The sequence below is a fragment of the Phyllobates terribilis genome, unplaced genomic scaffold, assembly GCF_046119375.1.
Source record: "Phyllobates terribilis strain yellow unplaced genomic scaffold, ASM4611937v1 Scaffold_1__5_contigs__length_1240528914, whole genome shotgun sequence".
Lineage (NCBI taxonomy): Eukaryota > Metazoa > Chordata > Amphibia > Anura > Dendrobatidae > Phyllobates > Phyllobates terribilis.
In genome coordinates, this window is record NW_027362761.1 from 597,261,981 (window position 1) to 597,334,069 (window position 72,089).

At 47.9% G+C, this 72,089-nt stretch overlaps 1 protein-coding gene across 1 annotated transcript; it reads right to left on the reverse strand.

The window, feature by feature from the left end:
* Positions 1 to 30,689: 30,689 nt before the first annotated feature.
* On the reverse strand, positions 30,690 to 57,500 carry LOC141273807 (uncharacterized). The gene is made up of 9 exons (XM_073686222.1): positions 57,429 to 57,500; positions 44,146 to 44,284; positions 42,372 to 42,551; positions 42,165 to 42,288; positions 42,075 to 42,083; positions 39,417 to 39,469; positions 38,318 to 38,464; positions 32,945 to 33,047; positions 30,690 to 32,141 (listed from the first exon to the last, which is right to left on the reverse strand). The coding sequence occupies exons 2-9, from the start codon at positions 44,221 to 44,223 to the stop codon at positions 31,111 to 31,113; spliced, it is 1,725 nt and encodes a 574-aa protein (XP_073542323.1). The 5' UTR covers positions 44,224 to 44,284; positions 57,429 to 57,500; the 3' UTR covers positions 30,690 to 31,110.
* Between the last annotated feature and the right edge of the window lie 14,589 nt (positions 57,501 to 72,089).

A 72,089-nucleotide genomic window follows, 5' to 3' on the forward strand; every position in this document is an offset into this window, starting at 1 on the left:
TGTTCATTATATATGGAGGTAGCTGCTCTTAGTAAGCACCTGTTCACACCTAGTTTTTGTAGTGGAAGTGCCGTCATTTTCTTTGTTACTAGATTTAGCGTTGACTGAGCACTCCACCCCCACCCCCATGCCGCAGGTGGTTTTAAATGCATCAGGATCTGTCTTTCCCATACATAAGCAGACGGAGGTCTCTTAGAGAGGTATTCACATTATAGGTCCTGACATTGAGAAACGCCTTACCGCGGCTGTCAGGTACACATGAATTGGCCAATTTATGCGCTAAGATTTCTCATTTATTTACAGCAGTAATGCTATTCATTTTCCATACTTCATATTTACATGCGCAAAAAAAAATTTTTCAAAAACATTTTTTCATTTATTTCTATTTTCTACAGCAGTTAAGCTATTCATATTTCATATTTCATATCTATATACTCAGTGTTACAGTGTGCTACTTTATTTGTTCATTATATATGGAGGTAGCTGCTCTTAGTAAGCACCTGTTCACACCTAGTTTTTGTAGTGGAAGTGCCGTCATTTTCTTTGTTACTAGATTTAGCGTTGACTGAGCACTCCACCCCCACCCCCATGCCGCAGGTGGTTTTAAATGCATCAGGATCTGTCTTTCCCATACATAAGCAGACGGAGGTCTCTTAGAGAGGTATTCACATTATAGGTCCTGACATTGAGAAACGCCTTACCGCGGCTGTCAGGTACACATGAATTGGCCAATTTATGCGCTAAGATTTCTCATTTATTTACAGCAGTAATGCTATTCATTTTCCATACTTCATATTTACATGCGCAAAAAAAATTTTTCAAAAACATTTTTTCATTTATTTCTATTTTCTACAGCAGTTAAGCTATTCATATTTCATATTTCATATCTATATACTCAGTGTTACAGTGTGCTACTTTATTTGTTCATTATATATGGAGGTAGCTGCTCTTAGTAAGCACCTGTTCACACCTAGTTTTTGTAGTGGAAGTGCCGTCATTTTCTTTGTTACTAGATTTAGCGTTGACTGAGCACTCCACCCCCACCCCCATGCCGCAGGTGGTTTTAAATGCATCAGGATCTGTCTTTCCCATACATAAGCAGACGGAGGTCTCTTAGAGAGGTATTCACATTATAGGTCCTGACATTGAGAAACGCCTTACCGCGGCTGTCAGGTACACATGAATTGGCCAATTTATGCGCTAAGATTTCTCATTTATTTACAGCAGTAATGCTATTCATTTTCCATACTTCATATTTACATGCGCAAAAAAAATTTTTCAAAAACATTTTTTCATTTATTTCTATTTTCTACAGCAGTTAAGCTATTCATATTTCATATTTCATATCTATATACTCAGTGTTACAGTGTGCTACTTTATTTGTTCATTATATATGGAGGTAGCTGCTCTTAGTAAGCACCTGTTCACACCTAGTTTTTGTAGTGGAAGTGCCGTCATTTTCTTTGTTACTAGATTTAGCGTTGACTGAGCACTCCACCCCCACCCCCATGCCGCAGGTGGTTTTAAATGCATCAGGATCTGTCTTTCCCATACATAAGCAGACGGAGGTCTCTTAGAGAGGTATTCACATTATAGGTCCTGACATTGAGAAACGCCTTACCGCGGCTGTCAGGTACACATGAATTGGCCAATTTATGCGCTAAGATTTCTCATTTATTTACAGCAGTAATGCTATTCATTTTCCATACTTCATATTTACATGCGCAAAAAAAATTTTTCAAAAACATTTTTTCATTTATTTCTATTTTCTACAGCAGTTAAGCTATTCATATTTCATATTTCATATCTATATACTCAGTGTTACAGTGTGCTACTTTATTTGTTCATTATATATGGAGGTAGCTGCTCTTAGTAAGCACCTGTTCACACCTAGTTTTTGTAGTGGAAGTGCCGTCATTTTCTTTGTTACTAGATTTAGCGTTGACTGAGCACTCCACCCCCACCCCCATGCCGCAGGTGGTTTTAAATGCATCAGGATCTGTCTTTCCCATACATAAGCAGACGGAGGTCTCTTAGAGAGGTATTCACATTATAGGTCCTGACATTGAGAAACGCCTTACCGCGGCTGTCAGGTACACATGAATTGGCCAATTTATGCGCTAAGATTTCTCATTTATTTACAGCAGTAATGCTATTCATTTTCCATACTTCATATTTACATGCGCAAAAAAAATTTTTCAAAAACATTTTTTCATTTATTTCTATTTTCTACAGCAGTTAAGCTATTCATATTTCATATTTCATATCTATATACTCAGTGTTACAGTGTGCTACTTTATTTGTTCATTATATATGGAGGTAGCTGCTCTTAGTAAGCACCTGTTCACACCTAGTTTTTGTAGTGGAAGTGCCGTCATTTTCTTTGTTACTAGATTTAGCGTTGACTGAGCACTCCACCCCCACCCCCATGCCGCAGGTGGTTTTAAATGCATCAGGATCTGTCTTTCCCATACATAAGCAGACGGAGGTCTCTTAGAGAGGTATTCACATTATAGGTCCTGACATTGAGAAACGCCTTACCGCGGCTGTCAGGTACACATGAATTGGCCAATTTATGCGCTAAGATTTCTCATTTATTTACAGCAGTAATGCTATTCATTTTCCATACTTCATATTTACATGCGCAAAAAAAATTTTTCAAAAACATTTTTTCATTTATTTCTATTTTCTACAGCAGTTAAGCTATTCATATTTCATATTTCATATCTATATACTCAGTGTTACAGTGTGCTACTTTATTTGTTCATTATATATGGAGGTAGCTGCTCTTAGTAAGCACCTGTTCACACCTAGTTTTTGTAGTGGAAGTGCCGTCATTTTCTTTGTTACTAGATTTAGCGTTGACTGAGCACTCCACCCCCACCCCCATGCCGCAGGTGGTTTTAAATGCATCAGGATCTGTCTTTCCCATACATAAGCAGACGGAGGTCTCTTAGAGAGGTATTCACATTATAGGTCCTGACATTGAGAAACGCCTTACCGCGGCTGTCAGGTACACATGAATTGGCCAATTTATGCGCTAAGATTTCTCATTTATTTACAGCAGTAATGCTATTCATTTTCCATACTTCATATTTACATGCGCAAAAAAAATTTTTCAAAAACATTTTTTCATTTATTTCTATTTTCTACAGCAGTTAAGCTATTCATATTTCATATTTCATATCTATATACTCAGTGTTACAGTGTGCTACTTTATTTGTTCATTATATATGGAGGTAGCTGCTCTTAGTAAGCACCTGTTCACACCTAGTTTTTGTAGTGGAAGTGCCGTCATTTTCTTTGTTACTAGATTTAGCGTTGACTGAGCACTCCACCCCCACCCCCATGCCGCAGGTGGTTTTAAATGCATCAGGATCTGTCTTTCCCATACATAAGCAGACGGAGGTCTCTTAGAGAGGTATTCACATTATAGGTCCTGACATTGAGAAACGCCTTACCGCGGCTGTCAGGTACACATGAATTGGCCAATTTATGCGCTAAGATTTCTCATTTATTTACAGCAGTAATGCTATTCATTTTCCATACTTCATATTTACATGCGCAAAAAAAATTTTTCAAAAACATTTTTTCATTTATTTCTATTTTCTACAGCAGTTAAGCTATTCATATTTCATATTTCATATCTATATACTCAGTGTTACAGTGTGCTACTTTATTTGTTCATTATATATGGAGGTAGCTGCTCTTAGTAAGCACCTGTTCACACCTAGTTTTTGTAGTGGAAGTGCCGTCATTTTCTTTGTTACTAGATTTAGCGTTGACTGAGCACTCCACCCCCACCCCCATGCCGCAGGTGGTTTTAAATGCATCAGGATCTGTCTTTCCCATACATAAGCAGACGGAGGTCTCTTAGAGAGGTATTCACATTATAGGTCCTGACATTGAGAAACGCCTTACCGCGGCTGTCAGGTACACATGAATTGGCCAATTTATGCGCTAAGATTTCTCATTTATTTACAGCAGTAATGCTATTCATTTTCCATACTTCATATTTACATGCGCAAAAAAAATTTTTCAAAAACATTTTTTCATTTATTTCTATTTTCTACAGCAGTTAAGCTATTCATATTTCATATTTCATATCTATATACTCAGTGTTACAGTGTGCTACTTTATTTGTTCATTATATATGGAGGTAGCTGCTCTTAGTAAGCACCTGTTCACACCTAGTTTTTGTAGTGGAAGTGCCGTCATTTTCTTTGTTACTAGATTTAGCGTTGACTGAGCACTCCACCCCCACCCCCATGCCGCAGGTGGTTTTAAATGCATCAGGATCTGTCTTTCCCATACATAAGCAGACGGAGGTCTCTTAGAGAGGTATTCACATTATAGGTCCTGACATTGAGAAACGCCTTACCGCGGCTGTCAGGTACACATGAATTGGCCAATTTATGCGCTAAGATTTCTCATTTATTTACAGCAGTAATGCTATTCATTTTCCATACTTCATATTTACATGCGCAAAAAAAATTTTTCAAAAACATTTTTTCATTTATTTCTATTTTCTACAGCAGTTAAGCTATTCATATTTCATATTTCATATCTATATACTCAGTGTTACAGTGTGCTACTTTATTTGTTCATTATATATGGAGGTAGCTGCTCTTAGTAAGCACCTGTTCACACCTAGTTTTTGTAGTGGAAGTGCCGTCATTTTCTTTGTTACTAGATTTAGCGTTGACTGAGCACTCCACCCCCACCCCCATGCCGCAGGTGGTTTTAAATGCATCAGGATCTGTCTTTCCCATACATAAGCAGACGGAGGTCTCTTAGAGAGGTATTCACATTATAGGTCCTGACATTGAGAAACGCCTTACCGCGGCTGTCAGGTACACATGAATTGGCCAATTTATGCGCTAAGATTTCTCATTTATTTACAGCAGTAATGCTATTCATTTTCCATACTTCATATTTACATGCGCAAAAAAAATTTTTCAAAAACATTTTTTCATTTATTTCTATTTTCTACAGCAGTTAAGCTATTCATATTTCATATTTCATATCTATATACTCAGTGTTACAGTGTGCTACTTTATTTGTTCATTATATATGGAGGTAGCTGCTCTTAGTAAGCACCTGTTCACACCTAGTTTTTGTAGTGGAAGTGCCGTCATTTTCTTTGTTACTAGATTTAGCGTTGACTGAGCACTCCACCCCCACCCCCATGCCGCAGGTGGTTTTAAATGCATCAGGATCTGTCTTTCCCATACATAAGCAGACGGAGGTCTCTTAGAGAGGTATTCACATTATAGGTCCTGACATTGAGAAACGCCTTACCGCGGCTGTCAGGTACACATGAATTGGCCAATTTATGCGCTAAGATTTCTCATTTATTTACAGCAGTAATGCTATTCATTTTCCATACTTCATATTTACATGCGCAAAAAAAATTTTTCAAAAACATTTTTTCATTTATTTCTATTTTCTACAGCAGTTAAGCTATTCATATTTCATATTTCATATCTATATACTCAGTGTTACAGTGTGCTACTTTATTTGTTCATTATATATGGAGGTAGCTGCTCTTAGTAAGCACCTGTTCACACCTAGTTTTTGTAGTGGAAGTGCCGTCATTTTCTTTGTTACTAGATTTAGCGTTGACTGAGCACTCCACCCCCACCCCCATGCCGCAGGTGGTTTTAAATGCATCAGGATCTGTCTTTCCCATACATAAGCAGACGGAGGTCTCTTAGAGAGGTATTCACATTATAGGTCCTGACATTGAGAAACGCCTTACCGCGGCTGTCAGGTACACATGAATTGGCCAATTTATGCGCTAAGATTTCTCATTTATTTACAGCAGTAATGCTATTCATTTTCCATACTTCATATTTACATGCGCAAAAAAAATTTTTCAAAAACATTTTTTCATTTATTTCTATTTTCTACAGCAGTTAAGCTATTCATATTTCATATTTCATATCTATATACTCAGTGTTACAGTGTGCTACTTTATTTGTTCATTATATATGGAGGTAGCTGCTCTTAGTAAGCACCTGTTCACACCTAGTTTTTGTAGTGGAAGTGCCGTCATTTTCTTTGTTACTAGATTTAGCGTTGACTGAGCACTCCACCCCCACCCCCATGCCGCAGGTGGTTTTAAATGCATCAGGATCTGTCTTTCCCATACATAAGCAGACGGAGGTCTCTTAGAGAGGTATTCACATTATAGGTCCTGACATTGAGAAACGCCTTACCGCGGCTGTCAGGTACACATGAATTGGCCAATTTATGCGCTAAGATTTCTCATTTATTTACAGCAGTAATGCTATTCATTTTCCATACTTCATATTTACATGCGCAAAAAAAATTTTTCAAAAACATTTTTTCATTTATTTCTATTTTCTACAGCAGTTAAGCTATTCATATTTCATATTTCATATCTATATACTCAGTGTTACAGTGTGCTACTTTATTTGTTCATTATATATGGAGGTAGCTGCTCTTAGTAAGCACCTGTTCACACCTAGTTTTTGTAGTGGAAGTGCCGTCATTTTCTTTGTTACTAGATTTAGCGTTGACTGAGCACTCCACCCCCACCCCCATGCCGCAGGTGGTTTTAAATGCATCAGGATCTGTCTTTCCCATACATAAGCAGACGGAGGTCTCTTAGAGAGGTATTCACATTATAGGTCCTGACATTGAGAAACGCCTTACCGCGGCTGTCAGGTACACATGAATTGGCCAATTTATGCGCTAAGATTTCTCATTTATTTACAGCAGTAATGCTATTCATTTTCCATACTTCATATTTACATGCGCAAAAAAAATTTTTCAAAAACATTTTTTCATTTATTTCTATTTTCTACAGCAGTTAAGCTATTCATATTTCATATTTCATATCTATATACTCAGTGTTACAGTGTGCTACTTTATTTGTTCATTATATATGGAGGTAGCTGCTCTTAGTAAGCACCTGTTCACACCTAGTTTTTGTAGTGGAAGTGCCGTCATTTTCTTTGTTACTAGATTTAGCGTTGACTGAGCACTCCACCCCCACCCCCATGCCGCAGGTGGTTTTAAATGCATCAGGATCTGTCTTTCCCATACATAAGCAGACGGAGGTCTCTTAGAGAGGTATTCACATTATAGGTCCTGACATTGAGAAACGCCTTACCGCGGCTGTCAGGTACACATGAATTGGCCAATTTATGCGCTAAGATTTCTCATTTATTTACAGCAGTAATGCTATTCATTTTCCATACTTCATATTTACATGCGCAAAAAAAATTTTTCAAAAACATTTTTTCATTTATTTCTATTTTCTACAGCAGTTAAGCTATTCATATTTCATATTTCATATCTATATACTCAGTGTTACAGTGTGCTACTTTATTTGTTCATTATATATGGAGGTAGCTGCTCTTAGTAAGCACCTGTTCACACCTAGTTTTTGTAGTGGAAGTGCCGTCATTTTCTTTGTTACTAGATTTAGCGTTGACTGAGCACTCCACCCCCACCCCCATGCCGCAGGTGGTTTTAAATGCATCAGGATCTGTCTTTCCCATACATAAGCAGACGGAGGTCTCTTAGAGAGGTATTCACATTATAGGTCCTGACATTGAGAAACGCCTTACCGCGGCTGTCAGGTACACATGAATTGGCCAATTTATGCGCTAAGATTTCTCATTTATTTACAGCAGTAATGCTATTCATTTTCCATACTTCATATTTACATGCGCAAAAAAAATTTTTCAAAAACATTTTTTCATTTATTTCTATTTTCTACAGCAGTTAAGCTATTCATATTTCATATTTCATATCTATATACTCAGTGTTACAGTGTGCTACTTTATTTGTTCATTATATATGGAGGTAGCTGCTCTTAGTAAGCACCTGTTCACACCTAGTTTTTGTAGTGGAAGTGCCGTCATTTTCTTTGTTACTAGATTTAGCGTTGACTGAGCACTCCACCCCCACCCCCATGCCGCAGGTGGTTTTAAATGCATCAGGATCTGTCTTTCCCATACATAAGCAGACGGAGGTCTCTTAGAGAGGTATTCACATTATAGGTCCTGACATTGAGAAACGCCTTACCGCGGCTGTCAGGTACACATGAATTGGCCAATTTATGCGCTAAGATTTCTCATTTATTTACAGCAGTAATGCTATTCATTTTCCATACTTCATATTTACATGCGCAAAAAAAATTTTTCAAAAACATTTTTTCATTTATTTCTATTTTCTACAGCAGTTAAGCTATTCATATTTCATATTTCATATCTATATACTCAGTGTTACAGTGTGCTACTTTATTTGTTCATTATATATGGAGGTAGCTGCTCTTAGTAAGCACCTGTTCACACCTAGTTTTTGTAGTGGAAGTGCCGTCATTTTCTTTGTTACTAGATTTAGCGTTGACTGAGCACTCCACCCCCACCCCCATGCCGCAGGTGGTTTTAAATGCATCAGGATCTGTCTTTCCCATACATAAGCAGACGGAGGTCTCTTAGAGAGGTATTCACATTATAGGTCCTGACATTGAGAAACGCCTTACCGCGGCTGTCAGGTACACATGAATTGGCCAATTTATGCGCTAAGATTTCTCATTTATTTACAGCAGTAATGCTATTCATTTTCCATACTTCATATTTACATGCGCAAAAAAAAATTTTTCAAAAACATTTTTTCATTTATTTCTATTTTCTACAGCAGTTAAGCTATTCATATTTCATATTTCATATCTATATACTCAGTGTTACAGTGTGCTACTTTATTTGTTCATTATATATGGAGGTAGCTGCTCTTAGTAAGCACCTGTTCACACCTAGTTTTTGTAGTGGAAGTGCCGTCATTTTCTTTGTTACTAGATTTAGCGTTGACTGAGCACTCCACCCCCACCCCCATGCCGCAGGTGGTTTTAAATGCATCAGGATCTGTCTTTCCCATACATAAGCAGACGGAGGTCTCTTAGAGAGGTATTCACATTATAGGTCCTGACATTGAGAAACGCCTTACCGCGGCTGTCAGGTACACATGAATTGGCCAATTTATGCGCTAAGATTTCTCATTTATTTACAGCAGTAATGCTATTCATTTTCCATACTTCATATTTACATGCGCAAAAAAAATTTTTCAAAAACATTTTTTCATTTATTTCTATTTTCTACAGCAGTTAAGCTATTCATATTTCATATTTCATATCTATATACTCAGTGTTACAGTGTGCTACTTTATTTGTTCATTATATATGGAGGTAGCTGCTCTTAGTAAGCACCTGTTCACACCTAGTTTTTGTAGTGGAAGTGCCGTCATTTTCTTTGTTACTAGATTTAGCGTTGACTGAGCACTCCACCCCCACCCCCATGCCGCAGGTGGTTTTAAATGCATCAGGATCTGTCTTTCCCATACATAAGCAGACGGAGGTCTCTTAGAGAGGTATTCACATTATAGGTCCTGACATTGAGAAACGCCTTACCGCGGCTGTCAGGTACACATGAATTGGCCAATTTATGCGCTAAGATTTCTCATTTATTTACAGCAGTAATGCTATTCATTTTCCATACTTCATATTTACATGCGCAAAAAAAATTTTTCAAAAACATTTTTTCATTTATTTCTATTTTCTACAGCAGTTAAGCTATTCATATTTCATATTTCATATCTATATACTCAGTGTTACAGTGTGCTACTTTATTTGTTCATTATATATGGAGGTAGCTGCTCTTAGTAAGCACCTGTTCACACCTAGTTTTTGTAGTGGAAGTGCCGTCATTTTCTTTGTTACTAGATTTAGCGTTGACTGAGCACTCCACCCCCACCCCCATGCCGCAGGTGGTTTTAAATGCATCAGGATCTGTCTTTCCCATACATAAGCAGACGGAGGTCTCTTAGAGAGGTATTCACATTATAGGTCCTGACATTGAGAAACGCCTTACCGCGGCTGTCAGGTACACATGAATTGGCCAATTTATGCGCTAAGATTTCTCATTTATTTACAGCAGTAATGCTATTCATTTTCCATACTTCATATTTACATGCGCAAAAAAAATTTTTCAAAAACATTTTTTCATTTATTTCTATTTTCTACAGCAGTTAAGCTATTCATATTTCATATTTCATATCTATATACTCAGTGTTACAGTGTGCTACTTTATTTGTTCATTATATATGGAGGTAGCTGCTCTTAGTAAGCACCTGTTCACACCTAGTTTTTGTAGTGGAAGTGCCGTCATTTTCTTTGTTACTAGATTTAGCGTTGACTGAGCACTCCACCCCCACCCCCATGCCGCAGGTGGTTTTAAATGCATCAGGATCTGTCTTTCCCATACATAAGCAGACGGAGGTCTCTTAGAGAGGTATTCACATTATAGGTCCTGACATTGAGAAACGCCTTACCGCGGCTGTCAGGTACACATGAATTGGCCAATTTATGCGCTAAGATTTCTCATTTATTTACAGCAGTAATGCTATTCATTTTCCATACTTCATATTTACATGCGCAAAAAAAATTTTTCAAAAACATTTTTTCATTTATTTCTATTTTCTACAGCAGTTAAGCTATTCATATTTCATATTTCATATCTATATACTCAGTGTTACAGTGTGCTACTTTATTTGTTCATTATATATGGAGGTAGCTGCTCTTAGTAAGCACCTGTTCACACCTAGTTTTTGTAGTGGAAGTGCCGTCATTTTCTTTGTTACTAGATTTAGCGTTGACTGAGCACTCCACCCCCACCCCCATGCCGCAGGTGGTTTTAAATGCATCAGGATCTGTCTTTCCCATACATAAGCAGACGGAGGTCTCTTAGAGAGGTATTCACATTATAGGTCCTGACATTGAGAAACGCCTTACCGCGGCTGTCAGGTACACATGAATTGGCCAATTTATGCGCTAAGATTTCTCATTTATTTACAGCAGTAATGCTATTCATTTTCCATACTTCATATTTACATGCGCAAAAAAAATTTTTCAAAAACATTTTTTCATTTATTTCTATTTTCTACAGCAGTTAAGCTATTCATATTTCATATTTCATATCTATATACTCAGTGTTACAGTGTGCTACTTTATTTGTTCATTATATATGGAGGTAGCTGCTCTTAGTAAGCACCTGTTCACACCTAGTTTTTGTAGTGGAAGTGCCGTCATTTTCTTTGTTACTAGATTTAGCGTTGACTGAGCACTCCACCCCCACCCCCATGCCGCAGGTGGTTTTAAATGCATCAGGATCTGTCTTTCCCATACATAAGCAGACGGAGGTCTCTTAGAGAGGTATTCACATTATAGGTCCTGACATTGAGAAACGCCTTACCGCGGCTGTCAGGTACACATGAATTGGCCAATTTATGCGCTAAGATTTCTCATTTATTTACAGCAGTAATGCTATTCATTTTCCATACTTCATATTTACATGCGCAAAAAAAATTTTTCAAAAACATTTTTTCATTTATTTCTATTTTCTACAGCAGTTAAGCTATTCATATTTCATATTTCATATCTATATACTCAGTGTTACAGTGTGCTACTTTATTTGTTCATTATATATGGAGGTAGCTGCTCTTAGTAAGCACCTGTTCACACCTAGTTTTTGTAGTGGAAGTGCCGTCATTTTCTTTGTTACTAGATTTAGCGTTGACTGAGCACTCCACCCCCACCCCCATGCCGCAGGTGGTTTTAAATGCATCAGGATCTGTCTTTCCCATACATAAGCAGACGGAGGTCTCTTAGAGAGGTATTCACATTATAGGTCCTGACATTGAGAAACGCCTTACCGCGGCTGTCAGGTACACATGAATTGGCCAATTTATGCGCTAAGATTTCTCATTTATTTACAGCAGTAATGCTATTCATTTTCCATACTTCATATTTACATGCGCAAAAAAAATTTTTCAAAAACATTTTTTCATTTATTTCTATTTTCTACAGCAGTTAAGCTATTCATATTTCATATTTCATATCTATATACTCAGTGTTACAGTGTGCTACTTTATTTGTTCATTATATATGGAGGTAGCTGCTCTTAGTAAGCACCTGTTCACACCTAGTTTTTGTAGTGGAAGTGCCGTCATTTTCTTTGTTACTAGATTTAGCGTTGACTGAGCACTCCACCCCCACCCCCATGCCGCAGGTGGTTTTAAATGCATCAGGATCTGTCTTTCCCATACATAAGCAGACGGAGGTCTCTTAGAGAGGTATTCACATTATAGGTCCTGACATTGAGAAACGCCTTACCGCGGCTGTCAGGTACACATGAATTGGCCAATTTATGCGCTAAGATTTCTCATTTATTTACAGCAGTAATGCTATTCATTTTCCATACTTCATATTTACATGCGCAAAAAAAATTTTTCAAAAACATTTTTTCATTTATTTCTATTTTCTACAGCAGTTAAGCTATTCATATTTCATATTTCATATCTATATACTCAGTGTTACAGTGTGCTACTTTATTTGTTCATTATATATGGAGGTAGCTGCTCTTAGTAAGCACCTGTTCACACCTAGTTTTTGTAGTGGAAGTGCCGTCATTTTCTTTGTTACTAGATTTAGCGTTGACTGAGCACTCCACCCCCACCCCCATGCCGCAGGTGGTTTTAAATGCATCAGGATCTGTCTTTCCCATACATAAGCAGACGGAGGTCTCTTAGAGAGGTATTCACATTATAGGTCCTGACATTGAGAAACGCCTTACCGCGGCTGTCAGGTACACATGAATTGGCCAATTTATGCGCTAAGATTTCTCATTTATTTACAGCAGTAATGCTATTCATTTTCCATACTTCATATTTACATGCGCAAAAAAAATTTTTCAAAAACATTTTTTCATTTATTTCTATTTTCTACAGCAGTTAAGCTATTCATATTTCATATTTCATATCTATATACTCAGTGTTACAGTGTGCTACTTTATTTGTTCATTATATATGGAGGTAGCTGCTCTTAGTAAGCACCTGTTCACACCTAGTTTTTGTAGTGGAAGTGCCGTCATTTTCTTTGTTACTAGATTTAGCGTTGACTGAGCACTCCACCCCCACCCCCATGCCGCAGGTGGTTTTAAATGCATCAGGATCTGTCTTTCCCATACATAAGCAGACGGAGGTCTCTTAGAGAGGTATTCACATTATAGGTCCTGACATTGAGAAACGCCTTACCGCGGCTGTCAGGTACACATGAATTGGCCAATTTATGCGCTAAGATTTCTCATTTATTTACAGCAGTAATGCTATTCATTTTCCATACTTCATATTTACATGCGCAAAAAAAATTTTTCAAAAACATTTTTTCATTTATTTCTATTTTCTACAGCAGTTAAGCTATTCATATTTCATATTTCATATCTATATACTCAGTGTTACAGTGTGCTACTTTATTTGTTCATTATATATGGAGGTAGCTGCTCTTAGTAAGCACCTGTTCACACCTAGTTTTTGTAGTGGAAGTGCCGTCATTTTCTTTGTTACTAGATTTAGCGTTGACTGAGCACTCCACCCCCACCCCCATGCCGCAGGTGGTTTTAAATGCATCAGGATCTGTCTTTCCCATACATAAGCAGACGGAGGTCTCTTAGAGAGGTATTCACATTATAGGTCCTGACATTGAGAAACGCCTTACCGCGGCTGTCAGGTACACATGAATTGGCCAATTTATGCGCTAAGATTTCTCATTTATTTACAGCAGTAATGCTATTCATTTTCCATACTTCATATTTACATGCGCAAAAAAAATTTTTCAAAAACATTTTTTCATTTATTTCTATTTTCTACAGCAGTTAAGCTATTCATATTTCATATTTCATATCTATATACTCAGTGTTACAGTGTGCTACTTTATTTGTTCATTATATATGGAGGTAGCTGCTCTTAGTAAGCACCTGTTCACACCTAGTTTTTGTAGTGGAAGTGCCGTCATTTTCTTTGTTACTAGATTTAGCGTTGACTGAGCACTCCACCCCCACCCCCATGCCGCAGGTGGTTTTAAATGCATCAGGATCTGTCTTTCCCATACATAAGCAGACGGAGGTCTCTTAGAGAGGTATTCACATTATAGGTCCTGACATTGAGAAACGCCTTACCGCGGCTGTCAGGTACACATGAATTGGCCAATTTATGCGCTAAGATTTCTCATTTATTTACAGCAGTAATGCTATTCATTTTCCATACTTCATATTTACATGCGCAAAAAAAATTTTTCAAAAACATTTTTTCATTTATTTCTATTTTCTACAGCAGTTAAGCTATTCATATTTCATATTTCATATCTATATACTCAGTGTTACAGTGTGCTACTTTATTTGTTCATTATATATGGAGGTAGTTGCTCTTAGTAAGCACCTGTTCACACCTAGTTTTTGTAGTGGAAGTGCCGTCATTTTCTTTGTTACTAGATTTAGCGTTGACTGAGCACTCCACCCCCACCCCCATGCCGCAGGTGGTTTTAAATGCATCAGGATCTGTCTTTCCCATACATAAGCAGACGGAGGTCTCTTAGAGAGGTATTCACATTATAGGTCCTGACATTGAGAAACGCCTTACCGCGGCTGTCAGGTACACATGAATTGGCCAATTTATGCGCTAAGATTTCTCATTTATTTACAGCAGTAATGCTATTCATTTTCCATACTTCATATTTACATGCGCAAAAAAAATTTTTCAAAAACATTTTTTCATTTATTTCTATTTTCTACAGCAGTTAAGCTATTCATATTTCATATTTCATATCTATATACTCAGTGTTACAGTGTGCTACTTTATTTGTTCATTATATATGGAGGTAGCTGCTCTTAGTAAGCACCTGTTCACACCTAGTTTTTGTAGTGGAAGTGCCGTCATTTTCTTTGTTACTAGATTTAGCGTTGACTGAGCACTCCACCCCCACCCCCATGCCGCAGGTGGTTTTAAATGCATCAGGATCTGTCTTTCCCATACATAAGCAGACGGAGGTCTCTTAGAGAGGTATTCACATTATAGGTCCTGACATTGAGAAACGCCTTACCGCGGCTGTCAGGTACACATGAATTGGCCAATTTATGCGCTAAGATTTCTCATTTATTTACAGCAGTAATGCTATTCATTTTCCATACTTCATATTTACATGCGCAAAAAAAATTTTTCAAAAACATTTTTTCATTTATTTCTATTTTCTACAGCAGTTAAGCTATTCATATTTCATATTTCATATCTATATACTCAGTGTTACAGTGTGCTACTTTATTTGTTCAAGTCAGGAGTGCAGACGTCCCGTGTCACTAAAACTGCTGTCAGAAATCATATCCCTAACACCATTAACATGCCACTCACAAATATGAAGCGAAACTACTGTCTACTGCATTTGCGATCACCTTCTTCGGGGCGCTAGGCATAAGCGAATTAGTCCCTCAATCCAAAATTACCACCAGTGGAGGCTTATTACACCAGGATGTAGTCATAGCCAATAATGCTATACGCCTACGCATACGCAAATCGAAAATGGACCCAGCGGGCAGGGGCACTTGGGTGCTTTTACAACCCACAAATGGTACACTGTGTCCGGTAACAATAGTAAAAACATATACAGCCATCAGGCCACAAAGTAATTTCTTCCTATCACACAGTGACGGAATGCCATTATCAAGCTACCAGTTCCAATATTTATTTAATAAATGCCTAACATCAGCAGGGAACCACCCCAAAGATTACGGGAGACACTCATTCCGCATAGGCACGGCCACGGAAGCAGCAAGAGCAGGACTGTCAGAAACGGAAGTGCAGAGGATAGGGAGATGGCGATCCGCGTATTTCACCAGATACATAAGACCGGACTTGTTATCCTAACGTGGTTTGTTTCTTTTACAGGTGACACAAAGCCAACAGTGTGGGTAATAGGCCACTCGTACATATACTGGGCAGAAAAAAGGGCGAAAGTCCACCCAGGCGGGAGGAATATGGGGTTTCATAACACATATTTCAACTGGAGAGGTATTAGAGGCCTGCGATGGCCACAGGTACTAATGGAGGTGATCGAGATAGGGAGAGAGGCAAGAGGTCTAGTCATATTAGTGATACACGCCGGGGGGAAATGACCTCGGTCATTACAAGAGCGCAGAACTAATGGCAATAATGAAACTAGACACTGAGCGCTTCAGAGCATTTTTCACAAAACTAACTATAGTATGGTCAGAGATTGTGCCGAGAGCGGTATGGCGAGGTGCGTGTGACGCGACCCATGGGCCGTGTGCAAGGGATACCCGGAGCCGGATCTGTATGGGGGTAGTAGTCCTTGTAGCGGTGACCCGGTCCGTGCCCAGGGTGTCAAACTAAGTGGCAGTCTATGGCAGTAGATGTTGTTAAGTGTCGACTACGCCACCCGTTGAGTGCGGCTTTGAAGCCGCCGCTGCAGAGCAGTCCGCTGAGGCCGGTGGTATATGTGCAGCAGTGATGGTATAACCCCCAACGGGAGGGGTATGGCCTCAGGGCAGCAGGTGTGGATGATGGGGGTTGTGATGGTGCAGTAAGAAGACTCAGAGTCGGGAGATGCAGTTCAGGGTTTTTACTTACTGGTGTCCTTTTAGTCACTCTGGCCTTGAGTGACCACCCGAGCCGTGCTGCGTCCACCAGGTCCTGGACTCGGCCAACCCCCAGGCAATTCCAGAGCGTGGTCCTGAGCTCCTTTCTGACTCTCCCTTCTTCTGGCCGTTCCCACCAGGGATCCACTTTTGGCCGGCTCCCTCGGGTCTCTTGGTGGTCAAGCCTCCTCTGGGCTCCCTGACCCTATACTTGGTGTGCCTTTCTAGTGGATTTGGTGAGGGTCGTGGCAGATCCTGACCACGACCTCCGGTTCCTGGCTAAGGTTTGTTTTGGCCTCTGCCAGCTTGGGATCCGGTACCCTTGTCCGCCAACCCTTCACCCTTCTGTCCTTATTCTGGGATCTTGGGGTTCTCTTCTTGTTTCCTCTCTGGGTCCTTCTGACTCCTCTCTCTCTCTCTCTCTGTAGGCCTTGCTCTGGAGTTGGGCCCAGCCGGAGCCACAGCTCCCTGTCAGCCCTCCTGGCTGAGCTCCTCTGCTCTGCTTCTCCTCAGGCTGAACTCACCCTGATCTAAGATGGTGCCCACCTTATATACTCCCTCTATGTGTGAGCCCAGGTGACCAGCACCCAATGAGCTCCTAGCTTTACCCAGACTACTCCCCCTATCTGCCCCTACACTACTGGGATGTTCCACCCCCCTCCCACTCCAGCCAGGGACAGACGCTGTCGTACCTGCACATATACTGGTGGGAGTACCGTTGTTCTGTCCCCCGGAAATGGGATGTATGTAGTGCATGCAGCCTACTAAGCTCAGTTCCACACTCCATCCTTACCCGGGAGTGGAATACCACACCTCTGGGTTGAGGTGCAATACCCCTGTAGCAGCCGAATCCTCAGGGTGCTACATTCCCCCCTGGTAAATCACAGCACGCCCTCGGGCTGTAAAAGAATAAAAACATCCACAAACATACAAATTTTTTTCAAAAACATCATAAACATATAGAACATTATATATATCATCAGCATAAAACTTTTCATATAAAACTTTTCATAGTAAACATTCTTGTTCCTCCGGCCACGGTGCAAATTGTGACCGGGTAAAGTGCAACAGTCTCTTCTGGAAAAACACAGTTTCCTATAAAACCGGTAGGGGGCGCCTTAGAAAGCGCAACTATATACAAAGGGAGGTGGCCGCTCTCAGTCCTCGACCAGTGGGATTAAGGAAAGAATGACCGCTCTCAGTCCTCGGTCAGTGGGAAGAAGGAACATATTTAAATTAGCAGCATGACATATACCCTTACGGGTAACTATTTTACAGTTTCAGTTCACCTCTTAATGGTGACGATGCCCTCCTGCTCCTTCCTGAGGGTAGGCTTCAGACCCGTCCGGGTCCTCTTGACCTTCCTCACACCGCAGCTCCTCCTCAGTCAGGCGATGTACATGAAGGGCATAGGGTCCTTTGGCACACTGGTGCCGGGTGAAGGTGACCTCATCTCCCAGGTAAAGGTCACGACCTCTGTGTCCCTCCGGCAGATGGCTTTCTACGTCTCTGCGGGTGACAAAGATGTCGCCGGGGGTTCTGTGGTCCCGTATAAAACCCCACCCGTGCTCCATTTGGAATTTTATTACAGTCCCGGTGGCACGGGGACCGTGGGCTGCACGGGGGTTCCTTCGGGTCCGGCTTTTCTGCTCTGCACTTTTTATTTGCAGCCGCTGCTCACGGACCCGCCTCTCTCTTCGTTCTCGGTCAAAGACGTCCAACTGCTGTCGACAGCACTCCGCACGCTCAGCTGCGGCCGCCCGGGTCTCCTGAGTGAACCCGATGAGGTCTCCTCCTGCGGGGTCCCACTCGAACTGCGCCTCCTCCAACGAGAGTGGGGTGATCTTGGCGGGCGCCGGAGCCGGGATCAGGGGCTCATCCAGAGGTCTTTCTCTCCGGAGTCGGGGATGGTGGTACTCCGGTGGCCACACAGGGGGCTGCCCATCCGGGCAAGTGTGCTGGGCAAATAGGTCTTCACCCAGGTGTGGCGCTGTGGACGTTGAGGGCGCGGTGGTGGTAGCGGCGCCCACGTTCACCAGGCCTTGCGACCAGGCTTGGGGCACCCTGAATGTAAAGGGCACCGTGAAAACGGCGGCGCCCGGGGTTACTTGGCCCAACGACCAGGCCGGTGGCTCGGCAGAGGTAGAGGGCGCTGTTGGTACTGCGGCGCCCAGGGGTACTCTGCCCTGTGACCAGGTCGATGGCGCTTCCTGTTTGGTCGCACTCTGATTTGAGGCGCGTGACGTCACGAGGAGCGCGGCCGCGGCTTCTGTTTGAGGCCTAGTCGGGAGCGGTGACGGTGCAACGACGGGCACGGCAGGGGAAATTTCGGGCTCTGCGACGGGGAGCTGGGGCAGGCTTACGGCTTCTCGGCTCGGGGTAGTGACGTCCCCTTTACCTGCCTCCGTTTTTTTAGCTCCTTCCTCGGCGTCGTCTCCGGCCTTGATTCCTCCTGCGCCATCCTCAGAGGCGGTCTGACTCCTCGTCTCGGGTGGCGTGCTCCGTTGGCGGGTTCCTGCCTGCAGGGCCATCTCTCTGCTCCACTCCGTCAGCGTTTCTCGCTGCACCTGGGCCATCCTCCGTGCGAGGCGCTCCAGCTCGGTCTGCGCACACTCCCGGTCTTGGGGGAGCTGTGCCAGGATCTCCACCAGGCCTAGTGGGGTTGTCGCTTGCAGCAGGCTCCTGACCGCTGGGTCGGTGCTGCCTGCCTCCCCCTCCATCTCCGGGTACGACTCCTCCAGGCTGCACCCATCTTCTCTGTTTTGTTCTGTATCCGCCCCCATTGAGGGCGGTCCTGGGGCAACTTGGTGATTGTCAGTTCCAGGGGCAGACCCCCCACGCTGATGGACATCTCAATCATTGCAGTCTCTGCTGGTGGGGGCGGTCTTCGTTTTTGGCGCCATTCTTGGTCCTGGCCCACGATGGGAGGTGGCCTCTTGCCACCCTCTGGCACGCCCATAATGGCGTCCGCTCTGCCAGGGCGGGAAATCTTCTCAGATGGCGGGAACCGCTTCCCAATGGCGGGAAACTCTGTGGATGGCGGGAAAAGACTGCAGATGGCGGGCAAACGGCGGGAAACGATCCGAGATGGCGTCCGATGGCGGGGACCCTCCGGAATTGGCGGGAGACTTCTTTTTACGGTAAATATGAACTTTTCTTCAGGCACGCAGTACCCGGTGGTTGCGGGCACGTCATCCTGCCGACTACGCCAAAAGTTGACGCGCCCCCTGGGCCGTGTGCAAGGGATACCCGGAGCCGGATCTGTATGGGGGTAGTAGTCCTTGTGGCGGTGACCCGGTCCGTGCCCAGGGTGTCAAACTAAGTGGCAGTCTATGGCAGTAGATGTTGTTAAGTGTCGACTACGCCACCCGTTGAGTGCGGCTTTGAAGCCGCCGCTGCAGAGCAGTCCGCTGAGGCCGGTGGTATATGTGCAGCAGTGATGGTATAACCCCCAACGGGAGGGGTATGGCCTCAGGGCAGCAGGTGTGGATGATGGGGGTTGTGATGGTGCAGTAAGAAGACTTAGAGTCGGGAGATGCAGCTCAGGGTTTTTACTTACTGGTGTCCTTTTAGTCACTCTGGCCTTGAGTGACCACCCGAGCCGTGCTGCGTCCACCAGGTCCTGGACTCGGCCAACCCCCAGGCAATTCCGGAGCGTGGTCCTGAGCTCCTTTCTGACTCTCCCTTCTTCTGGCCGTTCCCACCAGGGATCCACTTTTGGCCGGCTCCCTCGGGTCTCTTGGTGGTCAAGCCTCCTCTGGGCTCCCTGACCCTATACTTGGTGTGCCTTTCTAGTGGATTTGGTGAGGGTCGTGGCAGATCCTGACCACGACCTCCGGTTCCTGGCTAAGGTTTGTTTTGGCCTCTGCCAGCTTGGGATCCGGTACCCTTGTCAGCCAACCCTTCACCCTTCTGTCCTTATTCTGGGATCTTGGGGTTCTCTTCTTGTTTCCTCTCTGGGTCCTTCTGACTCCTCTCTCTCTCTCTCTCTGTAGGCCTTGCTCTGGAGCTGGGCCCAGCCGGAGCCACAGCTCCCTGTCAGCCCTCCTGGCTGAGCTCCTCTGCTCTGCTTCTCCTCAGGCTGAACTCACCCTGATCTAAGATGGTGCCCACCTTATATACTCCCTCTATGTGTGAGCCCAGGTGACCAGCACCCAATGAGCTCCTAGCTTTACCCAGACTACTCCCCCTATCTGCCCCTACACTACTGGGATGTTCCACCCCCCTCCCACTCCAGCCAGGGACAGACGCTGTCGTACCTGCACATATACTGGTGGGAGTACCGTTGTTCTGTCCCCCGGAAATGGGATGTATGTAGTGCATGCAGCCTACTAAGCTCAGTTCCACACTCCATCCTTACCCGGGAGTGGAATACCACACCTCTGGGTTGAGGTGCAATACCCCTGTAGCAGCCGAATCCTCAGGGTGCTACACGTGAGACAGCACGGCCATCGAACGGACAAGGCGGCTAATAAATATTCGGATGGCAAAATTTGTTAACGGAAGAGGTGGTGTAGTAATACGACACCGAGAACTGGAAGGAGATAAAGCAGGCCTCATACGGCCCGATGGTGTTCACTTAACGGACATTGAACTGGACATATTCCTGCCAGGACTGCAGGATGGAGTGGAACAAGCGTTAATGATGATGGGGGGGGTCGGAGTCCTGCATACGAGTATGCAGGATCCTCCGTGGCCTGGAAATAGAAAGGACATGTTGGAGAGTTACACTTGTTGGCCAACTTGCCGGTGTGGAGACACAGGGCCTGCTGCAACAAGCTGAATTATTTTGGAAATAAAATGCCTTTCTAATGGAATAAGTATAAAGAATGAATAAAGCTGTGACCGATCCTCACCCATCCAGTTGTAAGAGTTACATTATTGTATTGGCAAGGAAAGGGGGGTGGTAGGGGGGCTGAATGTCTGGATTGGTTTGGGGGTCCTCACAGTCTGGTAGACTCCATACTAAATAAGGAGGGAGTCACTGACTGTGGTGGCCCCTCCCCGGGCCGTGGCGATTGGTGATCCCCCTTCTCTGCCCCTTACTGACCAGTGATCCTGAAGTCCCCAAAGGGTCCAATGAAGCGGAAGGGACGGCTGCCACAAGCCGTCCCATGGATACATAAACACCGGGACATCCCACGTTACTTCCTTTCTCTGCTGGTCCCGGAGTCGAACGTCCCACCCACCCTCCCTGGTGTGAAGACTGCAAAAAGGACAATCGTAGACTTTTCAAGTCACAGCGACCTGGAAATAGAAAGGACATGTTGGAGAGTTACACTTGTTGGCCAACTTGCCGGTGTGGAGACACAGGGCATGCTGCAACAAGCGGAATTATTTTGGAAATAAAATGCCTTTCTAATGGAATGAGTATAAAGAATTAATAAAGCTGTGACCGATCCTCACCCATCCAGTTGTATGAGTTACATTATTGTATTGTCAAGAAAAAGGGGGGCTGAGCGTCCGGGTTTAGTTGGGGGTCCCCACAGTCTTGTGAATAGCTGAGGAGCTGACAAAATCCCAAAGGGCAGGACGTTGAATTGGTAATGAAATATCTTTTGCCCTTGCCTGATTGCAAACCTGAGAAATTTCCGGAAAGAGGGATGTATAGGCACTTGATAGTACGCCTCTTGCCATGGTTGCCATAACGTAATCCTTGCCTATTAGAGGAATCGTGGATTTTATAGATTCCATTTTGAAACTTCTGTACTTGACATAATGATTCAGATGTTTCAAATTCAGAATTATTCTGTAGGTCCCCGAGGGCTTTCTTATAAGGAAAAGTCGAGAGTAGTGGCCACTTCCCTGTTCCATGTGAGGTACTGGCGATACCACACCAGATTTCTGCAGATCTTGAAGACCTGATAACAGGATGTTGTTTAGATTTTGGGATGATAGAGATGTTATCTCTAATCTCTGAGGAGGATGAGAAGAAAACTCTATTTTTGCTCCCACTCCAGCAGTTTGCAGAATTCTTTGGTCTGAGGATATTTCTTGCCACTGTGGGAGAAAGTGCGTAATTCTGCCTCCTACATGTATGGCATCATGGTCTTTCTTGTCGCTGGTTTTGGAAGATATTTTTTCCTCTTCCCTCTTTAGGAAAACTCCAGCGACCCGATTTTCCTTTTCATTTATACTGCAGGTTTTGGGCCTGTGATGAATGAAAGGGTTTTTTTGTTATGGTTTACATGTATAAGGGCCCCATAGGTTGATCGCTTTGGTTGTTGATTGAGGGGGCTATGGGGGGCTCATACTATATATAGGGGGGTGTCAGCATACATAATTCTGCTCAATATTAAGTCATACCATTAATCTAAAGAAATAGTTATTAATATGTTAATATTGAGCAGAATTACTCCACAACAGTCAATGTCTCTCACGTGGCCCCTTGGGAAAAGTAATCTCCCACCCCTGCTCTATTATGTATAGTTATGTTATGTATACTGCTGTACATAAGGGAAAAATTTGCGCAGTGCTCTTAGTGCATCACTCTGTCATTTTCCATTTACAGATGTGGACAAGAGCACCTGTGTGTTACTCACATGGCCTATCAAAGGGGGTCATGTGACATGTCACGTGATACATCGGGTACCCTGGGGGGGGGGCACGCCTTCTAAACTGCCCGGGGCCCAGGCTACTGGTAATCCGCCCCTGGATGCATCTTCCTCTTGCTGAGAATGTCCACCTGGTTATAGAGAGGCGACGCCAGTCTCTGCAGGAATTTAACCCCTGTGTGTCTTGCAGAGTTTAACTCCCTGGCCTATCCTCTGCCAGCAGGGGATATATTAGGCAGCTACAGACTTGACGCTGTGCCTAAACTTAGGTTCCTAGTGGACTCCATTTTATCGACCCGGCTTGTATACCCATTCTGTCTGACCTCTCTGCTTCTGACCTGTGCTGCCGCGCCGACCTCGGACTATCTGACTATGTCTCTGCCTTGTCCCGTTAGTCAGCTGCTGCAGGTCTGGGGACTGCCCTGGAGTGGCACCTGGTGGCTACCCTGCGGCCCAAGCCTATCCTCACCATCAGAGGCTCTAGAGAAGACCAAGTAACCACTTAATCACACCCCTCCAGGGTAAGCCTGCCCCATGGCACAATGGGTCCACACCCACCGCCGTCACAGTTTTCTTATAAAAGTCACTGCTATTGACGATGCAGTTCTCACCCAGAGCGTGGTGAAGTATGTGACTAAGGAGGTGTCCCTGCTTGTTGGAACTTTATACTTTGAATCTGTGTAGTTTCTAGTTCTTGAAAACTTGTCCACGGCCATGGTCTTGGGCCCAGGTTACGTAAACATAATCCGGTCATTGACTGGCACCAGGGTGATATTGTGCGCTGGAGTCCTGAGTGTCAGGAGGAATGTATGTTCTTATCTGTGAATCTGTCTAAATCCGCACCCGGTGGTTTACCTGATATATTTAGAAATTTTGTTGATGTATTTTCTGTATATGAATCAGAGAGATTACCCCCAGAAAGAGATCATGATTGTCCCATATACCTGGTACCTAACTCCCAAAGGTAAAATACTGTATGTTATCTTTCTGGTCCAGAACATCTGGCCATGAAAGATTATATAGCAGACAGTCTGCAAAAAGGGTTCATCAGACTGTCCACATCACCAGTAGGGGCAACGTTCTTTTTTGTCGGTAAAAAAGATGGTGGTCTCAGACTTTTGTATTGACTATCGGAAACGTAACAAAACTACTGTAAAGAATCAGTAATCTCTGCCGCTCATCCCCGATCTCTACAACCAGCTGCCTGGAGCCCGATGCTTAACCAAGCTTCATCTCATAACCTGATCCATATCAGAGAAAGAGATGAGTGGAAGATGGCATTTAATACACCTGAGGATCACTATGAGGATCTTGTAATGTCTTTTGAGCTAGTTAGTAATGCTCCGGCTGTTTTACAAAATTTTGTTAATGACATCTTCAGAGATATCAGTGGTCAATATGTGGTTGTCTACTAGGATGACAGCTTCGTTTATTCACCCGATATTATATCACACATCTGACATGTATGTACTGAACTACAAAGACTCAGCGACAATTCTTTATTAGCTAAACTTGAAAAATGTGTGATTCTGGTTCAAGAAGTAATTTTACTGGGGTATATTTTGTGTGCCAATGGACCCCTCTAAAGTTCAATCCATAAAAGATTGGGTTCAACCCAAGTCTCTAAAAGTATTGGGGCACTTTCTTGGTGTTACACTCGTTCCTGGACTGTCTGGCGTGAGCGTGGATTGTGGTCTCACTGGGCCACGAACTGAAGAGTGCCTGTAGGGGGCATGATTTAGTGCCACTCCCAGACTGACCTCGGATACAGGACAACTGATGGTGCCATGATCCAAGGAGTATCCGGGAGGGGCGCAACCAGGTGCTACACCAGGGCAGAACTCAGACACTTGGCTGCTGGCCCTCACCAAGGTACGTAAGTACTGACAGGGCAGCCACTTGGGACAGGTTCACACCGTGCTGGCAGGATGGCCACTACTGATATATAGACACGAGTAGGACCCAGTTCAGACTGAGTGGACAGGCAAGGAAACCGCAGATGCGGCAAGGACTCGGTTCACAAAGAATAGACAGAATAAGGTACTCGCAGGATGCATACAAGGATAGGTGTGGACAAGACAGATAGGAACAAGTTCACACAGGGTACTTACAAAGAAGTAGCAAGTGTACTCACTAACACTAATGTTGCACAGCGTCAACAGAATAGGGGTAGGCACTTGTTCAGACACTGCAGGTATCAGGAATAAGTACAGGTTCAGACACTGCAGGTTACAGACACAAGAGATGAAGGGAAAGATCAGACACATGCACGCAGGATAAGGGATACACAGGTCAGACAGGAACTGATATAGGTACCAATTCAGACTGGAATTGACACAGGGATAAACAGGTACAAGATTCAGGCTACAGGCCTGGATATTCAGCCCTCAGCGTGGCAGTAACAAACTAGAAAGGACACAGTTAAAGGTTCAGCATACAGGCCTGGGTCCACAGCCCCCAGGGTGGTGGAAACAGGGATAGAAGCAGGACAGGACCTGGCAACTCAGCAGTTGCACATGCGCACACGCAAAGAAGGTTTTGCTCAGGCACCTCCCAATGGGTGGAGGTGCCTTAAGTACCCAATGCCTCTTAGCAATAGGCTGGGGACACATTAGGAAAGAGCTTACTGTACCTGCACGGCCTGGTGAGTAAATAGATATCCCTGCATGGCGGGGGAGCATGGGAAGACATGCAGGCATGCCGGCCGTGATGTTACACTTGGATTTGCTAATTACTATTGTAAGTTTATTGAGAATTTTTCCAAGATTGCCAAACCATTAACTGATTTAACCAAGAAGGGGGTAGATGTGATCTACTGGAAGCCTATTTCGTACATGAATTCTTCAGGATTCCCATGATTCAGTGCTTGCGGGTCAATGTAACCATCATGGTTATGTCCTGAAGAAGTTTGGAATAACTTCGAAATGCGTTGATTAAGAACCATTAATAAAAATTCGCAGTACTATTATCTCATGACCTGGATCTCCATTATTGATCAGCATCGCGGAAAATTCACAACTTTTCTCCTTTTTCCTGCATGACTGGTCGGAAAACCCATGGAACTGCAGCAGCCGACGGTCTATGCTTTTACATGGTTGTGTACTCACAACCTCATGAGGTTAGCATAACCTTAATTATTATTTCTTTTACTCAGATAAGACCCTATTTATACTTCTTTTGCTCCTAGTTTCTTCTGTGTTAATGACACACGCAATGAGAAGATTTGGTCTTCCTGTAGACTGTTGTCTCCCAGCTAATACTATTATCTCTGTATTAATGATTATGCTTAAAGCTGCACAGCGATATTGTATTTCTATTCGCGTAATCCACAACAATTAGTATTGTCCACAGTTTCTGGAAACTTTGTCAGAAGTTTATTGCTACTTCAACTAGCTCAGATCCAGCAAGGTGTCTGGCATTTCCTTAGCTTTTCCTGACCCCCATGCTGCATCACTGTCCACAGTTTAGACACAGAAAAGTGAAAAGTCGAGCTAATGAAATTGTCTGCTTGTATAAACAAACACCACTTATTGTGGACCTATATCTGTCCTGACCAGCCCGTCATTGACATATTTAGATAATTTTTAACTAGTCAGAAGGGACGTTTTGAATTTGGATATTTTAGGATAAGATTACAGGCAGCCCTCAGGTTACAAACTAGATACGTTTGTTCGTAACCCAAATTTGTATTTGTTATGTCAAAAGGGCTGCAAGAAAACCCCTAAAACTAATAACTAATTGCTGACCTCTCCAGGTTGCCCTGCCACCTGGTCATCTTCTACCACCATTGCATGCTGCATCTTTGGCCTATTAACTATAGTCCAGGACTTCCTGTCATGGGCAGGCAGTAGGTCACTGTATATCATAAGATTGTGGCTGATCCTTGTAATTCCCCGTTCCCAGTGCAGATCCTTGTAATTTCCACTGCTCCTAGTGCAGATCCTTGTAATTCCGTCTGCTCCTAGTGCAGATCCTTGTAATTCCGTCTGCTCCTAGTGCAGATCCTTGTAATTCCCCCTGCTCCTAGTGCAGATCCTTGTAATTCCCCCTACTCCTAGTGCAGATCCTTGTAATCTGCACTGCTGTAGGTACAGTTCCCTGTGGTTCCCACTGCTTCCAGGACTGATCCTTGTAATTCCTCCTGTTCCCAGTGCAGATCCTTGTAATTTCCACTGCTTCCAGTTCAGATCCTTGTAATTTCCACTGCTTCCAGTTCAGATCCTTGTAATTCCCCCTGCTCCTAGTGCGGATCCTTGTAATTCCTCCTACTCCTAGTGCAGCTCCTTGTAATTCCCCCTCCTTTGAGTGCAGATCCTTGTAATTCCCCCTACTCCTACTGCAGCTCCTTGTAATTCCCCCTCCTCTGAGTGCAGATCCTTGTAATCCGCACTGCTGCAGGTACAGGTCCCTGTGGTTCCCACTGCTTCCAGAACTGATCCTTGTGGTCCCCGCTGTTGACTTTTCTGTCACTTAACCAGTTTTTTTTTTTACCCACGTACATGATCTTTTCATTACTAACAAACTTTCTTTCCTCTGCATCACCGAAATCTGGCTCACTTCCTCTGACACAGCCTCTCCAGCTGCACTTTCTTATGGTGGATACCATCTTTCAGTCTCCTTTTTTTGAGATGCACTCTGTGTGCATCTACTCTCCCTCCAGCCTTCAACTAGCTGTCATTTACCACCCCTCAGTGCGAGCCACCACTTTTTCATCCACTTCACCACCTGGCTACTTCATTTCCTCTCCGTTAACATGACCACTAATATCATGGGCGACTTCAACACCCCAATTGACACTTCTCACACAGCTGTCTCCAAGCCTCTATCCCTCACTTCCTCCTACGGCCTTGCTCAATGGTCCTCTGCAGCCACTCACAAAGATGGCAACAAACTGGACCTCATCTTCACCAGCCTCTGTTCCCTATCTAATCTCTCTAACTCACCTCTCCCGCTTTCTGTCCGCAACCTACTTACATTCTCTTCCCTCTCCAGGTGCACAATCCCCACTTCACAAATTTACACACCCTCGCAGAAGTCTTAAACACCTTGATCTACACTCACTCTCTGAATCCCTTTTCCCTCTGGCAGATATGTTTCTTACACAATCCAGATGCTGTTGCTGCCGCTTTGTATAACTCGTCAACAGCTGCAGCTCTCTAATCTGTCTGCCCCCTCACACATACCAAAGTTCGCACAATCAACAGGCAACCCTGGCACAACAGCCTGACTAAAGAACAGAGACGGGCTTCCAGGGTTGCTGAGCGGAGATGGAAAAGGTCCCACTCCAATGATCAGTTCATTGCATTCAAACAGTCCCTCACTACTTTCAAGTCCACACCCTGCTGCAAAACAAACCTACTTCTCATCTCTCATATCCTCCTTGTCTCATAACCCTAAACAGCTATTTAACACTTTATATTCTCTCCTCTGTCCCCCAGCACCTCCTCCCTCTCCTTTCATCTCTGATGAAGACTTTGCCTCATTCTTCAAGCAGAAGATTGATAACATCAGAGAAAGCTTTGGCCTACAGCCCCTCCTCATAACTACTCAGCTTTCTTCCTCCAAACCAGCTTCTCCACCATTACAGAAGATAAACTTTCCTCTCTACTCACCAACTCACATCTCACCACCTGTGCACTTGACTCGATCTCTTCCCACCTCATCCCAAACCTCACCATAGTCTTCATCACAACCCTAACCCATCTCTTCAACCTATCACTAGCAACTGGTGTCTTCTCCTCATTCTTTAAACATGCCTCAATCACACCCATCCTCAAAAAGCTCTCCCTTGACCCATCCTCTGTGTCTAGCTATCGCTCCTTATCACTTCTCTCCTATGCCTCAAAACTATTAGAACAGCATGTCCATCTTCAACTGTCCTCCCACCTCTCCTCCTGCTCCCTCTTTTACCGGTTACAATCTGGCTTCCGAGAGCATCATTCAAACGATACTGCCCTAGCTAAAGTCACCAATTACCTACTAACCACCAAAGCCAAGCGACTCTACTCTGTCCTCCGCTTTTGACACAGTGGACCATTCCCTCTTATTACAGACTCACTCATCTCTTGGCATCATAGACTTAGCCCTATCTTGGATCTCTTCATACCTAGCAGACCAGACATTTAGCGTCTCCCACTCACACACCACCTTCTCAACTCGCCCCCAAGGTTCAGTCCTAGGACCCCTGCTCTTCTTCATCTACACCTTCGGCCTGGGAGAGCTTATAGATTCCCAAGGCTTTCAATATCATCTCTATGCTGATGACACACAGATCTACCTCTCTGGACCTAATATCACCTCCTTACTAGCCAGAAAACCACAATGTCTGTCCACTATTTCATCCTTCTTCTCTGCTCTATTTCTAAAACTTAACATGGGCAAAAAAGAATTCATCATCTTTCTCCCACCTCACTCAACCCCCCTAACACACCTCTTATCTCCTCTTCCCACAATTGCATACAAGATTTCTCCCGTGCATCCCCCATACTCTGGAACTCTCTACCCGAACATCTCAGACTCTCGCCTACCATGGAAACCTTCAAAAGGAACCTGAAGATCTACCTCTTCCAACAAGCCTACAACCTGCAGTAACCCTCGTTCCACTATACCGCTTCTCAACCAGCTCTACCCTCACCTACTGTATCCTCAACTATCCCTTGTAGATTGTGAGCCCCCACGGTCAGGATGCTCTCCCCTCCTGTACCAGTCGGTGACTTGTATTGTTCATGAATATTGTACTTGTTTTTTATTATGAATATCCCTTTCACATGTAAAGCGCCATGGAATATATGGCGTTATAATAATAAACAATAATTATTCTTTCAGGGAGCACCTGGTCATGGCCGGTTTATGGTGAAATTATGTTTTTCCCACTTTCGGATTATGGCCTTAACAGAGCTCACTGGAACATATAGTAGTTTAGAAATTCTACTGCCATCAGTATGTTTTGCAGCAATAAGTTTGCTAAGGTCTTGAGACAGCTCACTGGTTTTACTCATCATGAGATGTTTCCTGTGTGACACTTTGGTAATGAGACACCTTTTTATAGGCCATGAGATGAACCAGTTGACATTCTTTTCCCCTAAGTGGCAGGATTGCTTTCAAATTACTGATAGATTTCATCCGCTGTCATGACTTTCCAGGGCTTTTTGTACCTCTCTTTCTTGGTGTGTTCAATACTTTTTCCTTGTGTAACTTCTCATTCTTACACATGACAATTTATGGACATCTATGGTTTGATTTCTTTGCCTGTGTGGATTGGATGGGTTGTTACCAACATCTAGTGAGAATTTCATGTCAATAGCACCTTTAGAAATAGATTTACTTATAAAATAGGTGACGTATTAAATACTTATTTCACCCGCTGTGTATAGTCATAACTACCTATGTATTGTCTGCATACATTGCGCAAGCTTGTGCATACTTTTTAATTTCTATTGTAATTATTTTACATATTTATGTATATATTTCATAGCCCGTGATCAAGGTCTGATGTGGGCCAAAACATTGGTCACCATTCGTCTTTGGACCTATACATGCTGATAATTCAATAAATCAACTAAAGCCTACTCATTAATTCAAGTCTGCATAAACATGGACATAATAGCTGCCAGAAATCAACAAATAGGCAAGAAAGAGTTTAATGGCGGATAGAGAGTCTATTAAGCTCCATTAATTGCAGGAGAAATGCTGGGGAAGCTAGAAAAACCTGTCTCTTTAAGCAGACGGGAACCTACATACATGGCATAGGAAGAAGCAACCGCTTTTCGGGTATAAAGCAGCTAAATTTTTCTATACACTGATTTATACATTTCATGTTTGTCACCAATAGTATTAAATAAGAACACGTTGTCTGAATGTGACCATTTATACCATTAACAATTGAAGACAATTCAAAAATATTCTTAGCTTCTTCATTACCTGCATTACATCCAATTTTCACTTACTGAAATCCGCCCTTGTTTAGGAGTGCTAATTTGGGGCAGGTCAAATACCGCTGTGGTGCTTGGTTTAAAGTCTAATTGCACCAAGGTGAACCACTTCATCTAAATCACATTGTGGGTGTTTATATGTACATCAAGCTGCGATTCCCAAGTAAAACATTTTCCACATTCTTTACATAAGTATGGTTTCTCTTTGTGAATTATCTCATGTGAAATTAGAGCTGACTTTTGAGTAAAACACTTTCCACATATAGTACATGAGTACGGCTTCTCCCCTGTGTGAATTCTTTGATGTCTAACAAGATCTGATTTATGGGTAAAACATTTCCCACATTCTGAACATGAGTACGGCTTCTCCCCTGTGTGAGTTTTTATATGTGCAACAAGCTGTGAGTTCCGAGTAAAACTTTTCTCACATTCTGGACATGAGTACGGCTTCTCCCCTGTGTGATGAGCTCTTACATGTACATCAAGACTTGATTTACTGCTATAACTTTTCCCACATTCTAAACATAAAATAGCCTTCGTGCCTGTGTGAGTTTTCTGATGATCAACCAAATATGAATTCTGACTAAAAGATTTCCCACATAGATTACACGAAAATGGCTTCTCCTCTGTGTGAATTCTCATATGCCTGACAAAATTGTATTTGTGAACAAAGCGGTTTCCACATTCTGAACAAGAGAACGGCTTCTCCCCTGTGTGAGTTCTTTGATGAACATATACAGCAGACTTTTGCCTAAAACACTTTCCACATAATGAACAAGAAAATGGCTTCTCCCCCGTATGAATTATTTGATGTCTAACAAGCTCTGATTTGTAGGAAAAACATTTCCCACATTCTAAACATAAATTAGGTTTCGCCTCTATGTGAGTTTTCTGATGGTCAACCAGAGCTGAATTATCAGTAAAACATTTCCCGCATTCTGAGCTTGAATACGGCTTCTCCCCTTTGCCAGCTCTTTCGTGTTGAACAACCCTTATGTGACTTTCATTTCGCTCAACATTCTGCAGTGAATCAGGAGATAGGACTTGTTTAAAAGCATCAGATGACAGATCTTGGATTTGAAGGGCTAAGGTTATATCTGGGATAATGGCATGCTCTTCATATGTACAATGTACACCACAACTACCTGTGAAAAAAACAAAACGGATTTTGTAAATTTTAAAACAAAAAAAAAAATTTAAATCTGTTTTTCACTGGCCCCTAACTGCAGTATCATTGTACTTGCCAGATAATAATGGTCTTATTACCAAGATGACTCTTCTACAATTCCAAAGTGTAATCACATAGAAAAGTAGTTGATAATATGGATTAGTGTTTCATAGCCGTTACCACAAGAACAGTGTCCATGACTGCTCTACATGCAGCCACATAAGTGAAATAATGCTTTGCGATACCAAAAACTAAGTGTCTAAAGACTCTATAAAAATGGAGGAAGCAGCAACAGAAATGTTCAACCAAGAACATATTTCCCACATTTGAGCCCATTGGAATTTAAAAAAAAATTCCCAAATCTGTACATTTCCTGTACAAAATGACAGCATGCCGAAAAAACGTTCCCAATTTTCAAAGCTCTTATCCTGTGCATCCCCTTGACGAAATGATTTTACCAGAACAATCTTCTAGAAAACCCCTCACCCCCAATTTCATTAATTTATGAAATTTCAAGGACCCAAACATACTGATAATAGGAAATTGAACTCTGCCTCACTCACACAGGCAGAATTAATGTCCATCTATAATATAAAGGCGCTACCTGTGTTATCACCAGTACCGGTATTACATGATCATTAATATTTAATTTGCATTTTAAATGAAAGGCTTAATATACCGCTGGATAAAATGCCAGAACAAAGAGCATAAAAAATGCATTTCATTCATAGAAGAAGAAAAATCGGTGGCTTCTCTTCTGACTCCGCAGTCACTACTCACCTGGGCGGTTATCTGTAGGAGGCTCCTCTTTACACCGCTGATCGCCCCTCACATTTCTCTCTGGAGCATTAATATTGTTCAGATCTTTATCCGGATCCAAAAGCTGCAAAACAAATATTGTAAAAGTCCCCGATGATTGGAGAAGTCACCGGGAATAATGGTGAGAAGATCCGGCCATGTCTGTGGTCAGCTGTGATCCTGCCGTCTCCACCGCTCTCATTACACAAGTATAAAACATCTAATACTGGAGGAGAAGACAAGACTGAACACAAGGAGGTCACAGCCGTCTACACATCATAAAGGATGGGTGGATCTGTGGATGTTCGTGTTCAGTCAAACTGTAGTTCAAAGTTTGGTTTAGCATCCGAACTTGAACCCGAAACCAATAGAAGTGAATGGAGACCTGAACTTTGGTGCTTTAACATGGCTGTAAAATGGTCATAGTAAGGGTCAGGAGGCAAAGATCCAAGTGGAGGAGGTGGTGGAGTGTAGGGGAGGAGGTGGAAGGTGGCGGTGTAGGTGGAAGAGGCAGGGGAGGAGGAATCTAAAACTGGTTTTGTGGTTTTTTTTTTAGGGAACTGATTTAAAAGAACATAGAATTAAAAAAAAAAACAACACAATCTAGAACCAGGAGGCGGAGGTCCAAGTGGAGGAGGAGGTGGACGTGGCAGTATAGGTGGACGAGGCAGAGGAGGAGGTAGCAAACACTGTTTTTTTATTTGGGTAGGCCCCAAAATTAAACGAATGGCAAATAGAATTAAACAATGGTTAGGTGCAGCAGGTATAGCTGTCTAGTCAGCCAAAGGTATGGACAATTCCTGTGGGATTCACGCCTGGTTCATTTTAATGAATGTTAGCTTCCCCAAGTTGGAAGTGGTCAGGCGGAAGTGCTTGTCTGGGATCAGCCACCCTGCCTTGCTAAACACACGTTGTGACACTACATTTGCCACAAGGCAGGACAGGACCTCCAAGGCATAAAGGTCAAGCTCAAGCCATCTGTCCAATTTGGAGACCCAGAAGTTAAATGGGGCAGACCTATCAGTTAGTACGTGGAGATGTGTGGACATGTACTTTTCCACCATGTTATAACGCTGCTTTCTGCCCATATCAGATGGTGGTGCCGAATGTTGTGACGTGCTGGAAAAGTTTTGTCACATTTCGGCCATGCCATGGTGGTGGTGCCCATTTAATCTATCCTAAACTCTGCTGCCCGACTAATCCACCTGTCTCCCCACTATTCCCCGGCCTCTCCTCTCTGTCAATCCCTTCACTGGCTCCCCATTACCCAGAGACTCCAGTTCAAAACCCTAACCATGGCATACAAAGCCATCCACAACCTGTTTCCTCCATATATCTGTGTACTAGTCTCCCGGTACATACCTGCACGCAACCTCTGATCCTCACAAGATCTCCTTCTCCCCTTTTATCTCCTCCTCCCACAATCGCATACAAGATTTCTCCCGTGCATCCCCCCTACTCTGGAACTCTCTACCCCAACACATCAGACTCTCGCCTACCATGGATACCTTCAAAAGGAATCTGAAGACCTACCTCTTCCGACAAGCCTACAACCTGCAGTAACCCTCACTCCACCATACCGCTGCACGACCAGCTCTACCCCCACGTACTGTATCCTCACCCATCCCTTGTAGACTGTGAGCCCTCGCGGGCAGGGTCCTCTCTCCTCCTGTACCAGTCACTGACTTGTATTGTTCAAAATTATTGTAATTGCTTGTGCTATGTATACCCCTTTCATATGTAAAGCGCCATGGAATAAATGGCACTATAATAATAAATAATAATAACGCCACACCAGGGAGCTCCTTTTAGCTGGCTTTGGTGTGCTCATTTAGTTGGCACGGTGGGCAATTGCAGCTGACGTACTGGCTATAGGCCGCCCGCTGTGCTTTTGCACCCTGCTCTCTCTTCTGGTGTGCTACTGGGGCAGCTTGACCACCTCCTTTTCCTCCAAACTGTACACGTCACTAGGGTGGCCTTCGCTCCATGTGGGGTCTAGGGCCTCATCATCCCCCACATCATCTTCCACCCACTCCTCACACCTGGCCTGCAGTTTGGAATTCTCTGAGATGTGAAGCGGTGATCTACTGACTGTGTGCACTAGCCTTCCTACGTACTTATCCTTCAACATTAACAAGCGGTTGGGCATCGGTGCACTCAGTCTCTTCCACTTGTACTGCAGGGCCAGGTGGATGGGCCACGGAATGCCAGCCAGTGGACTCATCAAAATGCAGAAAAGACTGATGCATAACTTGGAGCTCAGACTGGTTGGCTGATTTTCAAGGGTGTGAGGTGGAAGCTGGATGGCCATGGTCCTCAGGTGCCAACTTTCCACTTTCTGCAGGAAACCGGGTGGAAGATAATGCAAAGGAACTGGAGGCACTCTCAGCCATCCAATCTAACATAGCCTCAATATGAACTGGCCTCAACATTCAAGTAGTGGTACTCAGCCCTACGAAATGACGCAGAAAGTCCTACCGCCTGCATGCATCAGAGAAAGTATTTCATTTGGGCACATAGCAGGCACAGAATGACCAAGTCCCCTCCATGCAGCAGCTACATCATCACCACCACCAGCAGCTACACCAGTACCATCAAGACCACATCCATGTCCCCTATTTGATGCTCTCCTCATTTTTTAAGTGGTTTTTACTCACACTACTCCCACAGACACAAGTGCAGAGTAGAAGAATTTGTTTTTATGCACACTACTCCCACAGACACGGGTGCAGAATAGAAGAATTTGTTTTTACGGACACTACTCCCACAGACACGGGTGCAGAGTAGAGCTGTTATGAAACTGCAACTCCACACTAGGGCAGAAGAGGGAAAAGCTGTCCCTGCACTAGGTCTAGACTGAAGCCCTACGGTGGAGGGGGCAACCTATTCCTAGCGAATAGACCCACCGACGTTTCCTAGACTAAACTCAAAAGAAGACCTAAAGGAGGAGGGGAAGGAGACCCTGAAAGAACTAAGGACTGGGAAAAAACAAACAGGTGACCTCCTAACAAGAAACTAGAGGAAGCTGCAGAAACAAAAAAGGGAATAAAGGAATCTTCAACAGGCAGAACTAGAGGATCCTAGAACTGCACAAAACTAAACACAGAAAGTACTACTACCAAACCTCCTAGCCAGAACTCTCACGGATAAACACTGTTGTCTGACAAGGACTAGGAGGCAGGTGCTGGGTAATAAAGGGTGATACAATCACCTGACCTTAGTCAAAACCAACACCAGGGGAAAAAGACCAACAACCAGAAAACCACAACAAAATGGCGGATGGTCCCAAAGAAACAGATTCTAACAGTACCTCCCCTTTTATGAGGATCCTCTGGATCCTCTCGGCTGAGCCTTATTCGGGAATCTCCTGTGAAAAGCTTTAATCAGCCTTGAGGCCGAGACGTCCTCAGCTTTCATCCAAGAATTATCCTCGGGACCGAATCCTTTCCAGGACACGAGATACTGTAACCTTCCTCTAAGCCACCTAGAATCTAAAATGTGTGAAATTTCAAATTCGCTGTCCTCATCAACTGGAGGGACAGTCGGCATCACCTCCTTATCTGGCGTGTCCGCTTTCTTCAGTAACGATACATGAAAAACTGAATTCTCCAGGATGAGGGAATGTCTAATCTCACCACTGCCGAGTTGACCACCTGAACCACTTTGAAGGGTCCTACAAACTTAGGCCCCAGTTTTTTAGAAGGGATCTTCAAAAGCAGGTTCTTAGAGGACAACCAGACCATGTCCCCAACAACAAAGTCTCCCTTCTTTTCTTGTCAAAATATTTTTTGGACCTCCTATTCGCCTCTTTAAGATTATGGCGTACCCCGGTCCAAACCCTTTCCAAATTTTCCGAGAAACTCTCCTCCTCCGGCACCGCCACCCTAATCTTAGAAAATGGGACAAAAGATGGATGCCTCCCTGTACAGCAAAAAAAAGGAGAACACCCAGCCGAGGAAGACGTATGGTTATTAAGAGCAAACTCAGCTAGTGGTAGATATTCAGACCACATCTCTTGATTATCTGCTACAAAACATCTTAAAAACTGCTCAACATCTTGGTTCTTCCTTTTGGTCCGTCCATTGGACTCCGGATGATACCCAGACGAGAGGGACAAATAAACCTTTAATCTGTCACAGAAAGCACACAAAAAGAGAGCCACAAACTGAGGTCCTCTATCGGAAACAATGTCCGTGGGAACTCAGGGAGCCTGACAATCTCTTTCACAAACGCCTTAGCTAGAGTCTTGGCGCAGGGTAGTTTATTGAATGGGACCAGATGGCACATCTTACTAAACCGATCCACAACAACCCAGATGACAGAAAACCTCCCAGAGAACGGCAGATCGGTAATAAAATCCATAGTAAGATGCGTCCATGGCGAACTAGGGACCCCCAAAGGGCACAGCAACCCCGCAGCTGGGGCATGTGAGGCCTTCGACCTAGCGCACACAGTACACTGACGCACCCACTCGATGATTTCTCTTTGTCACCCTGGCCACCAGAAACTTCGACCAATCAAGCTTCTAGTTTCCGAAATCCCTAGATGACCCGCCAACTGAGACTCATGACATTCAGCAAACAAAGCTCTCCTCAAGGCTCTAGGCACAAATAATTTACCATAAGGAGTGTTTGTTGGTGCAGCACTCTGGGCCCCCAGGATGCTATTCTCCAACTCAGAACCCAATGCTGCTACCACCACACCCCTCTGCAAAATACATTCCTCCATCTCCGTATTAACTGCTGGAGTGAAACTAAGAGACGGGGCATACACTTTAACATTCTTTGTCCCAGGAATATATGTTACGGAGAAATGGAACCGGGCAAAAAACAGTGCCCACCTAGCTTGACGGGCATTCAAACGTTTAGCAGCATCCAGATATATCAGATTTTTATGATCAGTAAAAACCTGTATCGGATGTCTAGCCCCCTCAAAAAAATGTTGCCAATGTTCGAAAGCGAGTTTAATAGCCAGCAGTTCTCGGTTCCCTACATCATAGTTGAGCTCCGTCTCCGAGAATTTTTTAGAAAAGAAAGCACAGGGATGCACCCCATCCTTTCCCTCCTGGGACAGAATTGCCCCCACCCCTACTGATGAGGCATCAACCTCTACCAGAAATGGCTTGGTCTCATCTGGCTAGATCAAAACAGAGGCAGAGCTATACCTCTCTTTGAGATGCTCAAAAGCCTTAACTGCCTCAGTGGACCATTGGACCGTATTAGCACCCTTCTTGGTGAGATCAGTTATAGGTTTAGCGATAAGAGAAAAATTCTTTATGAACTTTCTGTAATAATTAGCAAACCCTAAAAATCTCTGAATGGTCTTTAAACATTCAGGCCTAGGCCACTCCAGTACTGTCTGAACCTTCACCGGGTCCATCTCAAACCCATCACCGGAGACAAAGTACCCCATAAAACTAATTTTCTGTACTGCAAACTCGCACTTCACTAGCTTAGCAAAGAGAATGTTTCCACTCAAAATCTGTAGAACTTCGTGGACTCTCTGCCAATGCGACACCAGATTGGGTGAATAGATCAAAATATCATCCAAATAAACAATAGCGCTTCTACCGATCAACGGCCTCAGAATGTCATTAATGAAATTTTGAAAAAAAGCAGGCACATTTGTAAGGCCAAAATGCATCACCAGACACTCAAAATGACCCTCCGGGGTATTAAAAGCTGTCTGTATTATATGCCCCTCGAAGGTCAATCTTAGAAAACCACTTCGCTCCGGTTAGTTGATTAAACAAATCCGAAATCAGCAGCAACGGGTAAGGATTGCGCACAGTGATCTTATTAATCTCCCGAAAATCCAAACACAGCCTAAGACCCCCATCCTTCTTTTTAACAAAAAAGAATCCTATAGCCACAGGGGACTTAGAGGGTCTTCTATGACCTGCAGCTAAACTAGTCTGTAAGTACTCCTTTAAAGCCTCCCTCTCGGGAATCGTCAGATTAAATAAACGACTCTTAGGGAGTATAGTACCTGGGACGAACTCAATAGCGCAATCGCACTCTCTATGGGGCGGTAGAGCTTGCGACTCAACATCTGAAAATACCCTCCAGAAATCCTGAATGGCTTCAGGTAGCTCCCTCTTCAAAACTGCAGCAATGTGAACATTACAACACTTACCATAACACCTCTGACCCCAGGATCTTATAGTACTAGACGACCAGTCCAACAATGGATTGGGCACCCTTAACCAGGGTAAACCCAGGACCACTGGAGCCGGCAAATTAGCAAGTACAAATAAGTCTATATGCTCTTTATGTTCCATATTCATAATTAGTGGGAACCTGGTGACCTTCCGAGAAATGCGCCCATGCTCCAGGGGAGTGTTATCAATCGCCACAACAGGGAAAGGAGACGACAAAGGGTCAGAAACAAAGTTATACTTGGCTACAAATTGTTGATCAATCAAATTAAGAGCAGCGCCACAATCAACCATTACCTGAAAATCAATGGAATGACCATGATAGGTGGTATTACCAGATAAAAACACTCCTGCGGAATGTAAAAATGCTATACGAACAGCAGAGTTGCTCCTGCTGAACCTTTTTTTTCCCTTCCTTATGCGAGCCTCGCATTGCTTAATAAAATGGTCAGCCTTACCACAATACAAACATAGCCTCCCAGCGAACCTCCTCTCCCTCTCCTGGGAACGGGAGGACATCGCCCCAACTTGCATCGGTTCCCCGCTGACGGCGTGACTATCCTGAGAGACGGGGTCCAACATTAAAAGAGCCTTTTCTTCACTCTGCCTGGCTCTCAATCTTCTAACCACACGGATAGCTAGCTGCATAGCTGTTTCCAAAGTGGCAGGTGCAGGATATGCAATGAGCAAATCTTTAACCCTTTCATTCAAACCTGCCAGAAACTGACTCTTGAGTGCTGGGTCATTCCATTTGACCTCTGCGGACCATTGTCTGAACATGGTGCAATACTTCTCAGCCTCACCAGAACCCTATTTAAGCCGTCTGAGCTCTGCCTCAGCTGATAAGACCCGATCAAGATCATCATATAACAACCCCAATGCAGTAAAAAATGCTTCTACTGACGTCAAACAAGAATCATTAGGATGTAAATAAAATGCCCAGATTTGGGGTTCGCCTTGCAATAAAGACATAATAATCCCCACACGCTGTAATTCACTTCCTGAGGACCCAGGTCTAAACCGAAAATATAGTAAACATGCATTTTTAAACGTAAAAAATTCCTGCCGTTTACCAGAAAAAAACTCACGTAATCCTACCTTCGATTCATCAGGGCGTGCTCCAGGGCAATTACTCATGTGCTGTTGCAGACTGGCTACTTTCAGAGTTAACCCTTGCAGGAGCTGAGCAAGCTCCTGGACGCTGTTCATACTGAAGGAATCCGGATGAGGATTTCTTATATATATATATATATGTATTTTTGGGCCGGACAAATTGTTACGAAACAGCAACTCCACACTAGGGCAGAAGAGGAAAAAGCTGTCCCTGCACTAGGTCTAGACTGAAGCCCTACGGTGGAGTGGGCAACCTATTCCTAGCGAATAGACCCACCGATGTTTCCTAGACTAAACTCAAAAGAAGACCTAAAGGAAGAGGGGAAGGAGACCCTGAAAGAACAAAGGACTGGGAAAAAAACAAACAGGTGACCTCCTAACAAGAAACTAGAGGAAGCTGCAGAAACGAAAAAGGGAATAAAGGAATCTTCAGCAGGCAGAACTAGAGGATCCTAGAACTGCACAAAACTAAACACAGAAAGTACTACTACCAAACCTCCTAGCCAGAACTCTCGCGGATAAACACTGCTGTCTGACAAGGACTAGGAGGCAGGTGCTGGGTAATAAAGGGTGATACAATCACCTGACCTTAGTCAAAACCAACACCAGGGGAAAAAGACCAACAACCAGAAAACCACAACAAAATGGCGGATGGTCCCAAAGAAACAGATTCTAACAAGAGCAATTTGTTTATACACACACTACTCCCACAGACATGGGTGCAGAGTAGAGCCATTTGTATTTACACACACTACTCCCACAGAAATGGGTGCAGAGTAGAGCAATTTGTTTATACGCACACTACTCCCACAGAAATGGGTGCAGAGTAGAGCAATTTGTTTTTACACATACTACTCCCAAAGAAACGTGTGCAGAGTATAAAAAAGTTAGTTAAGCACATTACTCCCACAGACACGCGTGCAGAGTAGAGCAATTTGTTTTCACGCACACCACTGCCACAGGTGCAGAGTATAACATTTTTTTTAGGCACACCACTCCCACAGACATGGATGCAGAGTAGAAAATATTGGTTAGGCACACTACATTCCATAGACACAGGTGCAGAGTAGAACAATTTGTTTTTATGCACACTACTCCCACAAACACGGGTGCAAAATAGACCATTTGTTTTTATGCACACTATTCCCACAGACACAGGTGTAAAGTATAATAAAAAAAATTAGTCACACTGCTCCCACAGACAAGGGTGCATAGTAGAAAAAATTGGTTAGGCTCACTATTCCCACACAAGGGTGCAGAGCACACACAGAGAGGCATTATGGAAAACTGCTCACACACAAAACCTAATACTGTCCCTCACTGCAGCTGCGTCCTGTCCTTACGCTAAGCAGAGCAGAAAGGCGGCGCCACCCATGATCCAGCACTTATACAATACTTGGCATGGCTGTGATGGCTCCGGAAGTGCCCACAGCCTAGAAACTGGTTGATTGTTGAAAGGCTGCAGTGAAGCCATACTTAATTAGGCATCTGAACAGTAAACTGGACTTCCAGTAAAAAGTCTATGTTCGGGATTCGGTACCAGACGCTAGGTGTCCGGTACGAACCCTGAACTTTACAGGTTGGATTCGCTGATCCCTACTTGGAGAAGTCCCCGAGAATAATGGTGATAAGATCCAGACATGTGATGTCTGTGGTCAGCTGTGATCCTACCATCTCCACCGCTCTCATTACACAAGTATAAAACATCTAATACTGGAGGAGAAGACAAGACTGAACACAAGGAGGTCACAGCCGTCTACACATCATAGGGGAGATCTCCATCTACCTGATGGTCCTGTGCAGGAGGAGGAGTGGGACATCTCTCTGGGGTTGTCCTCTTACTGGAGAGACCTGCAGGAGACACAGACAGGACTGACATCATTATTACATACAGAGAATTATAGGCCGCGTGGATTTAGTCCTGTCTATTACCTGGTGATGTGCGGGGCCGGTGCTCCTCCATCATCACCTCCTTGTACCGATCCTTGTGTCCTTCTAGATACTCCCACTCCTCCATGGAGAAATAGACGGTGACGTCCTGACACCTTATAGGAACCTGACACACACAATGATACCGTCATCACCCAGAATCCTCCAGTGCCGTCTTGTATAATGTCCCAGCATTCCCAGCAGTGTCACCTCTCCAGTCAGCAGCTCAATCATCTTGTGGGTGAGTTCTAGGATCTTCTGGTCATTGATGTCCTCATGTATCTGGGGGTGAGGTAGAGGCCCCGGGATTGGGCTCAGGGTTCCTCCCCGTCCTTCAGACACAGGGTCCTGACAGCGATCACTAGAGGTCTTCTTCACTACTGTGTAATCCTGAGTGTGGAGACATTAATAATCACTACAGACATTTCCAGAGTCCATCACCTCTCCGGTCATATCACCTGTTATTCCCATAGATAATGATGTCATGTGATGACATCACAACCTCTCACCTCTCCAGTCATATCACCTGTTATTCCCATAGATAATGATGTAATGTGATGACATTGTAGCGCCCCGAGGGTTCGGTTGCTACAGGGGTATTGCACCTCAACCAGAGGTGTGATATTTCACTCCCGGGTAAGGATGGAGTGTGGACCAGGGCTCAGTAGCTGCATACACACACTCACCCCATTTCCGGGGGACAGCTCGACGGTGCTCCCATATAATTGAAGGCACAACTGACCATGTCCCTGGCTGGAGTGGGGAGGGGGGAGAGAACCCAGTGATGTAGGAGCATAGGGGACGGTTTCTGGAGCATAGGAAGGAGCTCATTGGGTGCAGGTCACCTGAGCTCAACACAGAGAAGCACATAAAAGGTGGGAGCCATCTTTAGTCAGTGTTCAGTTCAGTCGGTTCAGTACAGTGGAGAAGTGACAGGGAGCAGGGGCTCTGTAGGAGCTCTGCTCAGAAGGCAGGCCTAGAGAAAGGGCCAGAGCCAGAGAGGAGAAGAGAAGAAGGAGAAGGAAAGAAAGAGGAGAGCCAGAGGAGTAGAAAGGCTCCAGAAACAAGGAGGCAGAAGGGACCCTAAGAGAGAGCAGAACGGACAGTAACCGTTGCAAACCCGCGTGATATCGGGTGAAGGGTCAGGTCGTGGAAGGGTACCGGATTCCCAAGTTGGTGGAGGTAAATTATCCCTCAGCCAAAAACCAGAGGTCGTGATCATCTATTGGTGCGACCCCCCGCCAAACCTGCTAGGAAGGCACCATATAGGATAGCGGGAAACGGGGGCCAACGTTTGCCCGCATAGATCCGCGGCAGCTGGACAGAAGTTTGGTCACTGGTGGGGCACGAGAGGCCAGAGAAAGGACAGAAGGGGGTCCTGTGCCATACTCCTGAATTGCCTGGGGGTTAACCGAGCCCCTCACCTGGTGGACGCAGCACGGCTTGGGCAGTCATTGCTGACAGAAGTGACATGGATAACAACTGTGAGTAAAAACCCTGGACTGCATCATTGGACTCTGTGTGATTTATGCTGCGCCAGCACCATCACCCCCAGCATCCACCTACATTGCCCTGAGGCTACACTCTTCCCGTGGGGAGTTATCCTATCCCTGTGCTGCACACCAACACCAGCCTCAGCGGTCTGCCTTGCAGCGGCGGTCATCCTGACCGCAATCCACGGGTGGCGTAGTCGGACATTCATAGCTCTACAAATAGACTGCCACAGCATTTGGTCTGACCACCCTGAGCCACGGGATCGGGTTGCCACTACTACTCCCATCATCGTACCGAAGCCCGGTTCCGGGTGCCCCACGGCCCAGGGGGCGAGTCAGCATCACAACCTCTCACCTCTCCAGTCATATCACCTGTTATTCCCATAGATAATGATGTCATGTGATGACATCACAACCTCTCACCTCTCCGGTCATATCACCTGTTATTCCCATAGATAATGATGTCATGTGATGACATCAGAACCTCTCACCTCTCCGGTAAGATGGAAGATTATCTCCAGGGTGAGGTTTAATATCCTCTCCACCTTCTTGTCTCTGTCCTTAGTCATCTTTGATGGATCAAACAGGAAAAATTCAACAGAAGATCCTTTGTTCTAAAGAGGATCAGATCTTAAATATAAACAAGTAAAAACATAAAAATTAACAACATAATAAATGGAAACATTTGAGAGGATAAAGTGGTGCTTGAAAGTTTGTGAACTATTCAGAATTTAATATTCCTGCATAATTTTGCCCTAAATTTCCATCAGATTTTAGTACTAAAAGTAGATTAACAATCAAATTAAACAAATAAGTCAAAATATTAAACTTTGAAAATAATCCAATATCTCATATCTGTGAGTTGCTAAAGTATGTGAAAATTTAGGATTAACAACTAATTTGAAGGTGGAATTAGAGTCTGATGTTTGCAATCAATGGGATGAAAATCAGATGTGAGTGGGGGACATGTTTAATTTAAAGATCAGAGATCTATCAAAGTCTGATCCTCACAACATGTTTGTGGAAGTGAATCATGGAACAAACAAAGGAGATTTCTTAAGACATAAAGATGTTGATGCTCAGACTGGAAAACGTTGCAAAACCATCTCTATAGGGTTTGAACCAATCCACCATCAAACAGATAGTGTACAAATGGAGGATATTCAAGGCCATTATTACCCTCCCCAGGAGCGGTCGGCCAACAAAGATCACTCCAAGAGCAAGGTGTATAGTGGTCCATGGTTACAAAGGAACCCAAGGTAACCTCTCAGCAACTAAAGGCCTCTCTCACATTAGCTAATGTTAAAGGGGTTGTCCACTACTTGGATAACCCCTCAATACAATATTAACTCATGTAAATTAAAATTAGCCTGAACTCATCTCAAGTTCTAGCACAGGGTCTCACGGGACTTGTGTGACATTGTTACAATCAGCGGCTGCTAATGAGCCACTTCTCTCTAATTTCCATGACACTAAACTGACATCTAGAGGTAGTTAAGACTGCTGCTGTTCTCTCACTTCCTCCGGATCTCAGTGTTGTCTGAAGGAAGTAAGAGGATAGCGGCCCGTTAGCGACTGATGATTGATTGCAGTTAAAGTTTAGGAATAGCCAAAGTCAAAGTACAGACTTTATTTCTAAAGAAATGTTGTGGACCTGAGTTCATGGGAGAAAGCCCACTAACATAAGAGTTGAAGCTGTTTTGTAGGGAGCTATAGGCTAAAATTCCTCCAAGCCTATATGGAGGACTGTCCAACAATTACCGAAAACATTTAGTTGCAGTTATTGCTGCACAAGGGGTCACACCAGATACTGAAAGCAAAGGTTCACATACTTTTGCCACTCACAGACATGTGATATCATCCTTATTTAAAAAAAAATTACAAAGTCTAATATTCTGAAGAACTTTAGAGAGGAGCAAAGGCACAGCCAATAAGTCCATACCGTTCAAAAAGAAGACCACTCAGGGGGTGGTTGCACTCCGCTCGTGGTGTTGTGTAAAGGTACAACACCTGTTTATCCGAATGAATATCCGATGCTGGAGGAGATATCGTCCAGATGTGAAATCACCAGAGTGGAGAGAATCACGTTGGACGGGCTGCGATGCGGGAAATAAGGAGCCTTGGAACTTCAGATGAGGTTTTTATTAGTACCAACGCATTTGAGCACCTTTCTCAAGGTCAAAAGAGCAAATGCCAAGGTCATTTGGTTTTTTGACCTTGAGAAAGGCACCGGTCTGCCGAAACGTGTTGGTGCTAATAAAAACCTTATCTGAAGCTTCAAGGCTCCTTATTTCCCGCAACGCAGACCACCTAAAGAAAATCTCTCATTTTGGTGAAAAGTCTAATAGTTTGTCTCAATTGTTTAATCTGTTTTTCTTCATTCACTTTTCGGATTTTCATTGTCGAAGAATGTCACGCCTTAACATGAAAACTACATCCACATGGTCACTCGACAGATATACTGACATTACCGCCACCAATGTTGTCCGTGCTATTAATGTAAATTGGAACTGAAAAGGATCATAAACCCCAGCGTGAGAAAACCGGGGGATTTACCAAGTGTCAATGCTTTAGAAAAAGACATGGATCGCACCTGCAAAATTCACATGTTGATCTAATGGCACCAGGGAAAAATGAACATGACGTTCTTAGTGTAACCTTCTGGTCAGACTGAGCGAAGCTGCTGCCACGTCACGGCGATGCTCTTAATGGGTTCCTAAAGGAGGTTCATTGTGACATGGCAGAGGCTTCATACAGTCTGATCAGAATTTTAAACTATGCACGGTCTGTCGCTCTCTCCTCCATGTGTAGTGCGGGGTCTGTCGCTCTCTCCTCCATGTGTAGTGCAGGGTCTGTCACTCTCTCTCCCCCATGTGTAGTGCAGGGTGTTATGCACACGCCCGGGCTAAGCGGCGTGTGCGTGGGATTGGTAGTGATTCCACTGGACCGTGCCGGAGAGTGAATGCCTGGAGGGGCGTGACTAAGTATTCACCCGATCCGACCAGGGTCGCACGACGGCATACGACGCCAGTGCACCAAGGAGGAACCGAGCAGAGGGACCAGGTGCTACTCCAGGACAGACCCCGGACACGGCTGTTGACCCACACAGGGGAATACAGGAACAGGCTGGTAGGCTGCACACAGACTGGTGGGTATAGGCAGGCACGACTGGTATGCAGGCAGGCGGGTATGCAGGCAGGGGGGTAAAGGCAAGCACAGCTAGAGTGCAGACAGGGAGGCACTAGCAGGTAGGAACACAGGCGGGATAGGACCCAGTACACACCGGGACTCAGGAACAATACAGGCAGAGGGTTACAGGCAAGCACTGCTAGAGTGCAGACAAGGCTGAGCAGGGAGGACAGGGCTCTGTTCACACGGAACAGACAGGAAGGGAAAGACAGAGCCAGATACTCACACAGTACTTGCAGAGAAAACAAGCAGGAGTTAGGTACGAGTTCAGACTCTGCAGAAAAAGGAAGGGAACGGACATAGAGGCAAAACAGGTAAAGGACTGGAGAGTGTTCAGACTGGAACTGAGTGTACGGAGGAGACCGACACTGCAGCGGGATACAGGAGCGGGTCTGGGAATACGGCCCCCAGAGAGGCGGAACGAACAGGCAAGGAGCGTGTTCAGACAGGACAGACCAGAAACAGGAGCGGGTCTAGGAAATCGGCCACTAGAAGGCGGAACGAACAGGCAAGGAGCGTGTTCAGACAGGACAGACAAGAGAACACAGAAAGGACTCAGTTCGAACACGGGAACTAATACCGCAAAGCAGGAGACATACAGGACTTCGTTCAGACACGGGAACTAATACCGCAAAGCAGGAGACATACAGGACACAGTACAGACACGGGAGCTGATACCGCAAAGCAGGAGACATACAGGACTTCGTTCAGACACGGGAACTAATACCGCAAAGCAGGAGACATACAGGACACAGTACAGACACGGGAGCTGATACCGCAAAGCAGGAGACATACAGGACTCAGTTCAGACACGGGAACTGATACAAAAAGCAGGAGACATACAGGACTCAGTTCAGACACGGGAACTGATACAAAAAGCAGGAGACATACAGGACTTAGTTCAGACACGGGAACTAATACCGCAAAGCAGGAGAAATACAGGACTCAGTTCAGACACGGGAACTGATACAAAAAGCAGGAGACATACAGGACTTAGTTCAGACAGGCCTGGAAATACAGCCTCCAGGAAAGGCAGACAAGGAAACAAAGACGGGACCTGGCACCTTCAGAGTGCAAGCACACACTGAAGGAAAACACTATGCTCAGGCAGGGATAGAAGGGAGCTGCTGAGCTATATACCAAGTGACAGACAGCAATAGGCTGAGGACGCACAAGGGGTGTGACCCACAGCAGGTACAAAAGGCAGGAAGTGATCGGGCGCCGCCCTTAAGCAGCAGAAACAGACACAAACAGACAGCATGGAGGGAAGCCAGAGAGACATTCTGGACAGGAGATCAAGTGCGCCCTCTTGCACAGTGGGAGATGGACCACCATGCAAGGACGCCGCCAGGTATGTTACAGTACCTCCCCCCTTACGCCCCCTCTTCTTCAGGCCTGCCAGAATCTTCCGCAGGGAATTCGAGGACCAGTCGTTCACTGGGTTGGAGGGGGACAGAGACTTAAGGGTAATCTCTGCTTCGAGGTACATCTTGTCAAGCTCACAGGAAGAAATAGACGGGTTATCAGGTACATAATGAGGAAAAGTCACTGTCTCTTTGTTATCTGGTGGTATCCCGGAGGATTCAGGAAACAACTGGAGGTCCTCCGCCGGGTCAGAAGAGTGCAGAGGCTCAGAGAAAACAACTGCTTCAGAGTACACTAGGTCGGACTCACTGGAGGAAGCAGGCGAGGTATCGGGTACCGAGTATAGGAAAGTCTCTGTCCATTCACCACCAGGTGGCACCCCGAAGGGTTCTGAACACAACTGGAGGTCCTCCGCCTGGTCGGAGGGGTGTAGAGACTCGGGAGTAACCTCTGCTTCGGAGTACACTAGGTTGGACTCACTGGACGAAGCGAGCGAGGTATCAGGTACAGGATATAGGAAAGTCTCTGTCCATTCACCACCAGGTGGCACCCCGAAGGATTCTGAACACAACTGGAGGTCCTCCGCCTGGTCGGAGGGGTGTAGAGACTCAGGAGTAACCTCTGCTTCGGAGTACACTAGGTTGGACTCACTGGACGAAGCGAGCGAGGTATCAGGTACAGAGTATAGGAAAGTCTCTGTCCATTCACCACCAGGTGGCACCCCGAAGGATTCTGAACACAACTGGAGGTCCTCCGCCTGGTCGGAGGGGTGTAGAGACTCAGGAGTAACCTCTGCTTCGGAGTACACTAGGTTGGACTCACTGGACGAAGCGAGCGAGGTATCAGGTACAGAGTATAGGAGAGTCTCTGTCCTTTCGCTACCAGGTAGCACCCCGAAGGGTTCAGGAGACAACTGGAGATCCTCCGCCTGGTCGGAGGGGTGTAGAGACTCGGAGGTAACTACCACTTTGGGGTACCCATTGTCAGGCTCACAGGACGAAGCGGACAAAGTATTGAGTACCGGGTGTAGAGAAGTCTCTCTCCATTTGTCATCGAGTGGTATCCCGGAGGATTCAGGAGGCAACAGGGGATCCTCCGCCAGGTAGTAGAGGTGCACAGACTCAGAGGTAACCACAGCTTTGGAGCATCCTTGGACATGCACACCGGTTAAAGAGAGAGAAGCATCTGATGCCGGGTGCAGGAAGTTCTCCTGTGTGGAGTCTGGATGGGCAGAAGTCTCTTCGGGCAGGAGAACTGGTGCACTACCCACGCACATTACCCATTGGGGTTTCTCCGGGATACAGGGAGATGAAGCTTCAGTAGGGACTTCAAGGTTGGGGTCAGGAGGTCTCAGGGAGGACAGACCCTGGCGTGACGGCTTGCCTCTACGTGTAGCACGTCTGGACTGCCTCTTGAGGTTGAGAGAAGTATTCCGGAAAGCGTAGTCACCCTGTGAGGATTCTGGGTGGGCAGTAGTCTCATTGGGCTGGAGGACTATTGCGCTACCCACACACATTACCCATCGGGGCTGCTCCGGGATATTGGGAGGTGAAGCTTCAGCAGGAGCCTCCGGGTTAGGATCATCGAAGACCATTAGAAAGGCCACCAGGAAGGCCATTAGGTCCCGGAGGATCGGATCCTGTGTTTCATATAGGGGGTTGATCCATTCCAAGGCATCACCCGCCAGGTAAGACATCATAAAGGCCACTTTAGCCCAATCGGAAGGAAAGTAGAGAGGGTAGGCCTTAAAGTGTAGCATGCATTGCTCCACAAATGCACGACACTGTCTTGGATCCCCATAGTAACGTGGCGGATCCGCAGGAACGAGAGCTGATAGATCCATCTGGACGGTGCGTAATTTCGCCTGGAACTCAGCTAAGAGAAAAAAAATTTATTTATTTATTTTAATGCATATATTCGCTGGAAAACTTCTCAGAGGGCGAAGGCCGTGGGGCTCAACGGGAACCATGGCCTGAGCATGCTGTTATGCACACGCCCGGGCTAAGCGGCGTGTGCGTGGGATTGGTAGTGATTCCACTGGACCGTGCCGGAGAGTGAATGCCTGGAGGGGCGTGACTAAGTATTCACCCGATCCGACCAGGGTCGCACGACGGCATACGACGCCAGTGCACCAAGGAGGAACCGAGCAGAGGGACCAGGTGCTACTCCAGGACAGACCCCGGACACGGCTGTTGACCCACACAGGGGAATACAGGAACAGGCTGGTAGGCTGCACACAGACTGGTGGGTATAGGCAGGCACGACTGGTATGCAGGCAGGCGGGTATGCAGGCAGGGGGGTAAAGGCAAGCACAGCTAGAGTGCAGACAGGGAGGCACTAGCAGGTAGGAACACAGGCGGGATAGGACCCAGTACACACCGGGACTCAGGAACAATACAGGCAGAGGGTTACAGGCAAGCACTGCTAGAGTGCAGACAAGGCTGAGCAGGGAGGACAGGGCTCTGTTCACACGGAACAGACAGGAAGGGAAAGACAGAGCCAGATACTCACACAGTACTTGCAGAGAAAACAAGCAGGAGTTAGGTACGAGTTCAGACTCTGCAGAAAAAGGAAGGGAACGGACATAGAGGCAAAACAGGTAAAGGACTGGAGAGTGTTCAGACTGGAACTGAGTGTACGGAGGAGACCGACACTGCAGCGGGATACAGGAGCAGGTCTGGGAATACGGCCCCCAGAGAGGCGGAACGAACAGGCAAGGAGCGTGTTCAGACAGGACAGACCAGAAACAGGAGCGGGTCTAGGAAATCGGCCACTAGAAGGCGGAACGAACAGGCAAGGAGCGTGTTCAGACAGGACAGACAAGAGAACACAGAAAGGACTCAGTTCGAACACGGGAACTAATACCGCAAAGCAGGAGACATACAGGACACAGTACAGACACGGGAGCTGATACCGCAAAGCAGGAGACATACAGGACTCAGTTCAGACACGGGAACTGATACAAAAAGCAGGAGACATACAGGACTCAGTTCAGACACGGGAACTGATACAAAAAGCAGGAGACATACAGGACTTAGTTCAGACACGGGAACTAATACCGCAAAGCAGGAGAAATACAGGACTCAGTTCAGACACGGGAACTGATACAAAAAGCAGGAGACATACAGGACTCAGTTCAGACACGGGAACTAATACCGAAAAGCAGGAGACATACAGGACTTAGTTCACACACGGGAACTAATACCGCAAAGCAGGAGAAATACAGGACTCAGTTCAGACACGGAAACTGATACAAAAAGCAGGAGACATACAGGACTCAGTTCAGACACGGGAACTGATACAAAAAGCAGGAGACATACAGGACTCAGTTCAGACACGGGAACTAATACCGAAAAGCAGGAGACATACAGGACTTAGTTCAGACAGGCCTGGAAATACAGCCTCCAGGAAAGGCAGACAAGGAAACAAAGATGGGACCTGGCACCTTCAGAGTGCAAGCACACACTGAAGGAAACCACTATGCTCAGGCAGGGATAGAAGGGAGCTGCTGAGCTATATACCAAGTGACAGACAGCAATAGGCTGAGGACGCACAAGGGGTGTGACCCACAGCAGGTACAAAAGGCAGGAAGTGATCGGGCGCCGCCCTTAAGCAGCAGAAACAGACACAAACAGACAGCATGGAGGGAAGCCAGAGAGACATTCTGGACAGGAGATCAAGTGCGCCCTCTTGCACAGTGGGAGATGGACCACCATGCAAGGACGCCGCCAGGTATGTTACACAGGGTCTGTCGCTCTCTCTCCCCCATGTGTAGTGCAGGGTCTGTCGCTCTCTCCTCCATGTGTAGTGCGGGGTCTGACGCTCTCTCTCCTCCATGTGTAGTGCGGGGTCTGACGCTCTCTCTCCTCCATGTGTAGTGCGGGGTCTGTCGCTCTCTCTCCTCCATGTGTAGTGCAGGGTCTGTCGCTCTCTCTCCCCCATGTATAGTGCGGGGTCTGTCGCTCTCTCTCCCCCATGTGTAGTGCGGGGTCTGTCGTTCTCTCCTCCATGTGTAGTGCAGGGTCTGTCGCTCTCTCTCCTTCATGAGTAGTGCGGGGTCTGTCGCTCTCTCTCCCCCATGTGTAGTGCAGGGTCTGTCGCTCTCTCTCCTCCATGTGTAGTGCGGAGTCTGTCGCTCTCTCTCCTCCATGTGTAGTGCGGAGTCTGTCGCTCTCTCTCCTCCATGTGTAGTGCGGAGTCTGTCGCTCTCTCTCCTCCATGTGTAGTGCGGGGTCTGTCGTTCTCTCCCCCATGTGTAGTGCAGGGTCTGTCGCTCTCTCTCATCCATGAGTAGTGCGGGGTCTGTCGCGCTCTCTCCCCCATGTGTAGTGCGGGGTCTGTCGTTCTCTCCTCCATGTGTAGTGCAGGGTCTGTCGCTCTCTCTCCTCCATGAGTAGTGCGGGGTCTGTCGCTCTCTCTCCCCCATGTGTAGTGCGGGGTCTGTCGCTCTCTCTCCTCCATGTGTAGTGCGGAGTCTGTCGCTCTCTCTCCTCCATGTGTAGTGCGGGGTCTGTCGCTCTCTCTCCCCCATGTATAGTGCGGGGTCTGTCGCTCTCTCTCCCCCATGTATAGTGCGGGGTCTGTCGCTCTCTCTTCCCCATGTGTAGTGCGGGGTCTGTCGCTCTCTCTCCTCCATGTGTAGTGCGGAGTCTGTCGCTCTCTCTCCTCCATGTGTAGTGCGGAGTCTGTCGCTCTCTCTCCTCCATGTGTAGTGCGGGGTCTGTCGCTCTCTCTCCTCCATGTGTAGTGCGGGGTCTGTCGCTCTCTCTCCTCCATGCGTAGTGCGGGGTCTGTCGCTCTCTCTCCTCCATGTGTAGTGCGGGGTCTGTCGCTCTCTCTCCCCCATGTGTAGTGCGGGGTCTGTCGCTCTCTCTCCCCCATGTATAGTGCGGGGTCTGTCGCTCTCTCTCCCCCATGTGTAGTGCGGGGTCTGTCGTTCTCTCCTCCATGTGTAGTGCAGGGTGTGTCGCTCTCTCTCCTCCATGAGTAGTGCAGGGTGTGTCGCTCTCTCTCCTCCATGTGTAGTGCAGGGTCTGTCGCTCTCTCTCCTCCATGTGTAGTGCAGGGTCTGTCGCTCTCTCTCCTCCATGTGTAGTGCGGGGTCTGTCGCTCTCTCTCCCCCATGTGTAGTGCGGGGTCTGTCGCTCTCTCTCCCCCATGTGTAGTGCGGGGTCTGTCGCTCTCTCCCCCCCATGTGTAGTGCGGGGTCTGTCGTTCTCTCCTCCATGTGTAGTGCAGGGTGTGTCGTTCTCTCCTCCATGTGTAGTGCAGGGTCTGTCGCTCTCTCTCCTCCATGTGAAGTGCGGGGTCTGTCGCTCTCTCCCCCATGTGTAGTGAGGGGTCTGTCGCTCTCTCCCCCATGTGTAGTGCAGGGTCTGTCGCTCTCTCTCCTCCATGTGTAGTGCGGGGTCTGTCGCTCTCTCTCCCCCATGTGTAGTATGGGGTCTGTCGCTTTCTCTCCTCCATGTGTAGTGCGGGGTCAGTCGCTCTCTCTCTCCCATGTGTAGTACAGGCTCTGTCGCTCTCTCTCCCCCATCTGCAGTGCAGGGTCTGTCGCTCTCTCTCCTCCATATGTAGTGCAGGGTCTGTCGCTCTCTCTCCTCCATATGTAGTGCAGGGTCTGTCGCTCTCTCTCCTCCATATGTAGTGCAGGGTCTGTCGCTCTCTCTCCCCCATGTGTAGTGCAGGGTCTGTCGCTTTCTCTCCTCCATGTGTAGTGCGGGGTCAGTCGCTCTCTCTCCCCCATGTGCAGTGCGGGGTCTGTCGCTCTGTCTCCTCCATGTGTAGTGCGGGGTCTGTCGCTCTCTCTCCTCCATGTGTAGTGCGGGGTCTGTCGCTCTCTCTCCTCCATGTGTAGTGCGGGGTCTGTCGCTCTCTCTCCCCCATGTGTAGTGCAGGGTCTGTCGCTCTCTCTCCCCCATGTGTAGTGCAGGGTCTGTCGCTCTCTCTCCTCCATGTGTAGTGCGGGGTCTGTCGCTCTCTCTCCTCCATGTGTAGTGCGGGGTCTGTCGCTCTCTCCTCCATGTGTAGTGCGGGGTCTGTCGCTCTCTCTCCTCCATGTGTAGTGCGGGGTCTGTCGCTCTCTCTCCTCCATGTGTAGTGCGGGGTCTGTCGCTCTCTCTCCTCCATGTGTAGTGCGGGATCTGTCGCTCTCTCTCCTCCATGTGTAGTACGGGGTCTGTCGCTTTCTCTCCTCCATGTGTAGTGCGGGGTCTGTCGCTCTCTCTCCTCCATGTGTAGTGCAGGGTCTGTCGCTCTCTCTCCCCCATGTGTAGTGCGGGGTCTGTCGCTCTCTCTCCCCCATGTGTACTGCGGGGTCTGTCGTTCTCTCCTCCATGTGTAGTGCAGGGTCTGTCGCTCTCTCTCCTCCATGAGTAGTGCGGGGTCTGTCGCTCTCTCCTCCATGAGTAGTGCGGGGTCTGTCGCTCTCTCTCCCCCATGTGTAGTGCGGGGTCTGTCGCTCTCTCTCCTCCATGTGTAGTGCGGAGTCTGTCGCTCTCTCTCCTCCATGTGTAGTGCGGGGTCTGTCGCTCTCTCTCCCCCATGTGTAGTGCGGGGTCTGTCGCTCTCTCTCCCCCATGTGTAGTGCGGGGTCTGTCGCTCTCTCTCCCCCATGTGTAGTGCGGGGTCTGTCGCTCTCTCTCCCCCATGTGTAGTGCGGGGTCTGTCGCTCTCTCTCCCCCATGTGTAGTGCGGGGTCTGTCGTTCTCTCCTCCATGTGTAGTGCGGGGTCTGTCGCTCTCTCTCCTCCATGAGTAGTGCGGGGTCTGTCGCTCTCTCTCCCCCATGTGTAGTGCGGGGTCTGTCGCTCTCTCTCCTCCATGTGTAGTGCGGAGTCTGTCGCTCTCTCTCCCCCATGTGTAGTGCAGGATCTGTCGCTCTCTCTCCTCCATGTGTAGTGCAGGGTCTGTCGCTCTCTCTCCCCCATGTGTAGTGCAGGGTCTGTCGCTCTCTCTCCTCCATGTGTAGTGCAGGGTCTGTCGCTCTCTCTCCTCCATGTGTAGTGCGGGGTCTGTCGCTCTCTCTCCTCCATGTGTAGTGCGGGGTCTGTCGCTCGCTCTCCCATGTGTAGTGAGGGGTCTGTCGCTCTCTCCCCCATGTGTAGTGCAGGGTCTGTCGCTCTCTCTCCTCCATGTGTAGTGCGGGGTCTGTCGCTCTCTCTCCCCCATGTGTAGTACGGGGTCTGTCGCTTTCTCTCCTCCATGTGTAGTGCGGGGTCAGTCGCTCTCTCTCTCCCATGTGTAGTACAGGCTCTGTCGCTCTCTCTCCCCCATGTGTAGTACAGGCTCTGTCGCTCTCTCTCCCCCATGTGCAGTGCAGTGTCTGTCGCTCTCTCTCCTCCATATGTAGTGCAGGGTCTGTCGCTCTCTCTCCTCCATATGTAGTGCAGGGTCTGTCGCTCTCTCTCCCCCATGTGTAGTGCAGGGTCTGTCGCTTTCTCTCCTCCATGTGTAGTGCGGGGTCAGTCGCTCTCTCTCCCCCATGTGCAGTGCGGGGTCTGTCGCTCTCTCTCCTCCATGTGTAGTGCGGGGTCTGTCGCTCTCTCTCCTCCATGTGTAGTGCGGGGTCTGTCGCTCTCTCTCCTCCATGTGTAGTGCGGGGTCTGTCGCTCTCTCTCCTCCATGTGTAGTGCGGGGTCTGTCGCTCTCTCTCCTCCATGTGTAGTGCGGGGTCTGTCGCTCGCTCTCCTCCATGTGTAGTGCGGGGTCTGTCGCTCGCTCTCTCTCCTCCATGTGTAGTGCGGGGTCTGTCGCTCTCTCTCCTCCATGTGTAGTGCGGGGTCTGTCGCTCTCTCTCCTCCATGTGTAGTGCGGGGTCTGTCGCTCTCTCTCCTCCATGTGTAGTGCGGGGTCTGTCGCTCTCTCTCCTCCATGTGTAGTGCGGGGTCTGTCGCTCTCTCTCCTCCATGTGTAGTGCGGGGTCTGTCATTCTCTCCTCCATGTGTAGTGCGGGGTCTGTCGCTCTCTCTCCTCCATGTGTAGTGCGGAGTCTGTCGCTCTCTCTCCCCCATGTGTAGTGCGGGGTCTGTCGCTCTCTCTCCCCCATGTATAGTGCGGGGTCTGTCGCTCTCTCCCCCATGTGTAGTGCAGGGTCTGTCGCTCTCTCTCCTCCATGAGTAGTGCGGGGTCTGTCGCTCTCTCTCCCCCATGTGTAGTGCAGGGTCTGTCGCTCTCTCTCCTCCATGAGTAGTGCGGGGTCTGTCGCTCTCTCTCCCCCATGTGTAGTGCGGGGTCTGTCGCTCTCTCTCCTCCATGTGTAGTGCGGAGTCTGTCGCTCTCTCTCCCCCATGTGTAGTGCAGGGTCTGTCGCTCTCTCTCCTCCATGTGTAGTGCGGGGTCTGTCGCTCTCTCTCCTCCATGTGTAGTGCGGGGTCTGTCGCTCTCTCTCCTCCATGTGTAGTGCGGGGTCTGTCGCTCTCTCTCCTTCATGTGTAGTGCGGGGTCTGTCGCTCTCTCTCCTCCATGTGTAGTGCGGGGTCTGTCGCTCTCTCTCCTCCATGTGTAGTGCGGGGTCTGTCGCTCTCTCTCCTCCATGTGTAGTGCGGGGTCTGTCGCTCGCTCTCTCTCCTCCATGTGTAGTGCGGGGTCTGTCGCTCTCTCTCCTCCATGTGTAGTGCGGGGTCTGTCGCTCTCTCTCCTCCATGTGTAGTGCGGGGTCTGTCGCTCTCTCCCCCCCATGTGTAGTGCGGGGTCTGTCGCTCTCTCTCCTCCATGTGTAGTGCAGGGTCTGTCGCTCTCTCTCCTCCATGTGAAGTGCGGGGTCTGTCGCTCTCTCTCCCCCATGTGTAGTGCGGGGTCTGTCGCTCTCTCTCCTCCATGTGTAGTGCGGGGTCTGTCATTCTCTCCTCCATGTGTAGTGCGGGGTCTGTCGTTCTCTCTCCTCCATGTGTAGTGCGGGGTCTGTCGCTCTCTCTCCTCCATGTGTAGTGCAGGGTCTGTCGCTCTCTCTCCCCCATGTGTAGTGCAGGGTCTGTCGCTCTCTCTCCTCCATGTGTAGTGCGGGGTCTGTCGCTCTCTCTCCCCCATGTGTAGTGCAGGGTCTGTCGTTCTCTCCCCCATGTGTAGTGCGGGGTCTGTCGTTCTCTCCCCCATGTGTAGTGCGGGGTCTGTCGTTCTCTCTCCTCCATGTGTAGTGCGGGGTCTGTCGCTCTCTCTCCCCCATGTGTAGTGCAGGGTCTGTCGCTCTCACTCCCCCATATACAGTGAAGGGTCACACTTACCTCCACTGCAGAGCTGGAACCGCTGTGTGCTGACAGGACCTGTGTGACATCACGATCATGTGATCAGTCACATGATCAGGGGCGGAGCTCCAGGTTCTCTGCTCAGTGTCTGAAGGACTCTGCTGCGCTGAATGATGTATTATTATTTACTAGATGGTGGTCCGATTCTAATGCATCGGGTATTCTAGAATATGTATGCGGCCGACCGGGCGCAATTAGCAGAGCGTTGTTTAAATTTGGCGCCAAAATCGCTGATTGGTCGCTACTGGCGACCGCGACCAATTAGCAGAGCGGCGTTTAAATTTGCCGCCCATATCGCTGATTGGTTGCGGTGGCCGGCCGCGACCAATCAGCGATATGAGCCGCAAATTTAAACGCCGCTTTGCTGATTGGCCGCGGTGGCCGGCCGCAACCAATCAGCGATATGGGCGGCAAATTTAAATGCCGCTCTGCTGATTGGTCACGGTCTCCGGCCGCGACCAATCAGCATTATTGACGCCAAATTTAAACCCCGCTCTGCTGATTGGTCGCGGCCGGCCACCGCGACCAATCAGCAGAGCGGGGTTTAAATTTGGCGTCAATAATGCTGATTGGTTGCGGCCGGCCACCGCGGCCAATCAGCAAAGCATCGTTTAAATTTGCCACCCATATCGCTGATTGGGGTTTAAATGTGGCGCCAATAATGCTGATTGGTCGCGGACCGCGACCAATCAGCAGAGCGGCGTTTAAATGTTGCTTCCATATCGCTGATTGGTCGCGGGCGTCGACCGCGACCAATCAACGTTGTATTAGTGAGGACCGAGGAGCGGCGCTGCTTGTGCGGCTACTTCCGCTGCGAGAAGCCGGGAGATGAGCGCCTCTCACCGGTCATCTCCCTGCTGCATCGCCGCTGACCTCCGTCCTGCAGATGAGCCACTAACGGCCGCCATCTTTTTCTCAAATCCCGCGTCACTGATTGGCCGCGGCCGGACCAATCAGCGACGCGGGATTTCCTGGACAGACAGAAAGACAGACAGACGGGATAAGACGATTATATATATAGATTGTTATAGCGCCATTTATTCCATGGTGCTTTACATGTGAAAGGGGTATACGTAGCAAAAACAATTACAATAATCTTTAACACAATGTGACAGCGACTGGTACAGGAGGAGCGAGGACCCTGCCCGCGTGGGCTCACAGTCTACAAGGGATGGGTGAGGATACAGTAGGTGAGGGTAGAGCTGGTTGTGCAGCGGTATGGTGGAGCGGTGGTTACTGCAGGTTGTAGGCTTGTCGGAAGAGGTGGGTCTTCAGGTTCCTTTTTGAAGGTGTCCATGGTAGGCGACAGTCTGATGTGTTGCGGTAGAGAGTTCCAGAGTAGGGGGGATGAACGGGAGAAATGTTATATGCGATTGTGGGAAGAGGAGATAAGGGGGGAGTAGAGAAGGAGATCTTGTGAGGATCGGAGGTTGCGTGTGACGCGCCCCCTGGGCCATATTCTTTAGGGGAATACCCGGAGCCGGATCAGATGGGGGTTGTAGTCTTCCGAGTGGCTGTGACCCGGTCCGTGCCCAGGGTGTCAAACTCAGTTGTATGTGGCAGTCCTACAGATGTTATTAAGTTCTTTATTGTCGACTACGCCACCCGTTGTATTGCGGTCACTATGGCCGCCGCTGCAGCAGGGTCCGCTGAGGCTGATGGTATAGGTGCAGCTTGTGATAGATAACCCCCAACGGGTGGGGTATAGCCTCAGGGGGTCAGGTGCAGAGGATGGGGGTTGTGGTGGTGCAGCATAGGTGTTAAAGGAAGACAGAGTCGGGTTATGCAGTTAAGGGTGTTTACTCACTGCTGATGTTCCGGTCACTCTAGCTTCAAGTGACCACCCGAGCCGTGCTGCATCCACCAGGTCCTGGATCCAGCCAACCCCCAAGCGAGTCCGGAGCGTGACCCTGAGCTCTCCTTCTGTCCTTTCTCTGGCCGTCCCCACTATTGATCCACCCAGGTCCAGCTCCCTCGGGCCTTCTGCTGGGAGACCCTTGGCCTTGGGTTCCCTGACCCTCCACGTGGTATGCCTTCGTGGTGGATATGGTGGGTGGCCGTGGCAGACGCTGCCCACGGCCTCCGGTCTCTGGCTGGGGTATGTTTTTGCCCCCACCAGCTTGGGTTCCGGTACCCTGATGCCGACTCTTCACCCGTGGATTGGATTTGGGGTCTTAGAGTCCTCTCTTCTGCTTCCCCCTCTGGGTCTCTCTTTCTTTCTCCTCTCTCTCTCTTGGGCTGCTCTGCTCCTCTGCTTCTTACTCTGACAGACTGACCCTGATCTTTGATGGTGCCCACCTTATATACACCCTCTATGTGTGAGCTCAGGTGACCAGCACCCAATGAGCTCCTATCTTTACCCAGGCTGCTCCCCCTATCTGCCCCTACACTACTTGGGATGTACCACCCCCCTCCCACTCCAGCCAGGAACAGACTCGGTCGTACCTGCACATTTCTAAGTGGGAGTACCGTCGGTCTGCTCCTCGGAAATGGGATGTGTGTAGTGCATGCAGCCTACCGAGCTCAGATCCACACTCCATCCTTACCCGGGAGTGGAATATCACACCTCTGGGTTGAGGTGCAATACCCCTGTAGCAGCCGAATCCTCAGGGTGCTACATTCCCCCCTGGTAAATCACAGCACGTCCTCGGGCTGTAAGACAAAACACCAAAAACATACAAAATTTTTTGCATAACATATAAAACATATAAAACAATATATATATATATACCAATATAAAACATTCTCGTCGCCTCTGGCTCCTCCTCCGGTCACTGTGCAACGTGTGACCGGGTAAAGTGCGACAGTCTCTCTGGAAAACTGGTTTTCCTATAAAACCGGTAGGGGCGCTTTAGGACGCGCAACTATATACAGGGATAGTGGCCGCTCTCAGTCCTCGGCCAGGTATTAGGGAGGAATGACCGCTCTCAGTCCTCGGTCAGTGGGATTAAGGGAAATACGGGTAACAGTTCACACATGCTGGTCCCAACGGGGACTATATTAGCAACAACAGTTTCAATTTCAGTTTACGGTTTCAGTTTACGGTTTCAGTTTCACGGTTTCAGTTTACTGTGCCCCGACGGGCAACTATATACAGCTTCTGCTTCGCTGTCCTTAGCGACGGCGTCCTCCTGCTCTTGCTTTTTGGTTACCTTTGGCTCTAGTTTCAGACCCGTCCGGGTCCTCTTGTTCTTCCTCCTCACACCGCAGCTCTTCCTCCGTCAGGCGATGCACATGGAGGGCGTAGGGACCTTTGGCACACTTGTGCCGGGTGAAGGTGACCTCGTCCCCGATGTAAAGGTCACGACCTCTGTGTCCCTCCGGTAGGTGGGACTCAACGTCTCTCCTGGTTACGAAGACGTCGCCTAGGGTGTGGTGGTCTCGGATGAAGCCCCACCCATGCTGCAGGTTAAACTTTATCACAGTCCCGGTGGTGCGGGGACTATGCGCTGCACGGGGGTCTCTCCTGGCCCGGCTCTTCTGCTCCGCGCTCCTTATTTGAGCTTGCTGTTCCCGGACCCGCCTCTCTCTCCGCTCCCTCTCGAAGTCCTCGAGCTGTTGGCGGCAGCACTCAGCACGCTCCGCTGCAGCTGCCCGAGTTTCTTGAGTGAACCCCATAAGATCTTCTCCGGTGGGGTCCCACTCAAACTGCGCTTCCGCTAGCGGGGGCGAGATCCTCTTTACGGGCTTTGGAGCCGGGATGAGGGGTTCATCCAGGGGTCTCTCTCTCCGGAGTCGGGGATGGTGGAACTCCGGTGGCCATATAAATGGCTGCCCATCCGGGCACGTGTGCTGGGCGTACAGGTCCTCTCCCAGATGCGGCACTCTTGGTCTTATGGGCGCGGTGGTGGTGGCGCCCGGGTTGCCCGGGCCTTGCGGCCAGGCCTGGGGTATCTGGAAGGTAAAGGGCACCGTAAGGACGGCGGCGCCCTGGGCTACTTGGCCCTGTGACCAGGCCGGGGGCTCCGCGGAGGTAGGGGGCGCTGTTGGTATTGCGGCGCCCGGGGGTACTAGGCCTTGCGACCAGGCTGGTGGTACTTCCTGCTTGGTCACGCTCGGGGTCGAGGCGTGTGACGTCACAGGGGTCGCGGCTCCCGTTTGAGGCCTAGTCTGCGGCGGTGACGTTGCAGCGACGGGCACGGCAGGATAGACTTCGGGCTCTGCGACGGGGAGCTGGGGCAGGTACGCGGTTTCCCGGTTTGGGGTATAGACGTCCCCTTTACCTGCCTCCACTCGTTCGGCTCCCTTCTCGGCGCCGTCTCCGGCCTTCAGTCCTCCCGCGCCATCCTCAGAGGCGGTCTGTTTCCTCGTCTCGGGTGGCGTGCTCCGCTGACAGGTCTCGGTCTGCTGGGCCATCTCACGGCTCCACTCCGCCAACGTCTCTCGCTGCACCCGGGCCATCCTCCGTGCGAGGCCCTCCAGAGCGGTCTGCGCACACTCACGGTCTCGGGGGAGCTGTGCTAGGACCTCCACTAGGCCTAGTGGGGTCGTTGTTTCCAGCAGGCTCCTGACCAACGGGTCGGTGCTGCTCTGCTCTCCTACAGTCGTCTCCAGCAGGCTCCTGGCCAGCGGGCCGGTGCTGCTCTGCTCTCCTTCCTCTGTTTCTAGCAGGCTCCTGGCCAACGGGCCGGTGCTGCTCTGCTTTCTCGCCATCTCCGGGTAAGCTCCTCCGATATTCTTCTCCAGGCTTCTTGCCTCCGGGTGCGCTCGCTCTCGACTGCTCCAAGCGACACCCATCTTTGTTCTCTCCTTTCGTCTCCTCCCCCTTCGAGAGCGGTCCCGGGGCCACTTGGTGATTGTCAGCTCCAGGGGCAGTTCTTTCACGCTGACAGACACCTCTAGCATCACAGTCTCTGTTGGTGGGGGCGGTTTCCACTTTTGGCGCCATTTTCGGTCCTGGCCCACGATGGGAGGTGGCCTCTCACCACCCTCTGGCACGCCCATAATGGCGTCCGCTCTGACAAGGCGGGAAACCTTTGGAAATGGCGGGAACCGCTTCCCAGTGGCGGGAAACTCTGCAGATGGCGGGAAAAAGCTGTTAATGGCGGACAACCGGCGGGAATCGATCTGTGATGGGGTCCGATGGCAGGGACCCTCCGGAACCGGCAGGAGACTTCTTTTTGAGGTAAACTCGTTCTTTTCTTCAGGCACGCAGTACCCGGGTGTTGCGGGCACGTAATCCTGCCGACTACGCCAAAGTTGACGCGCCCCCTGGGCCATATTCTTTAGGGGAATACCCGGAGCCGGATCAGATGGGGGTTGTAGTCTTCCGAGTGGCTGTGACCCGGTCCGTGCCCAGGGTGTCAAACTCAGTTGTATGTGGCAGTCCTACAGATGTTATTAAGTTCTTTATTGTCGACTACGCCACCCGTTGTATTGCGGTCACTATGGCCGCCGCTGCAGCAGGGTCCGCTGAGGCTGATGGTATAGGTGCAGCTTGTGATAGATAACCCCCAACGGGTGGGGTATAGCCTCAGGGGGTCAGGTGCAGAGGATGGGGGTTGTGGTGGTGCAGCATAGGTGTTAAAGGAAGACAGAGTCGGGTTATGCAGTTAAGGGTGTTTACTCACTGCTGATGTTCCGGTCACTCTAGCTTCAAGTGACCACCCGAGCCGTGCTGCATCCACCAGGTCCTGGATCCAGCCAACCCCCAAGCGAGTCCGGAGCGTGACCCTGAGCTCTCCTTCTGTCCTTTCTCTGGCCGTCCCCACTATTGATCCACCCAGGTCCAGCTCCCTCGGGCCTTCTGCTGGGAGACCCTTGGCCTTGGGTTCCCTGACCCTCCACGTGGTATGCCTTCGTGGTGGATATGGTGGGTGGCCGTGGCAGACGCTGCCCACGGCCTCCGGTCTCTGGCTGGGGTATGTTTTTGCCCCCACCAGCTTGGGTTCCGGTACCCTGATGCCGACTCTTCACCCGTGGATTGGATTTGGGGTCTTAGAGTCCTCTCTTCTGCTTCCCCCTCTGGGTCTCTCTTTCTTTCTCCTCTCTCTCTCTTGGGCTGCTCTGCTCCTCTGCTTCTTACTCTGACAGACTGACCCTGATCTTTGATGGTGCCCACCTTATATACACCCTCTATGTGTGAGCTCAGGTGACCAGCACCCAATGAGCTCCTATCTTTACCCAGGCTGCTCCCCCTATCTGCCCCTACACTACTTGGGATGTACCACCCCCCTCCCACTCCAGCCAGGAACAGACTCGGTCGTACCTGCACATTTCTAAGTGGGAGTACCGTCGGTCTGCTCCTCGGAAATGGGATGTGTGTAGTGCATGCAGCCTACCGAGCTCAGATCCACACTCCATCCTTACCCGGGAGTGGAATATCACACCTCTGGGTTGAGGTGCAATACCCCTGTAGCAGCCGAATCCTCAGGGTGCTACACGTGCAGGTAAGTACCGGGAGACTAGGTCACAGATGTATGGAGGAGACAGGTTGTGGATGGCTTTGTATGCCAAGGTTAGGATTTTGAACTGGAGTCTCTGGGTAATGGGGAGCCAGTGAAAGGATTGACAGAGAGGAGAGGACAGGGAATAGTGGGGGGACAGGTGGATTAGTCTGGTGTTACCGGTCCAGGTGGTGGAACCACTGTGCCGTGGTACAAAGAGGGACCAGAGGGGCTTAACTAAGTGCCTGTCTGGACTGAACCTGGCTACACGGTGGCTTAGTCGACTCCGTCAACCAATGAGGGACCGGGAAGGTGGACCAGGTGCCACTCTGGGACCGACCTCGTGTGAGAGCAGGCAACTCCCACGGGACTGACAGCCGAAGCTGACAGGCATGGCAGATGAGCACGGCTGGTAGGCAGGCAGCGCACGTAGACAGGCAGGCTTGGCTGGCAGACTGACAGGTGGACACAGCTGATAGGCACGGCAGATAGCCAGGCTGGCGGGCACGGCAGAGAGCCAGGCTAGCGGGCACAGCTGATAGACAGGCTGGCGGGCAACACTGGAATTTGAGGACTAGAGAAAGTGTAAGAACACTAACAACAACTTTGCACAGGCACCTCCATTGTGGAGGAGGTGCCTTAAATAACCAAAGTCCTCCGGCCGGGGACATTTTAGTACTTTACCAAAGTACAGTGCCCAGGACATCTGCGCCCCTTGCGCGCACCCTGGGCTATCGCGGCGAGGGCATCAGAGGGAGAGGTGGAGGACACCGGACCAAGGCCGCTGCAAGTGGATCAGCGTCTCTGCCGGGCAGGAGGCACAGACACCAACGCCAGAGTACACCCCGCCTTCCCCCTTTATGCCCCCTCTTCTTCAAGCCCGCAAGAAATTTCTCCAGAAGAAGAGGAGTATGAATGTTCTCCTTGGACTCCCATGACCTCTCCTCAGGACCAAACCCATTCCAATCCACAAGAAAGAAAGTCTTTCCTCTTACCCTTTTGGTGGCCAAATTGCTCTCTACCTCAAAAACGTCCTCAGCGGAGACTGGAGCTGGAGTAGTACCCAGATCGTCACAGAAGGAATTGAGGACTACAGGCTTGAGGAAAGACACGTGAAAGGAATTGGGGATCCGTAGCGAGCCAGGGAGTTTCAACTTGTACGCCACTGGATTTATTTGGCTTCGAATCTCAAAAGGACCAATGAACCGCAGACCCAACTTGTATGAAGGTATCTTGACACGAACATACTTGGAGGATAGCCAGACCTTGTCCCCCGGACGGAATAGAGGCGGGTCCAGACGTCTCTTCACGGCATGTCTCTTCATCTGCTCAGAGGACTGCAGCAGCGCAGTTTTAGTCGCCTCCCAATTCACAGAAAAGTCTTTGACGAGAGACTCCGCAGCAGGATTATCAACAGAAGTGGAAACCGGAAACTGAATATTGGGATGCTGTCCATATACCACAAAGATCAGAGATTTGGCTGAGGATTCACTGACATGGTTATTGTAGGAAAATTCAGCCCAAGGCAGAAGCTCCACCCAGTCGTTACGGTGAACGTTGACGAAGTGCCGAAGGAAGCAAGTGAGGATCTGATTGATATGCTCAACCTGACCATTGGACTGAGGATGATAAGCCAAAGAGAAATCCAATGCGACATTCAGCAGCTTGCGCGTGGCTTTCCCGAAGTGAGAAGTAAACTGAACTCCTCTATCCAAGACAATATGAAGAGATAGGCCGTGGACACAGAAGATGTGAAGGATGAAGTCTTTGGCTAGCACTGGTGCCGAAGGAAGGCTTGGCAAGGGAATGAAGTGAGCCATTGTGGAAAAACGGTCAGCGACCACCAAAATGACAGTACAACCGGCCGATACAGGAAGATCCGTGATGAAATCCATTGCAATATGTTGCCACGGAGCGGAAGGCACGGTTAGAGGAAGAAGTCGACCAATCAGAAGATGCCTAGGCGTCTTCTTTCGGGCACAGGAAGAGCAAGCAGAGACAAAATCTGCGACGTCCTTGTGCAGCGTCGGCCACCAATAATGTCGGGAAATTAGCAGAAGCGTCTTCCTCTGACCAGCATGAACTGCCAGTTTGGACGAATGACCCCAGAGTAAGATCCTCCTCCTATTCGGAGCCGCCTCAAAGGTCTTACCAGAAGGAAGATAAGACAGGTCAAAAGGGGCGACAGTCAATATTCTGAAGGTCTCATTGATATGTAAAGGCTCCTCCTCTTGGTCGGTATACAGGGAAGATCGGGAGAGCGCATCTGTCTTAATATTCTTGTCTTCTGGACGGAAGTGGAGAGTGAAGTTGAAGCGAGCAAAGAACAGAGACCATCTGGCCTGACGAGGATTAAGTCGTTGAGCGGACTGCAAGTACGCGAGATTCTTGTGGTCCGTGTAGATGACCACCGGATGCAAGGCCCCCTCCTGCAAGAACCACCACTCCTTCAGCGCCAGTTTGATGGCAAGCAGTTCATGATCTCCAATGAAATAATTGCGTTCCGAAGGAGTGAAGAGCTTGGAAAAGAAGCCGCAGGTCACCATTCGCCCGGATGAGGACTTCTGGGTGAGAACTGCTCCGGCCCCAGAGGAAGAGGCTTCAACCTCCAGGAAATACCGCTTGTTACAGTCGGGACGGTGAAGCACTGGGGCAGAAGAGAATGCTTGTTTCAAGGATAAGAAGGCACTTTCCACCTCAGGAGTCCATTCCTTGGGATTAACCCCTTTGCGGGTCAGGGCAGATATGGAGCAGTCCGGGAGGAAAAATGAGGAATGAACAGGCGGTAATAATTAGCAAACCCCAGAAACAGCTGAATAGCCTTCAGGTCGGGGCCACTTTAGAACGGCAGACACTTTCTCGGGATCCATCTGTAGCCCGGACTCCGAGATAATGTATCTCAGGAAGGGAAGAGAAGTCTGCTCAAAAACGCATTTCTCGAATTTGGCATATAGACGATTCTTCCTGAGCCTTTGCAATACCTGTCGAACGTCTCTTCGATGTGAGGGCTGATCAGAAGAGAACACCAGGATATCGTCCAGGCATACTACCACACATGAATATAGAAGATCTCGGAAGATGTCATTCACCAGTTCTTGGAAGCCTGCTGGTACATTGCAGAGTCCGAAGGGCATCACGCGATACTTGTAGTGGCCATCCCGTGTGTTGAATGCCGTCTTCCACTAGTCCCCCTGGCGAATCCGGATCAGGTTGTATGCGCCATGCAGATCGAGCTTAGTAAAGACCTTTGACGCCTTTAAGGCGATCAAACAACTCGGAGATGAGATGCAGAGGATACTTATTTTTGATAGTAATCTGATTTAGGCCCCTATAGTCGATACAAGGGCGAAGAGAGCCATCTTCCTACTTAACAAAGACGAATCCTGCTCCAGCTGTAGAGGTGGATTTCTGGATAAATCCCCTAGTAAGATTCTCTTTGATGTAATCGTACATGGCACGGGTCTTGGCCAACGACAGGGGGTAAATTCGACCTCGGGGTGGAGAAGCACCAGGAATGAGGTCAATAGGGCAGTCATACGGCCTATGAGGAGGTAGTGTCTCAGCCTCCTTCTTGTCAAAGACGTCAGCGTATGACCAGTAGGGTGCCAGCAAACCAGGCAAATTAGCTGGAGTGGACAGAGGTCGAGCAGGACGGACAGGAACCAAGCAGATCTTGTGACACTCTTGGCCCCAGTGGAGCACCTCTCCCGAACTCCAATCAAAAACTGGCTCGTGTCTGAAGCCAGGGCAGTCCAATCGGTATAGATTGAGAGAGGCCGGACAGCTCGTAGAAAAAGATTTTCTCTGAGTGTAGCATTCCTATCTGAAGAACTACAGGCTCGGTGACGAACAAGATGGATTCTGAAAGGGGTCTCCCATCCACCGAATAAACCGCTAATGGATCTGAAAGTCATTGAATAGGGATCTGATACTGCTCCACAATAGCCTGTTAAACCAGATTCCCTGCGGCATCGAATCCAGATAGTCAGTCTCGAAAAAATGTGTCTTAACATAGGTTATCGATACAGACAGAGTCAGGGATGGAGAGGAAGAATTTTTGTCCAGGACAACCTCTCCAAGCGATCCTAGGCATTGGAGTTTCCTGGTCTCGCTGAGAGCGGATTAGATGCTCCTAGCTGCCACAGTAAAAACATCTTCCCTCGGTGCGGCGGACCTCCTGGCGAGACTTGACCATCTTGACCTGGTCTACCTGCATACCCTCTGGGGTGGATGCCGAGGCAGAGGCTTGTTGAGAGACTAGCCTTTGGAAGGTTGGTGCTAGGCGCAGAGATTTTCTCTCACGGATCACCTCCTTAGAATGCTCCTGGAACCTGATGTCGATCCGTGTGGCCAAGGACACCAGGTTGTTCAGAGAGGTGGGAATGTCACGACCGGCCAGTATGTCCTTGATCCACCGAGAAAGGCCCTCCCAAAAGGTAGACACCGGGGTCTCGTTGTTCCAGGCTAGTTTGGATGCGAGGGTACGGAAATGCACAGCGTACTGGCCCACTGTGAGGTTTCCTTGGCGTAGACGAAGAAGAGAGGAGTCAGTCGAAGATGTGCTGCTCGGTTCATCGAAAACCCTCCAGAAAGCCGCAAGAAAAGCCTGGAGGTTAGACACCAGAGGATCCCCTCTCTCACATAGTGGGCTGAGACACGTCAACGCTTCTCCGGTGAGATGAGACATGATGAATGCCACTTTAGCTCGGTCAGAAGCGAACTGATGAGCCAGGAGCTCAAAGTGCAGTGTGCACTGGTTGATGAAGCCCCGACATAGTGCGGGATCACCACTGAAGCGTGGTGGAGCAGAAAGTCTGGGTCCTGAGTTGGGTACCACACCACTACTGGGTTAAGGTATCACCGGAGCGGCTGCTGCTTGGTTAGAGGAGGACACAGCCAGGGTGGACAGTGCATCCAAACGGGAGTTAACAGTCCGCAGATAGGACAGGATTGTATCCTGTTGAGATCTCTGGCAGGAGACCTCTTGGTACAGGTCAGAAAGCGAGGAAGCCTGGGAGCCACCGGATTTCATGGCCTGTGCAAACTGTTACGGGTCTGGGTGGTGGAACCACTGTGCCGTGGTACAAGGAGGGACCAGAGGGACGTAACTAAGTGCCTGCCCGGACCGACCCTGGCTACACGGTGGCTTAGTCGACTCCGTGAACCAAGGAGGGACCGGGAAGGTTGACCAGGTGCAACTCTGGGACCAACCTTGTGTGAGAGCAGGCGACTCCCATGGGACTGACAGCCGAAGCCGACAGGCACGGCAGATGAGCACGGCTGGTAGGCAATTAGGCAGCGCAGGTAGACAGGCAGGCTTAGCTGGCAGACTGACAGGTGGACACGGCTGATAGACAAGCTGGCGGGCAACACTGGAACCTGAGGGCTGTAGAGAGTGTAAGAACACTAACAACAACTTTGCATAGGCACCTCCATTTTGGAGGAAGTACCTTAAATAACCAAAGTCCTCCGGCCATTGGTCGGGGACATTTCAGGACGGCTCGTGCGGCCCCCCTTAAGAGGCAGGGCGTGCGTGCGCACTAAGTACAGTACCCGGGGATCTGTGCACGGTGTGCGCAGCCCGGGCAGAAGCGGTGAGGGAGTCAGAGGGAGAAGTAGAGGACGCTGGACCAGGGCCGCGGCGGTAAGTGGATCGCAGAGACGCCGACGCCACATCTGGCAGCAGAGTTTAGGATAGATTGGAGGGGTGTGAAAGTGTTAGAGGGGAGGCTACAGAGCAGGAGGTTTCAGTAGTTGAGGCGGGAGATGATGAGGGCGTTCACTAGTGTTTTTGCAGATTCGTGGTTGAGAAATGTGCGATTCCAGGACATATTTTTGAGTTGGAGTCAGCAGGAAGTGGAAAGGGCTTGGGTATGTGGTTTGAAGGAGAGATAAGAGTCCAGGGTTACCCCGAGGCAGCGAGCTTGCGGGACTGGGGAGAGTGGGCAGCCATTGACTAAGATGGATAGGTCAGTTGGGGAGGTTGAGTGAGATGGGGGAAAGATGATGAATTCTGTTTTATCCATGTTAAGTTTTCAAAATCTATCAGAGAAGAACGATAAAATAGTGGACAGACTTTGTGGGATTCTGGTTAGTAAGGAGGTGATATCAGGTCCAGAGATGTAGATCTGTGTTGTCAGCATAGAGATGATACTGAAAGCCGTGGGACTCTATGAGCTGTCCCAGGCGAAAAGTGTAGATGGAGAAGAGCAGGGGGTCCTAGAACTGAACCTTGGGGGACACCAACAGATAGGGGTCGAGTTGAGGAGGTGGTGTGTGAGTGGGAGACATTGAATGTCCGATCTGTCAGGTATGAGGAGATCAAAGATAGGGCCAGGTCTGTGATGCCAAGAGATGAGAGAGTCTGTACTAAGAGGGAATGGTCCACTGCGTCAAAGGCAGAAGACAGGTCTAGGAGGAGATGGACAGAGTAGTGTCGCTTGGATTTGGCAGTTAGTAGGTTGTTGGTGACTTTAGTCAGGGCAGCTCCAGTGGGGTGATGGGGTCGGAAGCCAGATTGTAAGCTGTCAAACAGAGAGCAGGAAGAGAGGTGGGAGGACAGTTCAGAATGGACGTGTTGTTCCAGTAGTTTTGAGGCGTAGGGGCAAAGTGATATGGGGCGATAGTTAGTCAGAGAGGATGGGTCAAGGGATGGCTTTTTGAGGATGGGTGTAATCGAGGCATGTTTGAAGCATAAGGGGAAGACACCAGTTGTTAGTTACAGGTTGAAAAGGTGGGTTAGGGTTGGGATGAGGATTGTGCTAAGGTTAGGGATGAAGCGGGACGGGATTGGGTCAAGTTCACAGGTGGTGAGTTGTGATTTGGAGAGTAAAGAGGAAAGTTGATCTTCCGTAATGGTGGAGAAGCTGGCTTTGGAGGAGGAGGGTTGAGTAGATATGAGGAGGGGCTGTGGGAACTTTAGGCAAAAGCTTTGTCTGATGGTGTCAATCTTCTGCTTGAAGAATGAGGCAAAGTCTTCGGCTGAGATGAGAGGGAGGAGGCGCTGGGGAAGGAGGAGAGAATTGAAAGTTTTGAATAGCTGTTTAGGGTTGTAAGACAGGGAAGATATGAGAGATGAGAAGTAGGTTTGTTTTGCAGCAGTAAGTGTGGACTTGAAAGAAGTGAGGGACGGTTTGAATGCGATGAAGTGCTCATTGGAGTGGGACTTTTTCCGTCTCCGCTTAGCAACCCTTGAGGCGCTTTCGCAGTTCTTTAGTCAGGTTGGTGTGCCAGGGTTGCCTATTGAGTAGTATGCGAGCTGTGGTATGTGTGGGAGGGGCGACCGAATTGAGAGGGCCTGTGAGAGGGAGAAGGGATTCAGAGAGTGAGTGTAGGTCAAGGTGTTTGAGATTTCTGCGAGGGTGCGCAAGTTTGTGAGGTAGGGATAGTGGACCTGGAGAGGAGAGGGTAGAGAATGTAAGTAGGTTGTGGTCAGAAAGAGGGAAAGGTGAGTTAGATTAGATAGGGAGCAGAAGAAGGTGAAGATGAGGTCCAGTGTGTGGCCATCTTTGTGAGAGGGGGTGGAAGACCATTGAGCAAGTCCGAAGGAGGAAGTGAGGGATAGAAGCTTAGTAACAGCTGAGAGGGAAGTGTCAATGGGGATGTTGAAGTCGCCCATGATGATAGTGGGGATGTTGGCAGAAAGGAATTGAAGTATCCAGGTGGTGAAGTGGTCTAAGAAGGTGGTGGCTGGTCCTGGGGGGCGGTAAATGACAGCCGGTTGGAGTAGATGCGCATACAGTGCACCTCAAAAGAGGGGAGAGTAACGGAGGGTGGCAGTGGGATTTGGGTGAAGGCGCAGGTATCTGACAGGAGAAAACATACTCCTCCACCATACTTGCCGCTGGAGCGGGGTGTGTGGGAAAGGTGGAATCCGCCATAGGAAAGTGCAGCTGACAAGGCCGTGTCAGAGGAGGCAAGCCAGGTTTCAGTGATGGCGAGGAAGGAAAGTTTGTTAGTAATGAAAAGGTCATGGATGTAGGAAAGTTTGTTGTAGACAGAGCGAGCGTTCCATAGAGCTTCTGTTAGTGTGACTGGGGAAGCGGGGACTGGGAAGATGGATATAAGGTTTGAAAAGTTGCGAGAGTTTGTGACATATCGTGGATAGGAGGAAGTGGAAGTGACTGTGAGGATGTGGTGAGGAGGACCAGGATTTGGAGAGATATCGCCTGCAGTAAGAAGGAGCAGAGAAAGTGTTAGTAGGTGGGAGCAGGAGAGAGCATGAGGTGGCTGTCTGTGTTTGGAGGTGCAGGAT

Coding starts and splice junctions, on each gene's coding strand:
- LOC141273807 (XM_073686222.1), bottom strand. CDS start 44,223: ATGACTAAGGACAGAGACAAGAAGGTGGAGAGGATATTAAACCTCACC. Junction 42,289..42,371: donor TTGAGCTGCTGACTGGAGAG/GTGACACTGCTG, acceptor TGTGTGTGTCAG/GTTCCTATAAGGTGTCAGGA. Junction 32,142..32,944: donor TCCTACAGATAACCGCCCAG/GTGAGTAGTGAC, acceptor TTTTTTTCACAG/GTAGTTGTGGTGTACATTGT.